General features: G+C 43.8%; 1 protein-coding gene and 1 long non-coding RNA gene across 2 annotated transcripts; both read left to right on the plus strand.

The window, feature by feature from the left end:
* Positions 1–14,358: 14,358 nt before the first annotated feature.
* On the plus strand, positions 14,359–57,848 carry rnf144b (ring finger protein 144B). Its single transcript, XM_084335731.1, has 8 exons — positions 14,359–14,643; positions 24,692–24,967; positions 31,903–32,007; positions 36,221–36,281; positions 45,343–45,556; positions 45,828–45,972; positions 48,273–48,362; positions 56,221–57,848. Exons 2-8 carry the CDS (start codon positions 24,791–24,793, stop codon positions 56,386–56,388), a joined length of 960 nt encoding a protein of 319 aa, XP_084191857.1. The 5' UTR covers positions 14,359–14,643; positions 24,692–24,790; the 3' UTR covers positions 56,389–57,848.
* Positions 57,849–60,961: 3,113 nt separating this feature from the next.
* Positions 60,962–65,732, plus strand: LOC311245980. Its single transcript, XR_014620770.1, has 3 exons — positions 60,962–61,048; positions 61,336–61,412; positions 64,293–65,732. It is a non-coding gene; the product is annotated as an uncharacterized lncRNA (long non-coding RNA).
* Positions 65,733–72,089: the final 6,357 nt, after the last annotated feature.

The raw sequence follows: 72,089 nt of genomic DNA on the forward strand, positions 1-72,089 counted from the left end.
AAAGCTCCAAAAGATAGAAAATAAACTAGCAGAGCCAGAACTGTTCAACTCCCCTGGTGCCACAGCCAGCAGAGAAGCCTGTTTACTTTAGCTTTCAAACCAGCTGCAGCCTGAGAACTGGAGTGTGAGGGGCTGTAACACTAAAGATGGCGGCAACAACAAAGAATTGCTGCAAAATAAACATACATCTGTTGTTTAACATATATATATATTTTTTTTAATACTTATCAATATCGATAATTATGGATATTGCGTGATATGATATTTTTGGCCATATCGCCCACGCCCAGCCCTACAAGTGGTTATAGTGTAACAGAGTATTTTCTGTTTCCCAAATAATAGATTCTTATCAAACTGGTGAACTACCCGCCTGTAGCCCCTAAAGCTGCTAAAATACACATTTTGTTCACTGTTTTGTTTCTAGAAGTAGAGCAGGTTGGAAACCCTAAGTATTACTCTCCCCAAAACCAAGACTTCTCCCCAAGCAGAAACAATTTATGAGTAACGCATACCTACTCCCATTATGGGCGGTAAGTGTGTACACAAAGTTAAAACACAGATATACACATTCTCTCCTCAAGTAGATACTGTTTTATTTGGGTTATCAATGAATAAAAAAAATTACATGTATTAACTCTAGAATTGCCACAGTTATCTACAATAGCAACGATAAAGAAGTGCCAACCACATATTATTATAATAATTCATCCAGTTTTCTTTTAAGTGTTTTGGTTAATCAGAGTGTTTACATTTACATTTACATTTAGTCATTTAGCTGACGCTTTTATCCAAAGCGACTTACAAGTTCTGTACGACAACACAGCAAGAAGGGTACAACTCTATCAGCTGAGTAACAATGTTTATCAAAGTGTTGCGTGTTACAGTGTAGGTTAGTTTATTAGGACAAGTGCATGACAGTAAGGTTAGTTAGGGTTAGATTTTTTTATTTAATTTTTTTAATTTTATTTCAGATAATGGTTGAAGAAGTGCGTCTTTAGTCGACGGCGAAAGATTGGACGGGATTCGGCTGTCCTAACTGGGGTGGGTAGTTCATTCCACCATTGTGGGGCAAGGACTGAGAATAGGCGGCTTCTCTTTGATGACCCTCCGGGAGCTTGGATAGGAGTAGGTCTGAGGCGGCCAGAAGATGCAGAGCGTAGGGAGCGGTTCCCTTTGCCGCACGGTATGCTAGGTCGAGGGCCTTGAAGCAGATATGTGCAGCAATTGGGAGCCAGTGCAGGTTTACCAATCGTATCGTTTTTTTTTTGTTCCAAGTGTTATTTTTGATTACATCACTAACAAAATAATAAAAGAAAAAAAGACTAATTTTATCAGATTAATCACTTTATTCAAATTGAGGATTTATTTTGAGGATATACGAAAAAATAATAATAAAGAATTTATAAAAAGAAATGAAGAATCTTTTTATTTATTTAAATTTTTTCATTTTTTCATTAAAAACGAAGGTTCGGACGTCCATTCGAAGAACCCTGACGAAGTTTGAATCCCAAAAACAGGCTTCGGGGACAGCCTTACCAAACATTATTTATATTATTCAAATGTATCTCAAACATGTCCGTTGTCAGGCACCTGCACACATAGAGGCCAAGGGGTGCTTGAGCACCTGCCTTTTTGAGCCTCATCAAAAAAGTGCCCTTTTTGAAAAACAAATAAAAATAATAAAAAATTGTTTACCGTTACGCATATAGACTGCCCTTCCAACTGAAAAATGTCAGGATAGAATCAAAATATTAGGTAAAGAGAGAGATGCCCCATATTCCATTGCAGTTTGCACGGCCTCCTCAGCGTGCCTCTCCACGGACCTATATATTTTATGCATAGCGTGGGTGGTGGTGATGATGATGATGATAGAAACCGCTGTGGCGCATACAGTTGAATGCTGGTATTACACTCATTGAGGGACACGAAGAAGTCAAGTCCGATGGGATTTGGGAATTTCAAATACAAATCGGGATTGGAATAAAAAATGCATTTATATTAAACAATACAGAATATACAGCACTTCTTGGGGTCTGTAGGGTAAGCACTTATTCACTCCCCCCTGAACATTTATGGAGATGTATGGGCCTTTTAAGTCAGTGATAAAAGTGTCTTTCAAGGATAAGTGAGCTCCTGCACTGATTATTATAGTTCAATATTCAATATTTGATCACCAAAACCCCCCAAAAAGCATAAAAAGGGGGCCCCCCGCCCGAAAAGGGCCCTTAAAAATCGCGCTACGCGCGCTCGGTTAATATATACACACAAGTGCAGTGCCCTTTTCAGCCTTGGAGCACCTGCCCCTCTAAAGTCCTGTGCACGTCCCTGTCCGTTGTGATGTCACAGTATGATGTCATAAACAAACATTCTAGAACATTTGTGATGTCACAGTATGATGTCATAATCAAACATTCTAGAACATTTGTGATGTCACAGTACGATGTCATAATCAAACATTCTAGAACATTTGTGTTCTATATATATTCAACATATACCCCACACACCGGCCCACATTAGTGGCCCACACACCGACTCACACTGGCCCACACCGGCCCGCTGTACAGAGCATGTAGCCTGGGAGATGACTGAAATCACTGCAAGAGCTAGTAGGCTATTCTTAAGCATCTTTCTGTGTCAATTTTCATTTTTACATCTAACTTTTTCAGCCCTACCCTACCAAAGTGGCCGATCGGAGTGGACTAAATGGGCCAGTCGAACCCCCCCCCCCCCCCCCCCCCCATCAAAAAAAGAAAATTACAAAAAAGAAAAATGGTTTAATTTTTTTTATGGACCAGCCCACTTTACTTCCGGCCCATCGGGACGTCGTCTACTCTAAGCCATCCTAGGTTGTCAAAGTGGGCAGGGGTGAGGTGGGTTCTAAGGTCAAGCAGTAGTCTGAACAGTTTGTTTTGAGATTTTGTTTTTAGCGCCTTTGAGGTGCTTTGGTACCATGAGGTGCAAGCATAGTCGTAGTACCCTTGAATGAGTGCTTCTGCCAGAGTCTTCAGGGTATTCTTGTTTACCAGAGAGGAGATCCGGTACAAGAATCGAGTTTGTTGGTTGACTTTTTTTTATTACATTGGATGCCATTTTGTCACAGGAAAGATTTGCCTCTAGGATGGAGCCCAGGTAGGTAATTTCGTCTTTCCTTGTGACAATATTGTCACCCACTGTAACTGAGAAGCCGTCGGTTTTGCTGAGTTTGTTATTTGAGCCGAAGAGAATGGACTCTGTTTTGCCCATGTGTAATGATAGTTTGTTATCAGCGAGCCATATGCAGATTTTGCCTAGTTCCGAGCTGAGGGTTTTTTCAACCTGTAACTTGTTCTTGTCAGAGACCAGCAGGGCGGAGTCGTCCCCAAACAGGAACAAGTTGCAGTCACAAGCTGACGGCATGTCATTTGCATAAATTAGGAACAGTAGCGGTCCTAGTATGCTTCCTTGTGGAACACCACAGCTTTACCGTACCGTTTACCTCCACTGCATTGCATCTGTCTTGCGTTGCTGGTAGGGTTAGCTTGCCTAGTGCAGCTTTCAATACACAGTAGCAGGAGTTGGTTGGGCTTGACGTGCCGAGACAGCTTGTACACAACCCTCAGCCTGTCTGGCCTCACGTGGTATGAGGCTGCAATCCATCACCTGGAAGACAATAGGCGTGGGAAGAGGACTAACAAGCCAACTCCAAAAGCCCTCCAGGGGGTTGGGCGAGGGGCTAACATCCCCACCCTGTAAAACACTATATTGTTACAGAAACGCCAACAAGAGAAAAACAAGACATCAACACCTTGGCCCAGGGAAGAGAAGGGTCTTCGATAAGAAGGTCTATGACACCATGTGGTGAAAGCCAGAAGTCTCTGGAAGCCACACGGCCGATCACCCTTCTTTCGTCCAGGGCTGCCCATATCGGTACGTGGAACGTGAGAACCATGTATGAGATGGGTAAGACATTTCAAGTAGCAGCAGTGATGAGGAACTATAATCTCACGCTGCTCGGAATAAGTGAGACAAGATGGACACAGTCCGGACAGAAACGACTGGCCTCAGGAGAGTTACTGCTGTACTCCGGACACGAAAAGGACAATGCCTCCCACACCCAAGGAGTAGCACTGATGCTATCTAAAACAGCACAGACGGCGCTCATAGGATGGGAAGCCCATGGTCCAAGGATCATCACCGCATCCTTTCGAACCAAGAAGAAGAGGATCAATATGAACATCATACAGTGCTACGCTCCTACCAATGACAGCGAGGAAGCAGACAAAGACCAGTTCTACAACAGACTGCAGTCCATTATAGAAAAGCACCCAGAGAGAGACATCACAATCCTGATGGGAGACCTTAATGCCAAGATCGGAAGTGACAACAGGGGGTACGAAGATATAATGGGAAGACACGGATTGGGGGCCATGAATGAAAATGGGGAGAGGCTGGCGGACCTGTGCGCTATGAACAACTTGGTCATTGGCGGCAGTGTTTTTCCCCATAAGAACATCCACAAGGCCACTTGGGTATCGCCAGACCACATAACCGAGAACCAGATTGACCATGTCTGTATCAGCAAGAAATTCAGGAGGTCCATGCAGGATATAAGAGTAAAGAGAGGAGCAGATGTGGCTTCAGACCACCACCTTGTCGTAGCCAGCCTGAAGCTGAAGCTGAGAAAGAACTGGATGTCGGCACATACAACACGACACAGGTACAATACAGCTTCCTTGAGAGACGCCAGTAAGCTGGAAGAGTTCAGAGTAACACTCAGCAACAAGTTCCAAGTTTTACAGGAGCTGTTGGAAGAGGACGAGTGCACCCTGGAGAACAGTTGGAAGGAGATAAAAGAGGCAGTAACGTCTACCTGCCAGGAAGTTCTTGGCCCCAAGAAGCACCAGCACAAGGAGTGGATCTCAGGGGACAGTCTGCGAAAGATCCAAGAGAGGAGGGAGAAGAAGGCGGCAGTGAACAACAGCCGGACAAGAGCAGAGAAGGCCAAGGCACAAGAAAGGTATGCAGAAGGAAACAAGCTAGTAAAGAAGAGCATCAGAGCAGACAAGCGAAGGTATATGGATGACCTGGCAACAGAGGCAGAGCAAGCAGCAAGAGAGGGGAATATGAGAGAACTGTACAACATCACCAAGAAGCTGGCAGGAAAGTACAGCAAACCAGAACGACCTGTGAAGGACAAAGAGGGAAGACCGATAACAACGGGAGAGGAGCAACAAAAGAACAGATGGATGGAGTATTTTGAAGAACTTCTAAACCGGCCAGCACCACAGAACCCACCAGACATCGCACAGGCTGACACAGACCTACCCATAGCCTGCAACGCACCAACCAGGGAAGAAATTAGGAAGGCTATCAAGCAGCTGAGGAACGGAAAGGCTGCAGGACCAGACAACATCCCTGCGGAGGCACTGAAGTCAGATATAGAAACCACGGTGAAGATGCTCCACCCACTCTTCATGAAGATATGGGAGGAAGAAGACGTGCCAGGAGATTGGAAAGAGGGCTATCTCATCAAGATCCCAAAGAAAGGCGACCTTAGCAATTGCGCAAATTACAGAGGGATCACACTGCTATCAGTGCCAGGGAAAGTTTTTAACAGAGTAATCTTGAACAGGATGAAGGACCTCATCGATGGACAACTCCGCGATGAGCAAGCTGGTTTCCGCAAGGACCGATCCTGCACAGACCAAATTGCAGTGCTGCGCATCATCGTGGAGCAGTCGATAGAGTGGAACTCGCCCCTGTACATAAATTTTGTGGACTATGAGAAAGCCTTTGACAGCCTAGACAGAGAGACCCTTTGGAAGCTTCTCCGACATTACGGGGTGCCGACCAAGATTGTTTCCATCATCAGGAACTCCTATGAGGGACTGACATGCAAGGTGGTCCACGGAGGGCAGCTCACAGAGGCATTCCAAATGAAGACCGGGGTCAGACAAGGTTGTCTGCTCTCGCCCTTCCTCTTCCTGCTGGCCATTGACTGGATAATGAAGACCTCCACAGCACAGAGAAGGTACGGGATTCAGTGGACACCTTGGACGCAACTTGACGACTTGGACTATGCTGACGATTTGGCACTACTGTCGCACACCCAACAACAGATGCAGGAGAAGACCAACAACGTGGCATCCACTTCCGCGCAAGTGGGACTCAACATCCACAAAGGCAAGACTAAGATCCTCAAGACCAATGCAGCAAACAACACCAACACAATCATGCTGGATGGCGAGGCTTTGGAAGAAGTTGAAGCCTTTACCTACCTTGGCAGTGTTATTGACAAGCAGGGCGGCACAGATGCTGACATTAGAGCACGAATAAGGAAAGCACGTACAGCATTCGTGCAATTACGGAACATCTGGAGCTCAAAAGAACTGACTTCCAACACCAAAGTCAGATTCTTTAACACCAACGTCAAGGCAGTCCTATTATATGGAGCAGAGATGTGGAGAACTACAGCTGCAACCATCAGGAAAGTGCAGGTCTTCATTAACAGCTGCCTGCGGAAGATCATCAACATCCGATGGCCAGACACCATCAGCAACTGCGAACTCTGGCAGAGAACAAACCAGCTGCCAGCAGAAGAAGAAATTAAGAAACGCAGATGGCGCTGGATAGGCCACACCCTGCGAAAGCCCGCAAGTACCATCACCAGACAAGCCCTAACATGGAACCCGCAGGGCAAGCGGAAAAGGGGCCGCCCGAGAAACACCTGGCGCAGAGACCTGGAGGCAGACACCAAGACCATGAAGATGACCTGGAACCAACTGGAGAGAACAGCTCAAGACAGAGATGCTTGGAGATCACTTGTTGACGGCCTATGCCCCAGAAGGGGTAGCAGGCGTAAGTAAGTAAATTGCATATGTAACATTTAACCTAATAAACCATTTCTAGGGCATATCTTTAATGGAATGATTTATATATATCCAGAATTAAAACAGTGTATTCATTTTAACTATAGTTCAATACTAAACATTCTATATGAGATAAAACTGTACCTGTATTTAACAGACTGAAACTTACATTTTATATATAAACATTGAAAAGAGAAATAGAAAAGGCATGTTCTATTATCTTTATAAACAGTTGAAATTATAAAGGCATTCAAATATCCCTTTTTACTTAACAAGTCAGATTAATGTGATATAGTTGTGAAAAATAATGTTATGATTCTTGATTCTAATGATCTATATAGATGTTTCTTGGTTTCTTTATAGAGTTTTTAATCCAATCAAAGCCAATCAAATATCATGCTTTTTCATTCCAATTTGAAGCATGTCCTGTTTATTAATGATCCTTACTCCTGTCTTATAATTTCAGAGCCAGTATCTGGTCTCTGCTCTTCAGGCAGCTGTCTCTGCTGTAATCTGGTCACGCTGAGGTATGACTTTTGGTCTTTGTATTGGCTCTGATTACATTACCATCTCCATTGTCTTTGTTACCCTGAGTATACAGTCAAGAAGACATTCCCACGCTAAGAGTGAAACTGCCCTTAAGCGCTAATATTCATCAAACAAAGTTACATTTTATGTAAGAAGTCAATTTACTACAGGAGTTCCACAAATCATGTGCAACCCAGATTCGGCACAAACAAGGGACTAAACACATTTCGCAATAATGCCACAACAATGTGGAACGCCCTACCCACAGCCGTAAAAAGATGTGAATCCCTACCCATATTCAAAAACGCTCTTAAAGAGCACCTACGGGAGGCTGCAATTCGAAACTAAGTCCCCATCATATGTATATATTCTCTGTTAGCATCTATGGGTAACATTACTGTATTTGCATATCGTATATGTCACAAATGTAACAGTACTATATACCTGTATGTCATGTTTGTCCCTATGCCATAAATGTCATGATGTCATGTATGTTGTGTATGTCATAAATGTCACTATGAATTGAAAATGGGGGACCCTGATGTAAACAAGACAAACGTCTTTCTCTCTGCATCCCCTTAACAATTGTGTGTATTGAGCCGTACTGTATTGTACCCTTTCTGCAATCTGTTAAATAAAGTTTTCATTCATTCATTCATTCACTCAACACAGGAAGATTTATTTTTTACCTAATTAATCTAGATGACACATCTCTGTAGCCTGGCCCAGAGCCTTATAATAATATTTTTAGAAGGCTTTGGCCTGGCCCTACTAGTAGACTTCTCAACGCTGCTGTATTGAGCAGTGTGCTGGTGGAAACTACCTAGATGTGTCTGTCGGCTCGTTCACTCCAGTCTACTATCGTCTGACATATTCACATTAGAGTTTTATTAGTTCATTTATATTTACTTTAGGCTTCTTGAGTAGGTATATTTTGATTTCAGGGGAGGGAAATTGGCGACTTGTGCCATCTGCTGGTTGCGTTCATAAAAATGAATGACCATTCATTTTCCCATCGGTGAATTATTGATAGAGTATTTATTTTGAGGATGCCAGGAGTTTTGATAAAGGAATACTGAAATATGAAATACTGATGTAACAACTAACAAGTAACAAGTAAGCGACTTTTAGTTTTAATGCGTTGGTACATTTAACAGGCTGTGTGAGCTGCAACAATTAATTTTTTTTTGACTCAACTCAAAATACAGGACGGTTTCTGATCCAATATTTACAAACACTTCACACATAAACAAAGCTTATAAAGGTTCATTTCAAGCAGTCATATGTTTCAGTATATCTTTTATTAAACTGAGGTTACAGCAGTGCGCATGTCAACACATCACATCCGGTCAAGCACCACTAGGTGTCCCTCTAACACAGGCTATAAACATATGCCTGTAACATCTCCTTTCCTTTAGCTGTTTGCAAATAATGATATGCTTGCATCTTGTTTATCAATCACAACTTCAAATGACATTCTAACATAACATTGCCCAACTGTTTCCTTTTTTTCTCTTTTTTTTTTTTCAAAGTCCAGTCATCATAATAACATTACTTCGATGACATTCTAACATAACATTGCCCAACTTTACTCTCAAAAAAAATTACAAGTCCAGTCGTTGTGGTGGCCGTGACAGGCGGCCACTCCGTGAGTAGACACCATGGCCTGCCGTGTCAGTACCCCTTGTCGTCACGCCCGTCACCGGTGTCCTCGGTGCGTGTGGCGTGCAGGGATGTTCCTCGCCACCTACCTCCCCTTGACTTGGGACAATCTGCGTCCCGGCAGAGGCTGTCACTCCAGTGACATGAGCTTGGTCAGGACTGCTTTGCTCCGGCCGTAGTATGTCCGACTGTTGTGCTTGGGCTGAGCGCTCCGCAACACGCAGATCCACTCGGTTGCGTCTGTAGTGTGTGCCGTCCACATCCACCACAAATGAGCGAGGAGCGACCCTCTGGAGGCATTGGCCCAGGCGCCACCTCCCTGTGCGATCACCGGGCAGAGGCTTCATCCTTATGTGATCTCCAACATTAAGCTCTGGAAGGTCCCTGGCAGCCGTGTCGTAGAATGATTTTGCGATCCGCCTTTTCCACCGCAGCTTCTCTGCTACTCCGTCCACCACCCGTGGTAGAAGCAGGCTGTCTGTGACCGGCAGTGAAGTCTTGAGCCTGCGTGCCATTAAGCGCTGGGCCGGGCTGCTGTCCATCCCCTCGGTGGGTGTGTTACGCCAGTGAAGGATGGCCAACCATGTATCCGTGCCATCCAATTTTGCCCGCTTACAGAGTGATTTGACAATCTTAACGGCCGACTCCGCCTTGCCGTTGGATTGAGGATGTCGGGGTGAAGACGTGACATGGGAAAACCCCCAGGTCGCTGCAAACCTCCTGAACCGCTCGCACGCAAACTGTGGGCCATTATCTGAGATCACCCTGTCTGGCTGTCCATAACGTGCAAACTGAGCTTTGCATCGTGTGATGAGTGTGTCAGCAGACAGATCCGGCAGATGATCGATTTCCCAGAAGTCTGAGTATTGATCTACAATGATAAGATAGTCCTTTCCCGCATATGAGAAAACGTCCATGCTTACTGCTTGCCACGGGCGTGCTGGTATGTCATGCGACATCATAGATTCCTTCTGCTGGACTTGTGCATACTCGTTGCATGCGGAGCAGTTTGCCACAAAGTCCTTTATTTCCGCTCTCATGTTTGGCCAGAAAAGGGTATCCCTGGCACGCCTGTAACATGCCTCCCCACCAATGTGGCTAGTGTGTATGCGTTTGAGCAGTTCAGACCTCATGGCTTTTGGTATAATGACACACTGTCCCCTGTATAACACTCCATCTTGAACACTCAGCTCGTCTCTGAAGGGCCAGTATTCCCGCACTGCCAGTGGGGTGTCCTCTTTAAAGTCTGGCCAGCCACTGAGAATCACAGACGCCAGCTCCTGGAGCACATCATCTGTCTCTGTGTGCTGCACAATCTGGCCAAATCTAAAAGCCGTAACATTCAGGTGCTGCGCCTGGTCCAGTTGTGAATACTCTGCCTGGGTGCTGTCCACAGCGCACACAGCATGCTGCACGTACGGGGTGTCAGACCCATGGCACGGCAGGGTGGCCCTGCTCAGGGTGTCGCTGACATACATCTCGGGGCCAGGCTTGTAGACCACATCAAGATTATAGTTCTGCAGCTGCAGCAACATACCCTGGAGACGTTTCGGTGCACTCAGGAGGGGCTTCTTGAATATTGTGATCAGCGGCTTATGGTCAGTCTCTGCGGTGATAGTGTTCCTGCCATATAGGTACTGGTGGAATCTCTGGCAGGCGAAGACTATGCTCAGACACTCTTTCTCGATCTGAGCGTAGTTTTGCTCTGTCTGCGTCAGTGCCCTCGAGGCGAAAGCCACGGGCTGTCCCCCTTGCAACAAACAGCCCCCCAGCCCGGTCATGCTGGCGTCGCTCTGGATCGTAACAGGCTTTGTGATGTCATAATATTTGAGTACAGGTGTGCTGGTGACCATTCGCTTCACTTCACGCACCGCATCTTCGTGTTTTGGCAACCAATGCCACATGACGTCTTTATCCAAGAGCCTGCGGAGCGGCTCACAGACCTCAGAGAGTTTTGGCAGAAACCTTGCTAGATACGTCACAAATCCAATAAAGCGCTGTACCGCTTTCACGTCTGTGGGCATCGGCATTTCCAGCACGGCACGTGTTTTCTCTGGGTCAATTTTCAGTCCCTCTGCAGACAGTATGTGGCCGTGGAAGTGTACGGCCTTGAGTTTGAATTGCAGCTTGCGCTCACTCAGCCTGAGTCCCACTGCTCTGCATCGTTCCATGAGAGCACTCAAGTTTTTGTCGTGGTCCAGTTCGGCTTCGGCATCCGTATCGCCACATCCGACCACCAGGATGTCATCAGCGATCGGTTCGATACCGGCCAAGCCCGTTAGCAGCTCATGTTGTTTGCGCTGATATATCTCAGGCGCAACAGAGACTCCGAAAGGGAGCTTGAGCCATCTCATCCGACCCCACGGCGTCCAAAAGGTCGTCAGACGGCTGCTCTCGTCGTCAAGTTTGCACTGTAAAAAGGCATCGCGAGCATCCGCCAGTGTGAAGAGGCGGGCCTTTGGTAACTTGTACAACACATCTTCCAGTGTAGGCATATGGTAGTGAGACCTCCGCAGCGCTTGGTTGAGAGGCTTCGGGTCGATACAAATCCTTATTTTATCTGGCTTTGCCACCGTCACCATGTTACTTATCCATGGTGTGGGCTCAGTCACAGGCGTGATGTTGCCGACCCTGACATGTCTGTCAAGTTCCTCCTTGACTCTCTCCTTCAGAGCCACTGGGACATTCCTTGGTGCGCACTGCACCGGCACCACTTCAGGATCCAGCTCAAAGTGTATCACTCCCGGGACCGACTCGATTGGGTCATTAAAAACATCATGATAGTCTCTCAGCAGCTGCACTTTTGTGAGGGGCATAGGTGGACTTATATCAACTTTATTAAGTTCATCCGGAACCGTGAAGCTCACGAGGCCCAGACGTTCGCACGTGCTCCCCCCGAGAAGAGGCTTCTGCTCGGTGTCGACTACCTCAAATGTGAGATTGTGCTTTTCTCCACGGATGACACATTCAGTGTGAAATTTTCCCAGTGATGGCATGATTTCCCCAGAGTATAGTTTCAACCTGGCCGTGCTCTGGTGTAGCGCCGCTCTGGGTGACAGCTTCTCTTTAATCCTGCGGCCCATGACATTGCAGGTAGAGCCTGTGTCCAGCTGGCACTGCTGCTTTTTTTTTATTTAGGCTTAGATTCACAAACCACTTGCGCCCCTGCTGGGCCTTTGCAGTATTTACACATTCAGTGACTTGAAACAGTCTATCATCTGTATCTGAGTATTCCCCCTTCTTGTCATCATCTTCAAGCACATTTATCTTTTTTACTCTGTCAGACCTGCTACCAGCCTGGCATACCTTGGCAAAGTGATTTGCTATGCCACATATCCGGCAGGTTTTACTATAGGCTGGGCACTGCTCTCTGCCCCGTTTGTGGCTCCCCCCACAATATTTACAGCTCCACTGGGGCTCCCTCTCCGCTGGCGCCGCCCTCCTTTGAAATGCGCGCCTCTCGCTCTGTCTGTCAGCGGCATTCACACTGTCTGTCTGCGCTGGCGGGGCCATCACCCTTATATGTCTCTCGGTCAGTTCAGCGAGCCGACAGATTTCAGTCGCCGCTAGTAACGTTAACTCACGTTCCCGCAGTAAGCGCCTCCTGGTGCCTTCATTTGCGACACCCAACACGAGCCTGTCCCGAATCAGCTCGTCCTTCAGTGCGCGGTATTCACATGCTGACGCTCTCTCCTTTAGCCTCGTCAGGAAACAGTCTATTGGCTCATCAGTCTCCTGTTTGCAACATCCAAACATGTATCTTTCATAGATCACATTCTTCGCAGGCTTGAAATGATCCCTCAATGCGCGCAAAATATCAGCTGGGTCCTTGCGTTGATCATCCGTCAACGCGAGGCTGTGTGTATAAACATGACGGCACTCACTTCCCATTAGCCGTCTCAGCGTGGCTGCTTGAACTGGCTTCGGCTTTTCATTCAGACCGGTAGCTAGCAAAAAATCATCAAACTCTGCCCTGAAAACATCCCAGTTCTTAGCCAAATCCCCAGACATGCGCATGCCCTCGGGCGCTGGGATGCTGTTGCTCGCCATGGCGTGGTTTTATTCCTTATACGTTTATTTCTTTCGGAGACCCCGCTTCTGACACCATGTTTCAGTATATCTTTTATTAAACTGAGGTTACAGCAGTGCGCATGTCAACACATCACATCCGGTCAAGCACCACTAGGTGTCCCTCTAACACAGGCTATAAACATATGCCTGTAACATCATATTCAGCCCTTGTATCAGGAGCTCAAACACATTTTAGAATAATAGACAACAACTAAATAAATCCAACGGTCATATGTTCGGTGGTGGTGGGGTTACCCAGAGCCTTCTAAAAGATTATATTATTATTATATTATATTATTACCCTTTTGTTTACATTTGGATGGCGGACTGCGTGTACCTGTTCCGCAACAGTAAGTGACTTTCGGGGTAGGCCTGATTGGCCCCGACAGGCACGTGACGCGGCAAACTCAGGACGCGCAACGAGGCTGCTGAGAGCTGTCGCGCGGAAATAGGCTGTCTATTGCCATTCTCTAACACAAACTCTAACCTTAACCAGCTCCTTAACAGCGCCTAAACTTAACCGTTCTAACCTTAACCAACTCCGAAACAATGCCTAACCTTAACCTTAACCTTAACCATGATAGAAAGAATATTGCCATTCTCTAAGACAAACTAACCTTAACCAGCTCCTTAACAGCGCCTAAACTTAACCGTTCTAACCTTAACCAACTCCGAAACAATGCCTAACCTTAACCTTAACCTTAACCATGCCTAACCTTAACCGGCGAAAGAATACACGTTAAAAAAAAAATCACGTTAAAAAAAAAAGTTTTGATGGGATTCGAACTCACCAACAACGGACCGCAGGATCGCAGGACCGCTGCTCTGCCAGGTGAGCTATAGCACCGAATGAGAGTCATGGCGTATTTGGACGGTTACGTAATTCCGTAAGCTCTGCCGCTCGGCTCCGCGGAGCGTGCCGCGCGGCAGAGAAAGTTGCGCGTCACGTGCCTTGTCGGGGCCAATCAGGCCTACCCCGGAAGTCACTTACTGTTGCGGAACAGTTACACGCTGGCGGACTGGGTGGATTCGGGTGCTGACGGTGGGTGTCGCGACGCCCCGCCCACGCACGCACAGTAAAACCGACTACAAGCCCCGAAGACCCGCCTCAAACCAAGTACAGGCCCCGAAGCCCCGCCCAGACGTTGGGCTTGCGGCTCTGCAGATACCGCTACAACCACCAGGGGCAGCAGAGGACAGTCCAGTGGAAAGCATCACTTCCTGAGTGGGACAGTCGAGAGGAGAGAGAGACTGGATCACAACCATACGCCTCCTCCCTCGTCGTCTGTCTGCGTGAAGTCCTACAGTAATATCGGAATAGTATCTGTTATTAATAACGCCACCGGGGGGATACAGGGACAGCAGGCAGGGCTGTAGGCAGCGGTTAAAGGGAGAGCAGACAGGGCTGCGGACAGCAGGGTTTATTAGTATTATTACTACAGTAGAACATCAACAGATGTGTCTCTCAGTAGAAGCACTGCGGCTGTGGATCCGGACTGAAGCAGCGACACTGGACTCTGGTTCGACCGGCAAGGTGGGTTCACTCTCCTCCCGTTGTCATTTATCATCAACGATTGTCCACACATAATGGTTTCGATTTACGAGTGTCTTTTCCGGTTATGTGATAGTTTTTGTGTGTTCGCACTGTTCTAACCTACAGTGTGTCAGTGTTGTTGTTACTAGGCAACCTTGAGGATGCAGATGTGTCAGATTTCATCTGCTGTGTGGATGATGAGCTACACTGTCTATCTCTAGTCCTCTGAATTCACCTTGACATTACGCTACACTATAGCTTATTTGTCTACGCAGTGAGTTATTAAACTGGTAGTCGTTTTGCCAATACAATGTGCTATTCTATCAGTTTCTTATTCATATTAACTGGGAGACTTCACTTGGATGTCTGGGATAATAATATGAATTGGTTCCCCATCCCATTACACCGTGCCTCAACATTTCAGTCAGGTTATGTCATTATTAAGTTCTAAGTATGTGTGTGATTTATCTAGACATATCACGCACACGCACACACACACACGCACACACGCACACAAGTAGAGAGAGATAGTAGCTTACATTATACTCTCCCCACCAGCTCACACAGACACAGCTGTCCTGTGCCAACACAGTGGACCGTCTGTAGGCCATACAGCAGCAGCTATTCACAGGCCCCTGGTCTGGGTTTCCCTTTCTGCTTGTGTTGCTGGACAATGATGCTTTGATCCCTGAATCCCTGGGTCTGGAGTCTGGACCAGCACCTAGACCTTGATCCCTGAATCCCTGGGTCTGGAGTCTGGACCAGCACCTAGACCCTGATCCCTGAATCCCTGGGTCTGGAGTCTGGTCCGCCACCTAGACCCTGATCCACCAGGAATGTCAGTATCAGAACGAGCAGGTTTAGCAGCGTGTTGGCACACAGTGGTTTGTTAATGAGTAGCTCCGTCTACAGGGATGACGCCAGTGGTAATTTGTTGCAGATAAAACAACTGTAGTCTACTCTCCCTGACTCTCATCCTGCTGTCAGCGGCCTGGATCTCTGCTGGTACTGGCTGTCCCTCCCTCAGTGTTTAGGAGAGAGACGGATGATAACCCATTATTAAACAGCATGTACTTGTTGGATTTTGGACAGAAGGGCTTTTGTGCCTCAGAGTAAAACATGCTTCACTTATTATTTATATATTTATTTTCCTGTTTGGTTCAGAACAGAGATGAATAACTAATTAAACTATATTAATAACCATTACACTTAATAATAACTATTAAAAACTATTACTAACTAAGAACTATATGGGAGGATGAGTATAATCACTGTTCATCTCTCTCACACTCTCTGTCTCAATCTCTCTCACACTCTGTCTCTCAATCTCTCACACACACTGTCTCTCACTCTCTCTGTCTCTCTCTCACTCTCCCACTCTTCCATCTCTGTCTCTTCTCTCTTTCGCTCTGTTTCTTCTCTCTCTCTCACTGTATTCTTCTCTCTCTCTCACTGTATTCTCTCTCTCATGCTGTATGCTGTATTCTGTCTCTTCCATCTCCGTCTCTTCTCTCTTTCAAACTGTTTCATCTCTCTCACACGGTCTATTCTCTTTACACTTCACATTTTATCTCTGTCTCTCTCTCTCTGTCTCTCTATCTCTCTCTGTCTCTCTCACTCTCTCTTCTCTCCATCCCTCTCTCTCACTCTGTATTCTCTCTCACTCTGTCTCTTCTCTCTCTCACTCTCTATTCTCTCTCTCTTTCTCTCACTCTCTTCCATCTCTGTCTCTCACTCTCTGTCTCCCTGTCTCTCCCTGTCTCTCCCTGTCTCTGTCTCTCCCTGTCTCTCTCTCTGTCTGTCTCTCTCTCTCTCTCTCTCTCTCTCTCTCTCTCTCTCTCTCTCTCTCTCTCTCTCTCTCTCTCTCTCTCTCCACCATGACGGTGCAGTAATAGAATGTTCAGAGCCACAGACTTTCAGGTTCAAGCCTCAAATGTGTTTTTCATGCGTCCCTCAGCCGCCAATCAACATAGTGTAGAATAGAAGAGACATGTAGGACAGTGATGCTGCTGTATCGACTGAGCTGCCATGAAGCTGCTGCCAGCTGCTGGTGGGCCATATATCCATATATCTATATATCCAGTATGTCCTGTACTGTAAGAATATATCTATATATCTAGTATGTCCTGTACTGTAAGAATATATCTATATATCCGGTATGTCCTGACCTGTACTGTAAGAATATATCTATATAACCAGTATGTCCTGTACTGTAAGAATATATCTATATTTCCAGTATGTCCTGTACTGTAAGAATATATCCATATATCCAGTATCATGTCCTGTACTGTAAGAATATATCCAGTATGTCCTGTACTGTAAGAATATATCCATATATCCAGTATGTCCTGTACTGTAAGAATATATCTATATATCCAGTATGTCCTCTACTGTAAGAATATATCCATAAATCCAGTATGTCCTCTACTGTAAGAATATATCCATATATACAGTATGTCCTCTACTGTAAGATTATACCAATATACAGTATCTCCTCTACTGTAAGAATATATCCATATATCCAGTATGTCTTCTTTTTTTAAACTTAAATTTCTATTTTCATTTTTTCAACAACATACATAGACAACATTCATAGACAATACACAGTACATAAATTAAAACAAATAGACAAAAAATGAGTAAAGAAAAAGTGTGACATGGGTCCTTTGGTCCATTCTACATTTGCATTATTTATTTACATTTTTATTCATTTCCTTGTATCCTTTTCAAACCTCTGTGATGTCGTTACTTCCCCTCCTGTAATTCTTCCCATTTTCCCCATTTCCATTAAAACTTTTCTTCTTGCAGCCTCAGCAGATGTGTGATTCTCTCCATTTCCTGTATCCCCTCTACCAACTCTATCCATTGATCCTTTGTCGGCACTTCTACCTTGTACCACAGTTTAGCTAAAGCTTTCTTGGCTGCCACTATCAATATCTTAATCAAATATTTGTCTTCCCCTTGGATTCCTTCCTGTGACAGATTCCCCAAATACAACACTTGGCCTCCCTTGGGTATTTCGTATCCTATTATTTCATTTATTATCCCTCCTATCTCTTCCCAGTAGTGTCTTATCTTCTGACATCCCCAGAATATGTGTGTATGGTTCGCCCCTTCCTGTCCACACTCCCTCCAACATGTTTTCTTTGCTGGTGTGTAATTGCCCTGTATTTCTGGTGTTATAAAGTATCTAATTATATTTTTCCACCCAAACTCCCTCCATATCCTTGATCCTGTGGTTGTTTGTTGTGTCATACCATTCTTCCTCTGTTATCTCTATTTCCAACTCTCTTTCCCACTTTTCTTTTACATACAATGTTGTATTTCCCTTACTGTCCATTATTGCCTGATATAGTGCTGATATCACCCTCCCCTTCCGTCCTTCGTATGACTTTACCATTATCTTAATTACCCCATTCTGTTCTTTGTCTCTATCTTGCTTTATTTCCTTGTTATAGTAGTCCCTAATCTGTAAATATCTAAAGTGGTCCCTATTCTCTAGTCCGTATCTTTCTTTCAATTTTTTTAGAGTCTGCATCTCCCCTCCTTCTGTCATCGTGCACATTGCTGTTATACCCCCCCGTTCCCACCTCTTGAACCCATGGTCTTCTATCCCTGGTCTGAATTTGTTGTCGTGTGCTATCCATCTCAGTATCTTAGATTATTTTTCTAGCTTGTATTTCTTTACTATTGTGTTCCATATGTTTATAGTGAATCTGGTAATTGGATCTAGTAGTTGTTCCTGTCTTCTGAACAGCTCCCTATCTCCTATCAGTGCCTGCACTTTGAATCCCTCTCTTTTGGTTTCTATATCTTTCCATTTGGCCTCATAGTTCACATTGCTCCAGTATGTCTTCTACTGTAATAACGTCCATAAATCCAATATGTCCTCTACTGTAAGAATATATCTATAAATCCAGTATGTCCTCTACTGTTAGAACGTCCATAAATCCAGTATGTCCTCTACTGTTAGAACGTCCATATATCCAGTATGTCCTCTACTGTAAGAAGGTCCATATATATACTATGTCCTCTACTGTAAGAATATATCCATATCCAGTATGTCCTCTACTGTAAGAATATATCCATATATCCAGTATGTTCTCTACTGTAACAACATCCATTTACAGTATGTCCTCTACTGTAAGAACGTCAGAATGACAGCTTCAGTTTATTGTATCCTACCTATCATCACCATACAGTCCAATAGCCTGAACATTGATTGGATTATGACATCTTGAAGTTAACATCATTTTTTTTTCTTGTAAAAAAGGGCTTAGTGGTGTGATAGGGAAATGTCACCAAAATCCGAGGTACTGTTTACGGTATTGAATAGATATTATCTTGCTCTATTCAATACCGTAAACAGTTCATCTGATTTTGGCGACACCACCCTATCGCCCAAGCCTTACTGCCACACGATGGGAGGGGTATCTGGGAGGATAATTATGGGAGGATGTGCAGCTACTCATCCTGCAGAACAGTGTTTTAACGTCACCGTTTCCTCTGTGTGCCCCCCCCCCCCCCCCCCCCGCACCATCACCACCACACACGCCATTTTAATGTACATTATTAATTCAATTCTAATCCCAGATTATGGTGTTATTATTTCTCATGTCTTTTGGGATTGGAAACGACCAAAGAGGGGTTGATGTTGGCTCTGGTTGCTCCTGTTTCAAGACCCTCACGATGGATACTTAGTATCGAGCCATACCAAAGGTTTAGCTCTCACGATGGATACTTAGTATCGAGCCATACCAAAGGTTTAGCTCTCACGATGGATACCTAGTATCGAGCCATAACAAAGGTTTAGCTCTCACGATGGATACCTAATTACCTAGTATCGAGCCATAACAAAGGTTTAGCTCTCACGATGGATACTTGTATCGAGCCATACCAAAGGTTTAGCTCTCACGATGGATACCTAGTATCGAGCCATACCAAAGGTTTAGCTCTCACGATGGATACTTGTATCGAGCCATACCAAAGGTTTAGCTCTCAGGATGGATACTTAGTATCGAGCGAGCCATACCAAAGGTTTAGCTCTCACGATGGATACCTAGTATAGAGAGCCATACCAAAGGTTTAGCTCTCAGGATGGGTATCGACAGTGAAATAGTGGTATCGGTGCATCCCTCATTTTAAATTAGGTTTGGTCGGCTAATCTGACCCTCTCAATCAACGTGAAAAAGAAGTTATAGAAATGTACAGAAGGCCTACGTGAAATGATAACATTCAAACAACAGAGAAATCTAGTTTCAATTTAGTACTGTTAGTACTACTGGGCTAAATTGCCACACTACATTCCATTGACCTTCATTTTCCCATTGAACGGGAAAAGTTAACTGAAATTGCAACTTCTATAACAACTATATTTTCTTATGATTGAAGGGTTATTATGTATATTTTCTTATGATTGAAGGGTTATTATTTATATTTTCTCATGATTGACTGGTTATTATTTATATTTTCTTTGCAACCTCAGGGACTGACCTCAAATGCTGTTCGTCAGTGAGTTCTGATGGAGCCCTGCTTGATTTGCATTGCAAACTAATTTAGATTTATCTGTGTTTTGAATTTAGCAACTAACACATTCTATAATTTCCTTTTCACTTTGATATTTATAAGAAAGCAAGGCTAGGTGACCCAGTAACCCAGTTTGTTAAGCTGGAACCGACCAGCCAGCCAGCCAGCCAGTCAGTCAGTCAGTCAGTCAGTCAGTCAGCCAGTCAGTCAGGGATATTCGCTATTGTTGGCCGGCCTTCCGGAGTCCGGCAGAAATGGCCTGGTGCCAGTATGTAACATGGTAATAACTGGAACTGGTTAGACTAGTGACGTGATTCGTTGATGGCATGGATACCAGACTAGTGCTCCAGTGTAAGGTGCACTGGTCTGTGATCAGTTTTTCCTTTCGGAAGAGAAAGATGGTTAATGTGATGGTCACAGATCAATACTCTCACTCTAAAAGACTTGATTTCTGGCTTTAAAAACGTTACGAGAACTTAAATAAATAAGGTTGTGTCTAGATCTCATAGCCAGGAAGGAACATTTCTACATGTAGTTCAGGCGGTGGGTTAAGAAGGTCAGAGTTCAGATGAGGAAAAGGTTCATAAACTATAGGTGAACATTTACGAAGAGTCATGGCTTTGTAGCTACAGGGCTACATGTGACAATTCCCATGGAAACGTCCTTCCAGGCTATGGGATCTAGAAACAGTACCGATAAATAAATAACTAGGCCATAGCTGGAATAATAATAACACATAATTATTACATTTACTTCACACACCACACAACCCTGGGTGAACAGTGAGTCACACGGCAAGTCATGTGTCATGATCACATGACACACTGATAGTAACACACTGATAGTAACACACTGATAGTAACAGACTGAGAGACAGACAGACTGAGAGGAAGACAGACTGAGAGACAGACTGAGAGACAGACAGACTGAGAGACAGACAGACTGAGAGGAAGACAGACTGAGAGACAGACAGACTGAGAGACAGACAGACTGAGAGACAGACAGACTGAGAGACAGACAGACTGAGAGGAAGACAGACTGAGAGACAGACAGACTGAGAGGAAGACAGACTGAGAGGAAGACAGACTGAGAGACAGACAGACTGAGAGACAGATAGACTGAGAGGAAGACAGACTGAGAGACAGACAGACTGAGAGGAAGACAGACTGAGAGGAAGACAGACTGAGAGACAGACAGACTGAGAGGAAGACAGACTGAGAGACAGACAGACTGAGAGACAGACAGACTGAGAGACAGACAGACTGAGAGACAGATAGACTGAGAGGAAGACAGACTGAGAGACAGACAGACTGAGAGGAAGACAGACTGAGAGGAAGACAGACTGAGAGGAAGACAGACTGAGAGACAGACAGACTGAGAGGAAGACGGACTGAGAGACAGACAGACTGAGAGGAAGACAGACTGAGAGGAAGACAGACTGAGAGGAAGACAGACTGAGAGACAGACAGACTGAGAGGAAGACAGACTGAGAGACAGACAGACTGAGAGGAAGACAGACTGAGAGACTGAGAGACAGACAGACTGAGAGACAGACAGACTGAGAGACAGATAGACTGAGAGGAAGACAGACTGAGAGACAGACAGACTGAGAGGAAGACAGACTGAGAGGAAGACAGACTGAGAGGAAGACAGACTGAGAGACAGACAGACTGAGAGGAAGACAGACTGAGAGACAGACAGACTGAGAGACAGACAGACTGAGAGGAAGACAGACTGAGAGACAGACAGACTGAGAGACAGACAGACTGAGAGACAGACAGACTGAGAGACAGACAGACTGAGAGGAAGACAGACTGAGAGACCGACAGACTGAGAGACTGAGAGACAGACTGAGAGACAGACAGACTGAGAGACAGACAGACTGAGAGGAAGACAGACTGAGAGACAGACAGACTGAGAGACAGACAGACTGAGAGACAGACAGAAGAGGTACCCGGCTAACTGGAAGGATCAGTTGTATAAGCTGAGTGCAGCAGTCAATAACACTCTTGACTGTAGAGGAAATAGAAAGGTGCTATATTATATATTATATTATATGATAGAACTAGTCGTAGTAGAAAAATCCCAAACGTTGACTGTTTCCTCTCAAGTCTACGGTCGGGGCGACTTCTCAACATCATTGTATCATATCGTGATCTTATCGTGATGAAAGTGTTATTGTGATGTCATTGTGCACAATCCTGCCATCTAAATAACCACACATTCACTTAAATGTATCTTAAAATTAGATAATTGTTCATTATTTGAGGGGATGTTATATCAATATATATATATATATATTACATTATCATGCAGTTCAATCTGATGATCTGTGATCAGATTATTTATCTTGTGATTAATGAACAGTGAACAGATATCGTGATATACAGTAGTACATTGATATCGTGATATACAGTAGTACATTGATATCGTGATATACAGTAGTACATTGATATAGTAGTACATTGATATTGTGATATACAGTAGTACATTGATATTGTGATATACAGTAGTACATTGATATAGTAGTACATTGATATTGTGATATACAGTAGTACATTGATATTGTGATATACAGTAGTACATTGATATAGTAGTACATTGATATTGTGATATACAGTAGTACATTGATATTGTGATATACAGTAGTACATTGATATAGTAGTACATTGATATTGTGATATACAGTAGTACATTGATATAGTAGTACATTGATATTGTGATATACAGTAGTACATTGATATAGTAGTACATTGATATTGTGATATACAGTAGTACATTGATATAGTAGTACATTGATATTGTGATATACAGTAGTACATTGATATTGTGATATACAGTAGTACATTGATATTGTGATATACAGTAGTACATTGATATAGTAGTACATTGATATTGTGATATACAGTAGTACATTGATATTGTGATATACAGTAGTACATTGATATCGTGATATACAGTAGTACATTGATATCGTGATATACAGTAGTACATTGCTATTGTGATATACGGTAGTACATTGATATTGTGATATACAGTAGTACATTGATATTGTGATATACAGTAGTACATTGATATCGTGATATACAGTAGTACATTGATATTGTGATATACAGTAGTACATTGATATTGTGATATACAGTAGGGATGCACCGATATGAAAATTTGCCACCGATACCGATTGTTCAACTAACACAATCGGCCGATACCGATATTTGTGGCAAAAACTTTTTTTTAAATATTTTTTATTATTATTTTTCTTTTGTAATTCTTTTTTTGTAATTTTTTTTTTGTAATTTTTTTTTTGTTTTTTTATGAAACTACTGTATATTTGTGTTACAAATTGTGCTCACCGATATGAACATAGGCCTCTTTACTTACTTAAAAAAAGGAAACATCAAGAAATAGCACTATCTCTCTCCCAGTATGTTCTGCAGGGCTGCAGCTAGATACTAGTTCTCCCAGTATGGTCTACCGGCTGGGCTGCAGCTGGATACTATTGTCTCAACCACAGCTCTCAACCAATGACATTTTTATTGACAGTCGATTCTGCCAATTACGTCACACACCGCTTGCACCCGCCTCTGCTGTTACCACCAATCGGCAAGCGCGTATACATTTTTTACTTCCGCTTTTGTCCGCCATTGATTTTGACGAGACTGGTATTCTACAACAACAACAACGGCGGCGCGGCCGACGTTTAGCTTTTACCTCCGCAGGATGACTTAAACGAGGCATAATGATTTTACTGCAATGCATGTTATAATAAAACAAAGCCTTTCTATACATGTGTCTGATTGAAAACTTTATTAACAGATTGCTGGTGTTATGGTGGTGTTATGGTGGGCTCCTGGTGTTATGGTGGGCTCCTGGTGTTATGGTGGTGTTATGGTGGGCTCCTGGTGTTATGGTGGGCTCCTGGTGTTATGGTGGGCTCCTGGTGTTATGGTGGGCTCCTGGTGTTATGGTGGGCTCCTGGTGTTATGGTGGGCTCCTGGTGTTATGGTGGGCTCCTGGTGTTATGGTGGGCTCCTGGTGTTATGGTGGGCTCCTGGTGTTATGGTGGTGTTATGGTGGGCTCCTGGTGTTATGGTGGGCTCCTGGTGTTATGGTGGGCTCCTGGTGTTATGGTGGTGTTATGGTGGGCTCCTGGTGTTATGGTGGGCTCCTGGTGTTATGGTGGGCTCCTGGTGTTATGGTGGTGTTATGGTGGGCTCCTGGTGTTATGGTGGTGTTATGGTGGGCTCCTGGTGTTATGGTGGTGTTATGGTGGGCTCCTGGTGTTATGGTGGGCTCCTGGTGTTATGGTGGGCTCCTGGTGTTATGGTGGGCTCCTGGTGTTATGGTGGGCTCCTGGTGTTATGGTGGGCTCCTGGTGTCCTGTTTGTTGACACAACTCACAATCCTCTGCCAACAGGGCTGCAAATATTATTGGGACCCAGATGACACAAATGTATCAAATTGGATATTAATTTAGAATAATTTCTGTTATAGACTGACCGAGTCTGTTTCAAACCTCCAGGAACATGGAGGCCTCGTCTCCCGTCTCTCCCCTGCAGAGGAGCTAGGAGGAGCAGCCGCTGCCGCTGCCGGGCTGCACTGACGCCCGCCGCCCTCCAACATGGCCGCCAGCAGTCCCACGCAGACCCACTCGGCCAGGGCCTCGGCCCCAGGGAGCCCCGAAGCCGCCGCTGACCCGCTGTGCGGCCCCGAGGTCTACTGCAAACTGTGCCTCAGCGAGCACCCTGCAGCTGCCACCAGTGCACTGAGCACCTGCAGCTGTGTGTTCTGCTGCCCAGTAGGTACACTGCACCACACGCTACATACTGTAAGACCCCCAGTAGGTACACTGCACCACACACTACATAAGACCCCCAGTAGGTACACTGCACCACACACTACATACTGTAAGACCCCCAGTAGGTACACTGCACCACACACTACATACTGTAAGACCCCCAGTAGGTACACTGCACCACACGCTACATACTGTAAGACCCCCAGTAGGTACACTGCACCACACACTACATACTGTAAGACCCCCAGTAGGTACACTGCACCACACACACTACATACTGTAAGACCCCCAGTAGGTACACTGCACCACACACTACATACTGTAAGACCCCCAGTAGGTACACTGCACCACACACTACATACTGTAAGACCCCCAGTAGGTACACTGCACCTCACGCTACATACTGTAAGACCCCCAGTAGGTACACTGCACCACACACTACATACTGTAAGACCCCCAGTAGGTACACTGCACCACACGCTACATACTGTAAGACCCCCAGTAGGTACACTGCACCACACTCTACATACTGTAAGACCCCCAGTAGGTACACTGCACCACACACTACATACTGTAAGACCCCCAGTAGGTACACTGCACCACACTCTACATACTGTAAGACCCCCAGTAGGTACACTGCACCACACACTACATACTGTAAGACCCCCAGTAGGTACACTGACTGCACCACACACTACATACTGTAAGACCCCCAGTAGGTACACTGCACCACACGCTACATACTGTAAGACCCCCAGTAGGTACACTGCACCACACACTACATACTGTAAGACCCCCAGAAGGTACACTGCACCACACGCTACATACTGTAAGACCCCCAGTAGGTACACTGCACCACACACTACATACTGTAAGACCCCCAGTAGGTACACTGCACCACACACTACATACTGTAAGACCCCCAGTAGGTACACTGCACCACACGCTACATACTGTAAGACCCCCAGTAGGTACACTGCACCACACACTACATACTGTAAGACCCCCAGTAGGTACACTGCACCACACGCTACATACTGTAAGACCCCCAGTAGGTACACTGCACCACACACTACATACTGTAAGACCCCCAGTAGGTACACTGCACTACATACTGTAAGACCCCCAGTAGGTACACTGCACCACACGCTACATACTGTAAGACCCCCAGTAGGTACACTGCACCACACGCTACATACTGTAAGACCCCCAGTAGGTACACTGCACTACATACTGTAAGACCCCCAGTAGGTACACTGCACCACACACTACATACTGTAAGACCCCCAGTAGGTACACTGCACCACACACTACATACTGTAAGACCCCCAGTAGGTACACTGCACCACACACTACATACTGTAAGACCCCCAGTAGGTACACTGCACCACACGCTACATACTGTAAGACCCCCAGTAGGTACACTGCACCACACGCTACATACTGTAAGACCCCCAGTAGGTACACTGCACCACACACTACATACTGTAAGACCCCCAGTAGGTACACTGCACTACATACTGTAAGACCCCCAGTAGGTACACTGCACCACACGCTACATACTGTAAGACCCCCAGTAGGTACACTGCACCACACGCTACATACTGTAAGACCCCCAGTAGGTACACTGCACCACACGCTACATACTGTAAGACCCCCAGTAGGTACACTGCACCACACGCTACATACTGTAAGACCCCCCAGTAGGTACACTGCACCACACGCTACATACTGTAAGACCCCCAGTAGGTACACTGCACCACACGCTACATACTGTAAGACCCCCAGTAGGTACACTGCACCACACGCTACATACTGTAAGACCCCCAGTAGGTACACTGCACCACACACTACATACTGTAAGACCCCCAGTAGGTACACTGCACCACACACTACATACTGTAAGACCCCCAGTAGGTACACTGCACCACGCGCTACATACTGTAAGACCCCCAGTAGGTACACTGCACCACACGCTACATACTGTAAGACCCCCAGAAGGTACACTGCACCACACACTACATACTGTAAGACCCCCAGTAGGTACACTGCACCACACACTACATACTGTAAGACCCCCAGTAGGTACACTGCACCACACGCTACATACTGTAAGACCCCCAGTAGGTACACTGCACCACACACTACATACTGTAAGACCCCCAGTAGGTACACTGCACCACACGCTACATACTGTAAGACCCCCAGTAGGTACACTGCACCACACACTACATACTGTAAGACCCCCAGTAGGTACACTGCACCACACGCTACATACTGTAAGACCCCCAGTAGGTACACTGCACCACACGCTACATACTGTAAGACCCCCAGTAGGTACACTGACTGCACCACACGCTACATACTGTAAGACCCCCAGTAGGTACACTGCACCACACACTACATACTGTAAGACCCCCAGTAGGTACACTGCACCACACTCTACATACTGTAAGACCCCCAGTAGGTACACTGCACCACAGGCTAGTAGTGTCGTAGAATTGGACCGGAGGTTAGTCGAATGACTTGGCTGTTACAAGTTTATTACCTCAAAAAAGCACCGAATACAATTTGGTTCAGAGTTATGCGAGAGAACTCTCCGGGTCACTGCTCTTTCAACCCTTTCACTGCGACAATACACAGAAGGTTAACCCTTTCACTGCCACACACGACAGCCGGTTAACCCTTTCACTGCCACACTACAGAAGGTTAACCCTTTACTATCACTATAGTGTGATAGTAAAGGGTTAACCTTCTGTAGTGTGGCAGTGAAAGGGTTAAGTTGTAACCCTGCTAGAGTCTCCAGATAAACAAAGTTGAATATATTTAATACACATGTTTTAGGTTCCTTCGCTGAAGGTGTGAGACTCCTTTCTCCGGCAGGGGGGAGGGGGGAGTTGGGGTTGGTTGATATGGAAAGTGAGGTGTTCTGGCTCTGTGTGGGGAGAGGGGAGGGGGTGTAAGTTGGGATCGGTTGATATGGAAAGATGGGTAGGGTGAGGTGTTAAGAGAGGAAGGAACACAATAGGGTCATATGAACTCAGGATGTGTGATTTGCATCAAAGGGAGGGAAAGGGACCTTTTGGTCCCTCGGGGGGCTTTCTCACTAACCATTCGGGGTCGAATCACAGCCCGATCGCACCCAAAAAGGGTGTGTCCGTCCTACTGAGAACGCCCCCCCCCCCCCACTGACGCTGATTCGCTCCAAACCTGGACCGCTGGAATAGGTGGTTCCGGGTGCGCGCCAGTGGGAGCGGGGGGCGTGGTGTGCGAGCTTGTACCAAAACACGGGAGAGGCTTGCTGTATCAACTTGCTGACACCCACAACGTCATTACTGTAATGCTTTCATGCTTGCTTGAATTTTGGGCAGATAAAAACATACAGCAACAACTGGACAATACCCATGGCAATTTGACGGGTTCAGACCTCAACCAAACAAGCATGTTGAGCCTCACGGCTGAAAACATGAAGCCACGTTACAAGCACAAGACTTCCCTGGCTCGCATTAGGCCTGGCATTCTTTTTGCCATTGCTATGTCTACTATACATTGGTTTCTTGTTCGAATGCATTTATTTCTATTAGACCAGTGGTGCCCAACCAGTCGGCCGTGATCGACCGGTAGATCAATGACATTCAATATAATTGCCGCGAGCGATGGGCTAATGTTAGCTGCTAACTAGTAATAAATAGGCTAAGCTAGCTAACTAGCGTTAGCTTAGCATTAACCCTGGAAAACGCTCAAAGCAGACTCCACGACACCAGTTCCATTCGTGAGAAAAGGGGGGTGTGTTATATTGACAAGGCTTGACAACAGAGGTTCAAATATAACTTCATATTTATTGGTTATTTGTTTCTTTATATCAGCATCCAGTTTCCACCACCGTATGTTAAACTCTTCCTGTGTTGACGTTCGAGCGTGACATCATCGCCTACGGCAAGCTTACACGCTCAAAACGCAAACCGTAAACAAAACCCAGAGCGCACCAAGACTGCAGTGTGTACGCAAACTAGAGGGGGGCGAGGGAGGGGGGGGGAGTTCGCACCCAAGGACGGAACGAGGACGGAGCGGAGCTGATTCGACCCCAAATGGCAGTGAGAAAGCCCCCTCATACAGTCTGTCTCTCACAGTAGGTACACTGCACCACACGCTACATAAGACCCCGGCTTGGTCCTGGATTCTCCCAAAATAGGAAAAAAACATCATCCACTTTTACAGTAGCTGTAGACTTCCCCTCCCTAAGAGGCTGTCGCTTGAGAGGTTAAAGGGGTGGTGCCAGTGTCTCGTCTGGTAATCAGAAGGTTAGGGTTAGACAGTGGCTCAGGAGGTAGAGTGGTCGTCTGGTAATCAGAAGGTTAGGGTTAGACAGTGGCTCAGGAGGTAGAGCGGTCGTCTGGTAATCAGAAGGTTAGGATTAGACAGTGGCTCAGGAGGTAGAGCGGTCGTCTGGTAATCAGAAGGTTAGGATTAGACAGTGGCTCAGGAGGTAGAGCGGTCGTCTGGTAATCAGAAGGTTAGGGTTAGACAGTGTATCAGGAGGTAGAGCGGTCGTCTGGTAATCAGAAGGTTAGGGTTAGACAGTGTATCAGGAGGTAGAGCGGTCGTCTGGTAATCAGAAGGTTAGGGTTAGACAGTGTATCAGGAGGTAGAGCGGTCGTCTGGTAATCAGAAGGTTAGGGTTAGACAGTGTATCAGGAGGTAGAGCGGTCGTCTGGTAATCAGAAGGTTAGGGTTAGACAGTGTATCAGGAGGTAGAGCGGTCGTCTGGTAATCAGTTCCTGGCTTGATTCCAGCTACTCCCGGCAGCATGTTGAAGTGTCCTTGAGCAAGCAAAACTCCTAAGTGCTCCCGATGAGCAGGTCGGCACCTTGCATGGCCACCTCCGCCGTCGGTGTGTGAATGTGAGGCATACGTTGTAAAAAAGTGCTTTTACTTTAAACAACAACAGTGAAGCAGGATCTATTTCTTCTGACTTCAAAATATAGTACAGTATGTTCTCTGAACACAGTTTCACTTTGAGTTTCACATTTTCTCTCCCAGAAAAGCGCCTAGTGCACCTTTAAGGTAAGGAGGTGTTGAGGAAGACCACAGCTCTCGCTCACACTGCCTCTGTTGTACGACTACTAAGGAAACGTGTGCCATTTGGAACCAGTCTTATTTCCTTCCCTATTATTAGATTATAGAAGACCCAGCAGTATGAGAAGTTATGCAAGAAATTGGTGTAAATTCTTCCACAGCTTACTTGGGGAGGGGGGGGGGGGTTATGTCACTGGAATGCAGCCTTTAGTGTTTTATTCTAAAGTAGACAGAGTTCCACCACTATGTCCCTTTAGCTGCCCTGACTGGAGGCGTGCTACGTAGCTGTTTCGATCTGAAACACACAGAGAGATCTCTGGATAAAGGCAGGTGTTAATCTCTGTCCAAACTGGACAAGTTGTCTGTTGCTGCTAGCACAAGGTTGCACACACACGCACACACACACACACACACACACACACACACACACACACACACACACTCAGGGGGAGGTAGAGTGATTGTGTATCGTTATCAGTTGGACTCTATTGAATATAAACCTGAAACATCTTCTACATCCAGCAGCACAGCAGACAACCTCACAGCCTGCTGCCTTATGCTGTACTGACAAACAGCTCTGGGTCTTAAGCATGACCTCAACGATATTACTGTGGAAGAATTAACCATGACTTGGACCATAGTTGTTGTCATAAGTTTATTAGCTTACAACCCAGGAACATTGGCTTAGAGGGGACAGGGCACCCAAATGGGGGGGGAGTCCCGTCATGAGTCCCACGAGAGTGACGAGACATGGAATACCTTGACATTTTATACAATAACAGAGAAAGGGGCGGGACAGTGTGTAGACAAGAGATTGGTGATTGATTTACACAAAGGGGTTGATCAATGGAGGAGGGTAGACAGACAGAACAATAGGCTGTCTATGGTAGGTGTGTGGCGGGATAACAAGAATGGGAGGGGGGGGGGGGGGGGGGGGCATACAATACAATTCCACTACATTACCAAGCCATGTTTAAGATAAGATAACATGTACTGCTATTGATCCCGTTAGGGAAAGTCAGGTGTCCTTATAGCAGCATGTGATGTACACAGTAGGTGTGAGTAATCGAGTATTCTTTTATTTACTTATTTGGTTACCACCAAGTATACGTCCACCGAAAGTGTTTTGACTGACAACACGTATTAAGCATTGGGTACATTTCTGTCGCCATGTTGTTTTCCCAAGGGGATTAATCTTATCTTATCATTTTATTTAATCTTATCTTATCTTAAGGTGAGTTCTAAAAATGGATTTCCCTAAACAAGCGCTACTTGAGTAATTCCTGTAAGTACTTGAACTGGGAACACATTCCTGGTGCCCATCCCTACTAGCAGCACAGGGGATGGGGGAGGAGGGAGGGGGAGGAGGGAGGGGGAGGTGCAGGTACAAGCAGGGTAATAGAAACGACAATAAAATATAGATGATAAAAATATCAGAGTAGAGGTAAAGAACAAGATAACATATGAATAAAATATTTAATAAATAAGGATGGTCAGTCAGGTGAGACATACAGTGTGTTTACTCTATCAATAGTAAACATAAATAGAGTTTAATTGAGTGTTTAGTTCCTCAAAACGATCTGTCTTATTGCAACGTCTGCAAGTTCCTCCTAATGTTTCATTGCCACATTTCACATATCCAGAAGAATGGTTTTAACATGTCTGCGTTTGGAGGTTGCAAAAGATATGTGCCAGCCTACACAGATTGTGGTATCCTGTATGAAAATGAAACTATATTTTGCCAATGCAGTGTGACTAATACAACTAGAAGCCTGCATTAACTAGACTATATTTATAGTGCTGTAATGTGTTCCTGTGTAATTTAACCATTATCTGTGTATGTCTCCCCCTCCCCCCAGTGTCTGCAGCAGTATGTCCAGCTGGCCATCAGAGAGGGTGGAGGTGCACCGGTCACCTGTCCTGACCTGGCATGCCAACAGCCTGGAGCCTTACTGGACTCTGAGGTAGGACCTGTTTAAAGACTACCCTTTTAATGAGTTAAATAGAGTTTACACTTACTTACTTACTTACTTACTTACTTACTTACTTACTTACTTACTTACTTACTTACTTACTTACTTACTTACTTACTTACTTACTTACTTACTTACTTACTTACTTACTTACTTACTTACTTACTTACTTACTTACTTACTTACTTACTTACTTACTTACTTACTTACTTACTTACTTACGCCTGCTACCCCTTCTGGGGCATAGGCCGTCAACAAGTGATCTCCAGGCATCTCTGTCCTGAGCTGTTCTCTCCAGTTGGTTCCAGGTCATCTTCATGGTCTTGGTGTCTGCCTCCAGGTCTCTGCGCCAGGTGTTTTTTGGGCGACCCCTTTTCCGCTTGCCCTGCGGGTTCCATGTTAGGGCGTGTCTGGTGATGGTACTTGCGGGCTTTCGCAGGGTGTGGCCTATCCAGCGCCATCTGCGTTTCTTAATTTCTTCTTCTGCGGGCAGCTGGTTTGTTCTCTGCCAGAGTTCGCTGTTGCTGAGGGTGTCTGGCCATCGGATGTGGATGATCTTCCGCAGGCAGCTGTTAATGAAGACCTGCACTTTCCTGATGGTTGCAGCTGTAGTTCTCCACGTCTCTGCTCCGTATAGTAGGACTGCCTTGACGTTGGTGTTGAAGAATCTGACTTTGGTGTTGGAAGTCAGTTCTTTTGAGCTCCAGATGTTCCGTAATTGCACGAATGCTGTACGCGCTTTCCTTATTCGTGCTCTAACGTCAGCATCTGAAATACCTGACCTGTCACCTATCTCTCTGAAAGGTAGGGATGCACCGATCCGACTTTTTCAGTCCCAATACCGATACCGATACCTGGGTTTGGGTATCGGCCAATACCGATACCGATCCGATACCCATTGTCCAATTTCTTTTTACAAAAAAGTAAAAAAAAAAAAAAAGAATTTAATCCACATTTCTTTTCTTTTTTTATATTAAAATAGATTTTGTTTTTAAGAATTGTAAAGGATCACAAGTGTGTTTTTGATTTGTTGTAAACAAAGACAGAAAATAAACTTAATTCATTCAATTAATAAACTGTATGCCTCACTGTCACTGTGTGGAAGAGACTGGGATCATTCTTTTGTGCAAGGCAACATCAGGCTTGACTTAAAACATTACTTTCCTAACTTAGTGAAACTAAATGTAACAAATTAACACATAGATATAAATGTACTGAATGGTTATTTATTATTTTATTTATTATAAAAATAAAAAATAAATCCGATATATATAAATCCGATATATATTTTTTTACCGATACCCGATCCAGCTATTTTACTGATATCGGCGTCCGATACCGATACCAATATTGGATCGGTGCATCCCTACTGAAAGGTCCCTGTGGCTAAAACCCTGAGTGCGCTCAGAACTTGTAGGTGTGGAGGCACAGGATTTGACCGGCGTGTGTTGTGTCTGAGTTGAGGCTCCAGAGTATTGCATACATCTGAAAGGACCGCTCTTGGCAATCTGAAACGGCTAAGCAGCCACTCATCTGGCTCTGCAAATAGATCTAGATGATCTCTAAATATGCGTTCTATGCGTACGGCCTGGGCGGCCAGAGCATCTAACTGTTCTAACAGCAATATATAATCCATTTCAGAAGCAGAATACAGAATACATGCAATAAGTTCTGGGTTTTTTTAAGTCGTATTTGGGGGCAATTGACCAATGGTAGGCTTTTTTTCTTTTTCTCAACTGGGTAAGAGTTTCTTATCTGGGTAAGAGTGCTCTCGACCACTCTTAACATTTGGACTTGCCAGGGCGGCTGGGTGGTGCAGCGGACTAAGCGCTCGTCACCAACGCAAGAGACACTGGTATCAAATCCGGCTGTTAGTGTTGCCTCCGGCTTGGCCGGCCATCATACTGGCTCGATTGGCAGTCAGCGGGAGGGAAGCCGGTGGGTGGGTCCGGGTCGTTGTAAACAGTGACTCCTACAGTTCGGTCGGGGCGCCTGCACAGCGAGGGAAGGATCTGGAGGGAGGTAGTGTGACCTTCCACACGTTACACTCTCCCAGTGAGAGTCCGCGCTGCCAGGTGAAAAGAAGTGGTGGGCTGGGTACCCATGTGTCGGAGGAAGCATGTGATAGTGTCCGCCCTCCCAGACCGCCCTCCCAGACTCCGGAAGCCTGCCTGCTGGTCTCGAAGCAGGGGATCAACTGCTGTTTTCATTCTCCAGTTCTTTCTTAGGCTGAGGTTACACCTTTCGTATCATTTCGTATTGTTTTCTTATACGTATCGCCGCGACGTCATGCGCCTCGAGTCACACTTTCGTTTTTTTCCGTTTTTGTCAGCCGAGCACACTGATGTAGTACACTGCCAAAGCAGTAGGTGGCAGTAGGTGGCAAACATGAAGGCAATTTCAACCAATCAGAACGAATGTGCCAATACACTTCCTGGTGGAAGCTCCAGCAAAGAAAATGTCAATAAGGCAGGCGCCTATGCCGCGCCACCATCTTGCTTTTTTTACTCAATGCAGCAATTCTTTTTTCAACAAAGCCTAATAAAAGTGCAATAAACAAAACGGATACATTCACTGTGTGTTCTGCCTGTCATTTGTTGATGAAACAAAACTAACATCAACACAAGTGACCACCAAGAGCAGATAGTTTAGTCTAAAAAACGATCGGTAGCATTGTTAGCTGCATGCTAACGTCAATGGAGTATGCCATTATAACAATATAGCATTGTGGCTAGAAGCTAACGTTAGCTCACGCTACTTAGCCAGCACTAAAACTGATGATATCGCGAGCTATCAGTAGTTAGATAACATTAGAGACAACGCTGTGTGTATTAAACAAAGGTGAATAGATGACTGGGCCATTTTGTTTAATGCTTGTTAAGTTGACAGAGGAACTCTGAGCTAACAGGGTCTGAATCCTGATAGCTCACGTTAGCCAGCTGCTCATGCAATCGGTAATGCTAGCAGAATGAATGGATGTAAACTTTATTTAACATATTGCATATGGGTACAATACAATACGGCTCAATACAAACAATTGTTAAGGGAATGCAGACTGTTGTAGCTTGGACTGGGGTCCTTATAACAATAACTTGACAACACATGGTAGCTGAAGCTATTTGGGACACGGAGCTCTGTCCCAAACACACACACTGTTGTCACCGGAAGGGCACGCAGATGGTATCTACTGCGCATGGGCGTTTTCGCAACAACTGCTCCGTGCTGACTACACGCTGTTGTTGACTAGTTTTTTTTGCGTATCTCCAAACGCAAACACAATTTTGCGTTTCAGCCGTATCCACAAAAAAACGCCAAAAAACGCATTTCTGTGTAGCTGGGACATGAAACGTCGTCAAAAACGTATAAAAAAACGCCAGGAATACACTAGTCTAACCATAGCCTTATACTGCTTTACAATAACTAATCAATAACTACTAAATAACTAATAATAACTCATATTATTACATGGCGTTTTAACATTCGCCGAAATGCTTGATTGTGATTGGTCAATAGCGCTCGTCAGAGGTCCGTTATTACTCGATAACGGACCTCTGCTGAGCAATAATGACCGCTGTTCGCAGCTGTAGCAATCAAGCCCACTGACACACACTGCATCAGTGCAATCAGTCCACACACCTGCCGGCTGCCGGCGATAATAATAACTTTATTTGGGCTGACAGCGGACAGAGCCACAGAACAACTGCGTCTGCATTTGATCTCGTCTTGTCGATGGTGTAAAATGAATTAGGTATATTGTTAGTAAGTTAGCCATGTAATAAGCGGGATAATGTATAGCTATACTCGGTCATTGTCGCAAAATAATTGACCTTCACTACGTTTAAAACACCTCTGCGAGGCGCCTCGGTGTTCTAAACTCCGTGTCGGTCAATTATTTTGCGACAATGACCTCGTACATACATTATCCCTTACTTAACTACTAAATAACTAATAACTACTAAATAACTACTAAATAACTAATAATAAGTTATAACTAATCAATAACCAATCATAACTAATCAATAACTACTAAACTCTTTCTCTGTGCTTTACACTGAATCAATAACCACTAAATGCCCTAATAAACTATTTAACTAGTATCTTATGATGTTGTGTGATAGCCCATACATGTATGTGCATATAAGTGAATGAAAGGAAATCAATGAATAAAATCAAACTGTTCTTTGTCTCTCGTCTATCGTTGCAGATCGCCAGTCTAGCCCCGGCAGATCAGGTGGAGCTGTACCAGCGTCTGAGGTTTGAGAGAGGTGGGTGTGTTAGTGGTGTGTTAGTGGTGTATTAGTTGTGTGTTAGTGGTGTATTAGCGGTGTATTAGTGGTGTGTTAGTGGTGAGTTAATGGTGAGTTAATGGTGTATTAGGTGTCCTGCTGATGGGCCAGTGGGCTCTTTCAGGTCCCTCACTGTCTGTTACTGGAAGCCGTCCAGTCCTGCTCCTAACGTGGCTTAGAGGTTATTGAAACTCCTATAGACTCGTTTAGAGTTTGGACCGGTGGTTCTCAACCTGGCGTTGGGGACCCCCTCAGGGGTCATGAAAAAATATACAAATACATACAAATTTAAATCATCATGTTTAAAATAAATTTGATATATAAGCTTTTTTTTCTTCCTGAAATAATTTGAAGTCTAAAGCCCTCCTGCAATCATTAATTTACATAAACCTTTTTTTACATTTAGTAATTTAGCTGACGCTTTTATCCAAAGCAACTTACAAGTTCTGTACAACAAGTCAGCAGGAAGGGTACATCTCTGGCAGCTAAGGGTCAGTGGCATTGTTCAGCTAGCAGTGTCAAACTTGAGTGCTACACTCTGAGTGCATAGTAGTATAGACATATTAGCATAGTAGGCCTAGGTACTAGTATAGACATAATAGTATTACTTTTATTTATTTTAATCTATTAGGCTATAAATCCGATTAAATAGCCTGAAATGAGAAATAAGAATCATTATTGTGTGTCACCATTCTGTCCGTGCTTGCCTGTGTTGTGACCTTGTGTTTTCAGGGTTTTGAGTTTCTCCTCCGATAACTGAGGATTCTGGTAACTGCTGTGTGACTCAGGGAGTTCCCAGCAGATAAACCATAAAGCACAGACACAGGTTACCAGCAGTGGACAAGTACACAGTTAATAAAAGTAGAAATACTCAGATAAAATAGAACTCTGGTAAAAGTAAAAGTCCTTCAGATCCACTGCTCTCTAAAGGTTGTGTTGATAATGAATGGAGTTGAATATAGTTCCTACATGAAACTGCTCACAACAAGGTCTGTGTATTATCCTGATCATGATTTCTCGAAAGATGTCGATTTCCAAATGTATTTTGTTGCTTTAAGCACCACAAACCAAGTGCCATTCAGCTCCGTAGTGTTGTGGCGTAACGACAGATCTCTACGGCTGATAGGTCTCCAAAACATGACCAATCACACCAAAATCATCTGGATGGATAGATGGCACTCTGGACAAGCACTTGTCCTTAATTTTGGATGAACTGCCCCTTTATCACATTGTAACCTGAGCTGTGTTTACCGTAGGACCATGCTGGTCTGTTTCCACGGGTGGGGAACAATATACTGGGTCGGGTCAATATCGGCTATTGTTTACACCAGACAAATCATTAGACGTATGATACTGGAATAAGACACGAGTACAAAGTCCAGACTGTTTGTGCATCAGTGCCCCCCCCCCCTTTTATGATTCATAATGAAACTATGACCTGTCGATCTGGAAGCAAGCAGAAAACGCGAGCTCTGATCTTTGTTTGTTTTGATTGCGAAAGAGAATAAATGTATTTACCTTGAAACCCCTAAGAAGAAAATCTCAGCTTATCTCTCTCCCGTCAAGCCTTGGCCAAACATTTGGATTCTTACCCTTTCTCTTTTGTAAGCTGTTGTTGAAGGAGGCTAGTTTCTGTTTTTGAATTACAGAGATGGAATGGTTTCTACTGTTATTATGATGAAGGAGAACGAGTTTCATACTTCCGGAGTTCCGGGTGTTGGAATTTCTCTCGTTTTTATTTTCTTTTTACAACTTGACTTCCTCCAAGGACTCAGATGTGTAGAATGCAATAGACTGAACACTCGAGAACACAGTTGTTGTGGCTACATGTAGTTCTGTCAAAAGAAGCCACGAGGGGCTGAACAGTGGAGTATTAATAAACACTGTGCCAAAATATGCGTTTAAACAATTTATTCTTTCCACTTCACAAACCACTAGTAAAAACATAAACTGGTACCAGTTACCAGTATAGATTGCGTGCGTGTCTTGTTGCAGTCAATAGCAAACATACGCTCCGCTCCCTCTCTCACCCTCTCTCTGTCTACGCCCGTGTCAACACAGGTGAATGAAATCACATGTGACTCCTACCATTACCGCCCGTGAACACGCCCACCACTCTGTACAGTACAACAAACAACACAACACTATAAACCATAGAGAATACTGAGAGTTACATCTATGGCTCCTACACTGATCTTCTTCATACTCAATAGTTGAAGTCACTATCATTATGACGTCATTACAGTATATAGTATACACTGCAGTATCATAACACCAATTCTAACACCAACGTTATATTGGAGGCTTGACTCTTATTTTAGTCTCCCACACCAGCTTCTCATGCTGATTTTAAATTGCCTCACTGAGAGGGTCCAGCAGGTCTTTGTCAATGGGCAGATGTCCAACATGTCGATTTCCAACACTGGCTCCCCCCAAGGTTGCGTTTTGTCTCCCCTTTTATTTATTATGTACACGCAGGGGTGTAAAGTACTTGAGTAATTGTACTTCGTTACAATACTTAAGTACTGTTTTGGGGGATTTGTACTTTACTCGAGTATTATTAGGTTTGTATACTTTGTATTACATTTCAGAGAAAAAAAACATACTTTTTACTCCTTACATTTAAAATGCAGACCTACAAAGTACAAAGTACAAATCTTGCAGGTCCAACCATTTTAATGAGTATTTTTGAATTGTTTATCTGGTCAAACTAACGTTATTAATCCTGCGACCGCAGGTAAACAGCCAATCAAATCCCCATCAATGGAAAATGAACCCGCCCATACCCATGCTGATTGGTCCTTGTGCAAGACTAGAAAGCGGGGATCTTTGATTAAACACCTGCTATCAGAAGAATAGAGTCAGTGACAAGACAGGGTGTGTGTCTTGGGTGGGGATGTGGTGGGGATTGATGTGTGGGGTGGGGTGTTTGGAAAACTGACTGTTAAATTCCTCAGTCTAAAGAGATGACCTTGCCCCTGGCAAGCCTTCTAGTGATCCATTGTTAAAGCGCCTCCGAGTGAATCTTTTCCAGTAATGAAGAACACTCTTATCTCAGTTTTTGGATGAATCCCACTCATGAGAAACAACTAATATGTGATTCTTCTTGCAGGGAGTGCAGAAACATCTGCACTCCTATCACAGATAGCTGATAAATGACATTATTAAATTAAATGTCCTCTGTTCTTTCATTTCAGCATTGTCTATCGCAGAACACATTCCATTGTGGGCAGAGTGTATGCTTGGTTTCATTCCAGCCTTGCCTAAACACCAGCTGATGATTTCACTAATTGGCTCACCTCTTCAACTAACTCACCTGGTGCAATGTATAGTTAAAATGAAAACTTGGCCGATGATGGAATCCTTTAAAAAAAAAATTACTTTGACTTTTTAGTACTTAAGTACATTTAAAAGTAGGACTTTTTTACTTTTACTCAAGTGTGTTTTTAGCCAGATACTCTGACTTTTACTTGAGTCAGATTTTGAGACAGTACCCATACTTTCACTTAAGTATAATTTCTGGGTACTTTTTACACCCCTGTTTACACGGACAGCTGCAGATCGCTTCATGACCAAAGGCATCTGGTTAAGTTTTCAGACGACACTGTCCTGGTATCCCTACTGCTGCGCTCCGAAACTGATCATGAACCTGTACTTCACGACTTTGTGAATTGGTGTGATGAGAATTACTTGGACCTCAATGTCTCTAAGACTAAGGACATGATAATTGACTTCAGACACAACCCCGATCATCAAGCCAGTGTAGCTAGTGTAATTCACGATGAGGACGTCCAGATTGTTGAATCGTACAAATACCTGGGAACTGTGTTTGACTGTAAACTGAAGTTCAACCTAAATACAGAGTATTGTTAAAAAAGGTCAGCAGAGGATCTACCTGCTGAGAAAGCTGAACTCTTTTAATGTTAGTGCGAAGATCCTGAGCACTTTTTATAGTTCTTTTATTGAAAGCCTCCTAACTTTTTCTTTTATCTGCTGGTTCAGTGGCCTGTCCATTAAAGATAGGAACAGCCTACAGTATATTGTGAAAGTGTGCTCCAAAATAATTGGAGTAAAACAGAGAGACCTATGTTCTCTCTGGACGGACCAGGTGGTCAAGAAGGGGACGAGCATCACAAATCAACCCCTCCATGCTCTGTCTCAGCGGTTTTCACTGTTGCCTTCTGGCCGCCGTTAGACGTCCCACCAAGTAGGACCAACCGCTACGCCAAATCTTTTGTCCCCTCGGCTATCAGACTTTTAAACACAGACAGTAGTCATTTTAAGTAGCCTTTTGCACTTGGTTGTCTGTTTTTACTTTTAATTTTATTGCTGGATTGTATCACATGGAGTGTTTCTCTTTTTATTTGCCGTGCTGTCGTTGAGATGTTTTGTTGTTTGTTTGTCTTTGTTGCTTGTTGGTGAAGCTGCAAATATGAATTGCCCCACGCGGGATCAATAAAGTTGTCTGAATCTGAATCTGAATATTCCATTTAATACATAATGTTGTTTGTTGGGCAGTAGGGCAGCCTGGTCGTTAGAGAGACCGGTTTGAAACCAGTCCCTGTCAAAGTGTCCATGACACTCAACCTGTTTTAAGGGTTCCTGAACATGGCTAACCCTGCACTTTGACCCCCACTAAAATGTGCACTTGTGCATACAGGAGAAGACTATTTCCTTTATGTTGTCACACACACGCCTACAAACCAAACAAATACGTAATTCCCCCATTCTTACTGTTACTTGCTGCCTCAATAATGTGCTTCAGCCTCAGCTCTGTAGTTATCTGGTGCCTGTAGTTATCTGGTGCTTCAGCCTCTGTAGTTATCTGGTGCTTCAGCCTCTGTAGTTATCTGGTGCCTGTAGTTATCTGGTGCTTCAGCCTCTGTAGTTATCTGGTGTTTCAGCCTCTGTAGTTATCTGGTGCTTCAGCCTCTGTAGTTATCTGGTGCTTCAGCTCTGTAGTTATCTGGTGCTTCAGCTCTGTAGTTATCTGGTCCTTCAGCCTCTGTAGTTATCTGGTGCTTCAGCCTCTGTAGTTATCTGGTGCTTCAGCCTCTGTAGTTATCTGGTGCTTCAGCTCTGTAGTTATCTGGTGCTTCAGCTCTGTAGTTATCTGGTGCTTCAGCTCTGTAGTTATCTGGTGTTTCAGCCTCTGTAGTTATCTGGTGCTTCAGCCTCTGTAGTTATCTGGTGCTTCAGCTCTAGTTATCTGGTGCCTCAGCTCTGTAGTTATCTGGTGCTTCAGCTCTGTAGTTATCTGGTGCTTCAGCCTCTGTAGTTATCTGGTGCTTCAGCTCTGTAGTTATCTGGTGCTTCAGCTCTGTAGTTATCTGGTGCCTCAGCATCTGTAGTTATCTGGTGCTTCAGCCTCTGTAGTTATCTGGTGCTTCAGCCTCTGTAGTTATCTGGTGCTTCAGCCTCTGTAGTTATCTGGTGCTTCAGCCTCTGTAGTTATCTGGTGCTTCAGCCTCTGTAGTTATCTGGTGCTTCAGCTCTGTAGTTATCTGGTGCTTCAGCCTCTGTAGTTATCTGGTGCTTCAGCCTCTGTAGTTATCTGGTGCTTCAGCTCTGTAGTTATCTGGTGTTTCAGCCTCTGTAGTTATCTGGTGCTTCAGCTCTAGTTATCTGGTGCCTCAGCATCTGTAGTTATCTGGTGCTTCAGCCTCTGTAGTTATCTGGTGCTTCAGCCTCTGTAGTTATCTGGTGCTTCAGCCTCTGTAGTTATCTGGTGCTTCAGCTCTGTAGTTATCTGGTGCTTCAGCTCTGTAGTTATCTGGTCCTTCAGCCTCTGTAGCCACCGTCTGTCTGCAGTTATCTGGTGGCAACATTGCCGACCAAGGACAGCTGGACATGTGTCTCATGTCAACCAGACAGTCGTGTCAAAGTTGTACATTTTGACCTTTGATTATAGCGCCACCATCAGGGCTGATTGGTGATGGTATTTGTTTTGCCATGCATTGGCACATCAATATCTTGTCATTGTGGCAAGTTTTCACGTCTTATCAGGTGATCTCAGTGAATAGCGAATGACACAAAATGTGCACACCTCTTCCCCATCACGGGGGAAACACAAGTTACATGTCACTTCCTGTTCATGTAAGGTTTTTTCCCCAAAGTTGGATCGGGGCGTGGCGGTCATGCGGTGTGGCTACTTTCAGAATTACACAATGAAAGCTGTTTCTTCCTACAGTAGATGCCTCACATCAGAGTTCTTGAGAATCACAATGACTTAGGAGTAACGGGGGGAAATATATTTTCAAAAACATCTAAAGGGTGGACCATGGTGGACGTGGGGTGGTCCTGCGGGTGAACAAGGACAGCTGTATGTGTGTTCAAAGTCTTGTGTCCATCAGATTTACGGTGTACAAGTTCAAGTTCAAGTTTCTTTAATAGTTGTCATACAGAAGTACAGAATACTTTTATACAAAACGCTTCTTACTGTTACGCTCCAGAGACTCTGCTAGACAAGATAAGTATGAAATAAAATAGTATAGCATGTAATAGAAGTAAAAAAAGAAGTCAGTGTTCAGTATATACATATGTACAATGTTCGATGCAGAATAGAAGTAACTGAGTTACCATACAATATACAATATACTATGCAATGTACTAATGTACAATACTATATAGTGCAAAGCAGAAATGGGATGAGGTACAATTTAGGTACAATTTACAGTAAGGTATACGAGTTGTAGTGCAAATCCTTTACCAATAAATATAAAGTGTTAAACAAGTTATGGCTTTTCAAAGTTTGACATTTTGACCTTTTGATTGTAGCGCCACCATCTGGCTGCTTGGTGTGATGTTTGTTGTGATGCGTTGGCACATATATACTATGTCATGTCTCTATCATGTACTATGTCTATCATGTACTATGTCTCTATCATGTACTATGTCTCTATCATGTACTATGTCTATCATGTACTATGTCTATCATGTACTATGTCTATCATGTACTATGTCTCTATCATGTACTATGTCTATCATGTACTATGTCTCTATCATGTACTATGTCTATCATGTACTATGTCTATCATGTACTATGTCTGTATCATGTACTATGTCTATCATGTACTATGTCTATCATGTACTATGTCTATCATGTACTAACGAACAATAAACACTATGCAACAACCATCAAATGCACACAGCACACACACCCACACGCACACACTCACTTAAACAAACAACACACTGCAGCACCCACTCTCCACACTTTAGATCACACAAACACACTTTATATTTATTGATAAAGGATTTGCACTACAACTCGTACACCTACTGTAAATTGTACCTAAATTGCACCTCATCCTATTTCTGCCTTGCACTATATAGTATTGTATATTAGTACACTACACAGTATTGTATATTATATGGTAACTCAGTTACGTCTACTCTGCATCGAACATTGTACATATGTCTATACTGTGACCTCATTTTTTTACTTCTAATTTACATGCTATACTATGTTATTTTATTTCATACTTATCTTGTCTTGCACAGTCTCTGGAGCGTAACAGTGAGAAGCATTTTGTATAAAAGTATTCTGTACTTCTGTATGACAACTATTAAAGAAACTTGAAACTTACTATGTCTCTATCATGTACTATGTCTGTATCATGTACTATGTCTATCATGTAATATGTCTCTATCATGTACTATGTCTGTATCATGTACTATGTCTATCATGTACTATGTCTATCATGTACTATGTCTCTATCATGTACTATGTCTGTATCATGTACTATGTCTATCATGTACTATGTCTATCATGTACTATGTCTCTATCATGTACTATGTCTGTATCATGTACTATGTCTATCATGTACTATGTCTATCATGTACTATGTCTCTATCATGTGCTATGTCTGTATCATGTACTATGTCTATCATGTACTATGTCTATCATGTACTATGTCTCTATCATGTACTATGTCTGTATCATGTACTATGTCTATCATGTACTATGTCTATCATGTACTATGTCTGTATCATGTACTATATCATGTCTCTATCATGTACTATGTCTGTATCATGTACTATATCATGTCTCTATCATCATAGGCGGCGGGTGAGCTGGACATTAGGGTAGGCTGTAGACGGGCTAGGATTAGCACGGAGCGCGCAAAATGTTTCCCTTTTCTTTTTTGCTTGCACGCAAACGGTGCTGTCCAGGTTCTGATTTCATACAATACACACACCCACTACTAGGCTACTACAGCGAGCCCCACTAATTTCATATAGTGCAAATTAATTGTTCAAATGAAGGCATCCAATATGATTAACCATTGTCTTACCTTAATGCAACAAAATAAACATGCAACGTTTCGCGCATCAATGATCTTTTCTGCTTTAAGTTTGTCTGTGAGATCACTTTCAATGTGAAGCGGACTCAGAGTTTACTGTCTCTCCTGGCGCATATTGTTGTTCTTCTTAGCCAGTTTCGGATGCGCCTCATTGGCAAAGACCGTTCACAAGTTGCGGTGCCGACGGCAATGAAGGAAGCGTTTTCCGTAATTTGGATCTCATCATGCTTTGAAAACAATGTACATAGTAGCTCTAAAAAGTTTCCACGGTTTGATTAACTCTGACTCAGTCTCATCATGCCCTCGTAGAGCAAGCCCTTGGCCTCAGGTGATCCGTGTTATGCCCAGGCGGCATGTAACTTGGAATGGAGTTCCAGGTCTTGGCAGCTCTCACGGAGAGGGCTGATTTGCTAAATGTACTTGTCCTTAATGGAACAGCCAAGTCACCCGGTACAACAGTTCTGGTGAACCTGGAGGTGAAAAAAATCGGAAAGTGGGGGTGGGGCTAGACCATGGATGATTTTGAAGACCAGACTGGCATCGGTTAGTTTGATGATGCGGCGCGATTGGTTACTGCCTGCAGTCTGGAATGTTAAACGGCCACCACACCTACTGCCATTGACACCTTGGTTGGCCGACCCTTGCGTATTGTCACCACAATCAATGTCATGCGACTTGTCCTTTCAAACAGTTAGCCTGACCTGACCTGACTGAAGTCTCGTGTCCCCCTGCAGGGGTGCAGTTGGACCCTAGCAAGGCCTGGTGTCCGGCGTTGGACTGCCAGGCGGTCTGCAGCGTCAGCCCCGGGACCGAGGGGAGGCCCACGTCCGTGTCCTGCTCCGCCTGCCACGCCGTCTTCTGCTCCGGCTGCAGGGGGCCCTGGCAGGAGGGACACGCCTGCCCCGAGCACCAGCCCATGATGACGTCATCACCCTCGTCTGAAGGCAGGTGAGTCGGCCCAGCGAGGGCCCAGCGAGGCAGGTGGCCTTACCGGGTCCAGAACTCAGCAGAGGTGCTGTGGAGACGTGTGTGTGTGTGTGTGCGTGTGTGACAGAAGGAGAGAGAGAAGTGTGTTGGTAAATTCTCATTATCTCTCTCTCTCTCTCTCTCTCTGTCTCTCTGTCTCTCTCTCTCTCTCTCTCTCTCTCTCTCTCCTCTCTCTCTCTCTCTCTCTCTCTCTCTCTCTCTCTCTCTCTCTCTCTCTCTCTCTCTCACACAGGGCCAGGTCCACTAGTGACTGTGACCCGCCCATCAAACAGTGTCCTATGTGTGGTGTCTACATAGAGAGGAACCAGGGTTGTGCCCAGATGCTGTGCAAGAGCTGCAAACACACCTTCTGCTGGTACTGTCTGCAGAACCTGGACGTAAGTGTCCCTGCCTGTCCTTCTAGTGTCCTTGTCCTTCTAGTGTCCCCCTCCCTGTCCTTCTAGTGTCCCTGCCTGTCCTTCTAGTGTCCCTGTCCTTCTAGTGTCCCCCTCCCTGTCCTTCTAGTGTCCTCTGTGTCCTTGTCCCTGTCCTTCTAGTGTCCCCCTCCCTGTCCTTCTAGTGTCCTCAGTGTCCTCGTCCCTGTCCTTCTAGTGTCCCCCTCCCTGTCCTTCTAGTGTCCTCAGTGTCCTCGTCCCTGTCCTTCTAGTGTCCCCCTCCCTGTCCTTCTAGTGTCCTCAGTGTCCTCGTCCCTGTCCTTCTAGTGTCCCCCTCCCTGTCCTTCTAGTGTCCTCAGTGTCCTCGTCCCTGTCCTTCTAGTGTCCCCCTCCCTGTCCTTCTAGTGTCCTCAGTGTCCTCGTCCCTGTCCTTCTAGTGTCCCCCTCCATGCCCTTCTAGTCTCTACCACCTAGTCTCTACCAGCTAGTCTAACAGCTAGTCTCTACCAGCTAGTCTAACAGCTAGTCTCTACCAGCTAGTCTCTACCAGCTAGTTTCTAATAACTAGTCTCTACCAGCTAGTCTCTACCAGCTAGTCTAACAGCTAGTCTCTACCAGCTAGTCTAGTTTCAAGTTCAAGTTTCTTTAATAGTTGTCATACAGAAGTACAGAATACTTTTATACAAAATGCTTCTTACTGTTACGCTCCAGAGACTGTGCTAGACAAGATAAGTATCAATAACATAGTATAGCATGTAAATTAGAAGTAGAAAATGAGGTCACATTTAGTCTAACAGCTAGTCTCTACCAGCTAGTCTCTAATAACTAGTCTCTACCAGCTAGTCTCTACCAGCTAGTCTAACAGCTAGTCTCTACCAGCTAGTCTAACAGCTAGTCTCTACCAGCTAGTCTAACAGCTAGTCTCTAACAGCTAGTCTAACAGCTAGTCTCTACCAGCTAGTCTCTACCAGCTAGTCTAACAGCTAGTCTCTACCAGCTAGTCTAACAGCTAGTCTCTACCAGCTAGTCTAACAGCTAGTCTCTAACAGCTAGTCTAACAGCTAGTCTCTACCAGCTAGTCTCTACCAGCTAGTCTCTAACAGCTAGTCTAACAGCTAGTCTCTACCAGCTAGTCTCTAACAGCTAGTCTCTACCAGCTAGTCTCTAACAGCTAGTCTCTAACAGCTAGTCTCTAACAGCTAGTCTCTAACAGCTAGTCTCTAACAGCTAGTCTAACAGCTAGTCTCTACCAGCTAGTCTCTACCAGCTAGTCTAACAGCTAGTCTCTAACAGCTAGTCTAACAGCTAGTCTCTACCAGCTAGTCTCTACCAGCTAGTCTCTACCAGCTAGTCTAACAGCTAGTCTCTAACAGTTAGTCTAACAGCTAGTCTCTAACAGCTAGTCTAACAGCTAGTCTCTACCAGCTAGTCTACCAGCTAGTCTAACAGCTAGTCTCTAACAGCTAGTCTAACAGCTAGTCTCTAACAGCTAGTCTAACAGCTAGTCTCTACCAGCTAGTCTCTAACAGCTAGTCTCTAACAGCTAGTCTAACAGCTAGTCTCTAACAGCTAGTCTAACAGCTAGTCTCTACCAGCTAGTCTCTACCAGCTAGTCTCTACCAGCTAGTCTCTAACAGCTAGTCTCTACCAGCTAGTCTCTAACAGCTAGTCTCTAACAGCTAGTCTCTAACAGCTAGTCTAACAGCTAGTCTCTACCAGCTAGTCTAACAGCTAGTCTAACAGCTAGTCTCTACCAGCTAGTCTCTACCAGCTAGTCTCTACCAGCTAGTCTCTACCAGCTAGTCTCTACCAGCTAGTCTCTACCAGCTAGTCTCTACCAGCTAGTCTAACAGCTAGTCTAACAGCTAGTCTCTACCAGCTAGTCTCTAACAGCTAGTCTCTACCAGCTAGTCTCTAATAACTAGTCTCTACCAGCTAGTCTCTACCAGCTAGTCTCTAACAGCTAGTCTCTACCAGCTAGTCTCTAACAGCTAGTCTCTACCAGCTAGTCTCTAACAGCTAGTCTAATAACTAGTCTCTACCAGCTAGTCTCTACCAGCTAGTCTCTAACAGCTAGTCTCTAACAGCTAGTCTCTACCAGCTAGTCTCTACCAGCTAGTCTCTAACAGCTAGTCTCTACCAGCTAGTCTCTACCAGCTAGTCTCTAACAGCTAGTCTCTAACAGCTAGTCTCTAACAGCTAGTCTCTAACAGCTAGTCTCTACCAGCTAGTCTAACAGTGGTTATCGGATGTTCGCTGCAGGGTTGACACTACTATTAATCATGTTTGTATTGTCATCGCAGGGCGATATATTCCTGAGGCACTATGATAAAGGGCCGTGCAGAAACAAGCTGGGCCACTCCAGGGCCTCCGTCATGTGGAACAGAACCCAGGTGAGGAGACCCGCAACGAGGACCGTCGGCTTCAGACTGTCTGTGGTTCAGACGTGTCTGTGGTCCGTTTCGACACTAAGCCGCTGTGTTCCGTATGTGTTGGTTGGTGACTGCATGGGTTTAAGTGTCTGTGCTGCTGTTACACCTTTTTTAGGTCTATCTTTGCTGTTCTGGTTTACGATCAGGCCAAAACATGTGTTTGACACGGTCCAATGAAACGTCTTCATCTATGACCTGCAGGTTTTCTGTGTGTAAATTCTAAAACACTGAAGCAGGGGAGGACTGCTCTTTCTACTTTACAAAAGAGAGTGGGCAACATATTGTATATAATATATATATATATATATCTATATCTGCATATATATATTCTTGTTTACATACCTGTATATATACAGACACTGCCCACTGTACACACTGTATATCTATATCTGTGTATATCCCATGCCTACTCTTATTAGTTATACCACTGGCCAGTATGGCCTATAGTGTATTTATACTTGTATCACTGTACATAATAACACTGTACATACATCATATTGTTAATGCACTTTACCGTTACATTTGCACTCTGGTTAGATGCCAACTTCTTTTTTTTTGCTGTACTTGTGCTGTACGATGACAATACATTTGAATCTAGTCGTATCTAAAGAAGAAACATGGCATCAGACGCGTTTCTAAACAGGAGATACACAGCGGTGTGGGCTGCTCTCCCTGTAGAGGCCTCTGCTGCTCTCTGGCAGCTGGTGGTGTTGTTCTATCACTGTGTCTACATTGTCTGCTCCCAGACGTTTATCTGGACTAATCCCAGGGCCTAATCTGAAAGTCCTGCTCTGGAATGACGTCAGCTACTCAACACAGTGATTTTAATTGGCCTACGGTAGTAATCTCCACCCCGTCTCTCTCTCCCTTCCTTCTGCACTGTTGTCTTTATCGTCTCATTATCTGACTGAAACTGAAACCCGCTAATCGCATCACTGTTGTGGCTGTTTCCAAGCAATGTTTTTGCAAAACAGTTGATGGCAGACTAGACTACATCCTTGCCAAACAGGTCCTATCATGTTGCTACAATCTGTGTTTGTTAGACCAACCTAGCCTTCCTATAATAAGGTGATCATCCATACTCAACCCAACCTACCCTTTACCCAACCTGGCAACCTGCCCTCTCACCCTCTACCCAACCTGGCAACCTGCCCTCTCACCCTCTACCCAACCTGGCAACCTGCCCTCTCACCCTCTACCCAACCTGGCAACCTACCCTCTCACCCTCTACCCAACCTGGCAACCTACCCTCTCACCCTCTACCCAACCTACCTACCCTCTCACCCTCTACCCAACCTACCTACCCTCTCACCCTCTACCCAACCTACCCTCTAACCCTCTACCCAACCTACCCTCTAACCCTCTACCCAACCTACCCTCTAACCCTCTACCCAACCTACCCTCTCACCCTCTACCCAACCTACCCTCTAACCCTCTACCCAACCTACCCTCTAACCCTCTACCCAACCTACCCTCTAACCCTCTACCCAACCTACCCTCTAACCCTCTACCCAACCTACCCTCTAACCCTCTACCCAACCTACCCTCTCACCCTCTACCCAACCTACCCTCTAACCCTCTACCCAACCTACCCTCTAACCCTCTACCCAACCTACCCTCTCACCCTCTACCCAACCTACCCTCTAACCCTCTACCCAACCTACCCTCTAACCCTCTACCCAACCTACCCTCTAACCCTCTACCCAACCTACCCTCTCACCCTCTACCCAACCTACCCTCTAACCCTCTACCCAACTTACCCTCTAACCCTCTACCCAAGCTACCCCCTAAGTTATAACCCTCTACCCAACCTACCTACCCTCTCACCCTCTACCCAACCTACCTACCCTCTAACCCTCTACCCAACCTACCTACCCTCTAACCCTACCCAACCTACCCTCTCACCCTCTACCCTACCTACCCTCTTACCCTCTACCCTACCTACCCTCTTACCCTCTACCCTACCTACCCTCTTACCCATAGCCTGGAACAGAGGTTTATTCTCAAGGACCCCAAATTGAGCTATGGACCCATTCGATAATACATTGTCTCAGGGACACCTATTTGTGAATATGTTGGTTGTTAAGATATGATTGGCTCACTAAACGGCTCCCGTTGTAGGATGTTAAGATATGATTGGCTCACTAAACAGCTCCCGTTGAAGGATGTTCTTTATTATGCAGTGAGTAGTAACTTCTGAAGCGTTACTCTCGTTACTATTCCTCATCGGCACCAAAACCACCCTCAGCAGATCCGGACCCATCACACTCACCATAGTTCGCAACCTCTGCGTCATCCTGGACCCCACCCTCTCAATCGACCCCCATGTCCGCTCCATTGTCTAAACCTCCTACTTTCACCTCTGCAACATCGCCAAAATTAGACACTGCCTCTCACCCCCTGCCGCTGAATCCCTCATCCACGCCTTCATCTCCTCCCGCTTCGACTACTGCAACTCCCTCCTCACTGGCGTCACCTCCCGCTCCCTCCATAAACTGCAGATGGTCCAAAATTCAGCCGCCCGCCTCCTCACAAACGCCCGGCCCCGTGACCACATCACTCCTGTCCTCCACTCTCTCCACTGGCTCCCGATCAAGGAAGGCATTAACTTCAAAATACTACTCCTCACCTTCAAAGCCCTCCATAGCCTGGCCCCCCCCTACCTGACTGACTTCCTTCTCCCTTATCGCCCCACCCGTTCCCTCCGGTCCTCTTCCACTGATTCCCTCACTGTCCCGTCAGCCAAACTCAAACGTTTTGGTGATCAGGTCTTCTCACGTGCTGCACCCCGACCTGGAACACCCTCCCTCAGTCCATCAGAGACTCTCCCTCACTCTCCACCTTCAAATCCCATCTCAAAACCCACCTGTTCTCCCTAGCATTTAACCTTCTCTACCCATAACCTCCCTCCTCCAACCTGTTGTTGTTTGTTACTGTGGCTCCATGTTCCTGTGTATTTCATATTGTTCCCTGTTTCCCCTGTGGTTCTATGTTTCTTTTGTTTCTTTGTTTGTTTTTTCTCTTTGCCTACTGTCAGCGACTTCGGGTTACTGAGAAGTGCTCTATAAATTAAATTTATTATTATTATTATTACTCGCTTCATAACAAAACATCCTTTAACCCATTCTCTGCCGGAGCTTATATCCATCCTTGTAGCCTCTCTGCCAGCACTATTTGTCTATGGAGATGTTCACCTTCTTTGCAGGGCTATAACTTTTTTAATTGTATTGCTAAATTGACATTACTATGGCCCATTCAACATCAATTATCTATCGTTCAGGATGTAGGAACGTTTTACTTTTTCATTCACACATTCATACTAAAATACCGTCCAGAGTATAAATATGTTTTTATCGTTTTCTGCTGTATTTCATAGAACGTGAGATATAGCCATAAATGCATATATTAGATGATCAAATGCAGTTTGATACCGATCAACGTTATATTAAAAATTTCAACTGTACATGATCCTAAACGTCATGACTGGTCATCTGCTGGTGACCGGAGGGGGGAGGGGGGGGTCGTTTATAATTCAATGACCGACGTTAAATGATTCATGTAGTATGGGTGATATATAGATCAGAGCAGTTTGTATGGATAATAATAATGAAAAACGCTGAAACTCACGGCAGCTTCCTCTTACCGTTGGGCGATCACACTGGCGCAAACAGATCCCAGTTATGTGATGTTGATCTAGGTGATCCAGTTCTGGTTTGTATAATACTAATATACGTCCAATCATGTTGTTTATTGAGTTATGGCAACGGATCGATATCCACGGTGTCTGGATAGAGTCCCGCGAGCGATAACGAGTGGCCGGACGGAATAGGGGACGGACTAAGCACTTCCGGCCACTTCCGGTTTTAGCAACTCGCCGATCGGCCACCAGGTGGCGGTATTGAAGCGTTGCAGAGTTGAGCGGAGTCCTACAACACCAGCCAAGACTCCGTGGGTGAAATGTGAATATCATGACGAAAATATGAAATATTTATCTCAAAGATGCCTTTAGGCAGATTACGCATGGTGGAGAATGACGTGTCATCGGCGGAGAATGGGTTAACGGGAGCTGTTTGGTTCAGCGGACCTACTTGTTCATATCTTAAGATACAATTTAAATCCAGGTGTCCATAGCTGTTAAGGATCAGAAAGGTCTGACCTCCTGACCTCCAGTGAAGTAAACAGGGAAATTAAACTGTTCCCTCAGGAACACCCTCAGGAACACCCTCAACGACCCCTGGCGGTCACCAGACCCCACACTGAGAACCACTGCCCTAGAATAATAGTAAGAGGACGGGTCAGTGACATCATTGAAAGGTTTGACAATGGCTTCCCTGTTACCACTGGGAGAGCGCTGTCTCCTCACAAGGCATCACTGTAGCTGTTGTCACAACACTTCAGGAATGTGGTCTTGGTACAAGTGATGATGCTGGTTTCATATTTAAAAGAACACTGCAACATTTTGGGAAATTAGCTTACTGTCTTCTCCAGAGAGAGACAAGATGGATACCAGTTTCCTCTCTGTGCGTTCAGTAGAAAGCTATCTGGCTGCACGTTAGCCTAGCTTAGCACAATGAATGGAAGCGGACATGACCGGCCTAGCCTAGGCATTGTCCAACTAACACCTCTCCCGAAGGCTAACCGGTCATGTCCGCTTCCATTCATTGTGCTAAGCTAGGCTAACATGCAGCCAGATAGCTTTCTACTGAACGCACAGAGAGGAAACGCGTATCTATCTTTTTGTCTCTCTCTGGAGAAGACGATAAGCTAATTTGCCAAAATGTTGGCGTGTTCCTTTTAAGGACATGTTTGTTTCACATTCTGAATGAGGGCGGCAGACAGTGACAGTCTTCAGTTTTAGAGAAGTTGGCTTGTGACTCGAAGGGAAGTGAAAGATGATCGCTTTCCCCTCCATCAGCAACTACCACCAGTGCCCTTGAGCAAAGCACTGAACCCCCAACTGCTCCATTGGCCAACATTGGAAGGCTGGTTGTATTTTCACAGCTCCCAGGTGTTTATGCAAACTAATTGAAAGCAAATTATTTCCCATTAGGGCTACAATATCTCCTAGATGTTCCCTATAAGTTGAGACACCGTTGATAGTGTTCCTTATTGTCAACATTTGTTTTTCTTCTCCTTCTTCAATCATTATCAACACAAACAAACCTTTTACAGACACAAAACACAGCAAATACATTTTTATTATGTATCTGTCTAGTGCAGTGGCTCTCCAACTGTTTCATGTCTAGGAATTCCATAATTGTCTATACTGTAGGTATACTGTACTGTAGATGATGATGAGGAATGATGTCCACTAGATGTTGAAATGATGTCCACTAGATGTTGAAATGATGTCCACTAGATGTTGAAATGATGTCCACTAGATGTTTTAATGATGTCCACTAGATGTTGAAATGATGTCCACTAGATGTTGAAATGATGTCCACTAAGATGTTTTAATGATGTCCACTAGATGTTATAATGATGTCCACTAGATGTTGAAATGATGTCCACTAAGATGTTTTAATGATGTCCACTAGATGTTATAATGATGTCCACTAGATGTTCTAATGATGTCCACTAGATGTTGAAATGATGTCCACTAAGATGTTTTAATGATGTCCACTAGATGTTATAATGATGTCCACTAGATGTTTTAATTATGTCCACTAGATGTTGAAATGATGTCCACTAGATGTTTTAATGATGTCCACTAGATGTTTTAATGATGCCCACTAGATGTTTTAATGATGTCCACTAGATGTTGTAATGATGTCCACTAGATGTTGTAATGATGTCCACTAGATGTTGTAATGATGTCCACTAGATGTTGTAATGATGTCCACTAGATGTTGTAATGATGTCCACTAGATGTTATGTAATGATGTCCACTAGATCAGTGTTTCTCAACTGGTGGGTCGCGACCCAAAAGTGGGTCGCGGGGCCATTTTGAGTGGGTCGCGGATGTGTGTGTAAAAAAAAAAAAGTAAAAAAAGATTTTTTTTCTTTTTTTTTTTTTTTACTTTTTTTTTTCACTACCTATCTTTGTGAAAGTGGCTTCTCAGCTCTGGTCCAGCTGAAGACAAAGCGGAGGAACAGATTGGACATTGAGCATGACCTCAGAGTTGCTTTGTCTACAATCACCCCAGACTTTGAGACTCTTGTCAGGAGCAAACATCATCCCCAGTTATCCCATTAGTCCCCTGCATGTTAAGCTAAGAATTATGCTAAGAAGGATATATTATTTATTATTATTATTATTTTATTTCATTGTGTTTTTAGCCCTTAGTTGCACTTTTGTTGCAACCCCAGTTATCCCATTAGTTCCCCCAACCGTAGGTCTGTTTTGTTAAGCTAAGAAATCTGCTAAGAAGCATATTATTTATTATTATTTTATTTCATTGGGTTTTTAGCCCTAGTTGCACTTTTATTGCAATCCCAGTTATCCCATTAGTTCCCCCAAACTTAGGTCTGTTATGTTAAGCTAAGAAGTCTGCTAAGAAGCATAATTATTTATTATTATTATTTAATTTCATTGGGTTTTTAGCCCTAGTTGCACTTTTGTTGCAACCCCAGTTATCCCATTAGTTCCCCCAAACTTAGGTCTGTTATGTTAAGCTAAGAAATCTGCTAAGAAGCATATTATTTATTATTATTTTATTTCATTGGGTTTTAGCCCTAGTTGCACTTTTGTTGCAAACTCAGTTATCCCATTAGTTCCCCCAAATTTAGGTCTGTTATGTTAAGCTAAGAAATCTGCTAAGAAGCATATATTATTTATTATTCTTTTATTTCATTGGGTTTTTAGCAATAGTTGCACTTTTGTTGCACTTTTTTGTGTTTATTTCATGTTTTGAAAGATTGCGTATTACTGCAAATATATTTTTTTTACATAAATCATAGTGGTTCAAAATTTTGGGTCGCGACTTAATGACTAAGGAAAATGTTGGGTCCCGAGGCTAGACCAGTTGAGAACCACTGCACTAGATGTTGTAATGATGTCCACTAGATGTTGTAATGATGTCCACTAGATGTTGTAATGATGTCCACTAGATGTTATGAAATGATGTCCATTAGATGTTATGAAATGATGTCCACTAGATGTTATAATGATGTCCACTAGATGTTCTAATGATGTCCACTAGATGTTATGAAATGATGTCCACTAGATGTTATAATGATGTCCACTAGATGTTGTAATGATGTCCACTAGATGTTATGTAATGATGTCCACTAGATGTTATGTAATGATGTCCATTAGATGTTATGTAATGATGTCCATTAGATGTTATGAAATGATGTCCACTAGATGTTATGTAATGATGTCCACTAGATGTTATGAAATGATGTCCACTAGATGTTGTAATGATGTCCACTAGATGTTATGAAATGATGTCCATTAGATGTTATGAAATGATGTCCACTAGATGTTATAATGATGTCCACTAGATGTTGTAATGATGTCCACTAGATGTTATGTAATGATGTCCACTAGATGTTATGTAATGATGTCCATTAGATGTTATGTAATGATGTCCATTAGATGTTATGAAATGATGTCCACTAGATGTTATGTAATGATGTCCACTAGATGTTATGAAATGATGTCCACTAGATGTTGTAATGATGTCCACTAGATGTTATGAAATGATGTCCACTAGATGTTATGTAATGATGTCCACTAGATGTTATGAAATGATGTCCACTAGATGTTATGAAATGATGTCCACTATGTTATGAAATGATGTCCACTAGGGTTAGATGTGGAGACGCGGCTCGTCTTGATGATCTATGAGCTGAACAGCTGCCTGTTGTCCTGCAGGTGGTGGGCATCTTGCTGGGCGTCAGTCTCGTGGTGCTGGTGACGTCTCCGCTCCTCCTGCTGGCATCTCCCTGCATCCTGTGCTGCTTCTGCAAGCCCTGCCGAGGCAAGAAGAAGAGGAGGAAGAGGAAGAAGGACCTCAGCCAGTCAGACTCCACAGCGTCATAATAGAACCGTTCTCCTCTCTATATATTTTTTTTTAATTGTCCCGGCCCGGAGAGCACTCTCTCAGAAAGCAGGTCCAGGCGGTGTGACGGGAGTCTGATTTAAAGTGGAGGGAAAAGGATGAATTCACAGAACATTCTCAACAGCAGGCTCTACTGGAGCTGACGCTGACCTGTTTCAACAGATGGTTTAATTGATGGACGTTTCCTGTTTCATAACCACATTCATGAACGCTCATTTGGCCTGTGCACCATGACATAGCTGCCATGGAACATGGTGTTAATGTGGTTATAGAGGCTTTCCACAGAACAGAACGCCCTTTTTTCAACATTCTGGAGGAGACAATGTGAGAAAATATACCAACAAATACATACTAAATTGGTGTTTTATTACTGGATCTTGTAAATAAGTCACAGTGGAACAGAAATATCGTGCTCTTCAAATGTTTTACCTGCTTGACCACCGCACGGAATTTAGGCATGTTCTTTCAAAATGGGTTACCAATTGTTATAAGCAGCCATGTTGGAAGAAATAGAATTCTGTGCAAAGCCTCTATTGAAGTCCGTGCTGGTTTAGTGGATGAGTCTCAGACAGCTGACGTGTCACCATGCTAGCAGACAGCAGGTATCAGACATGAGACTTGAAACCAAACAAAGCTTGAATGATTCTGACAAAATGAAATGGCAGCCATCTTATAGTCAGTGCATGAAAGGAGATGACCTCAGTATGTTCTATTAATTTCACAGCTGACGGTGAAGTGAGAGCTCTCTTGGGTCATGCTGTTAGTGGTACAGTATTGCTGTAACATTGGCACAACGGCACAGTTTTTCTCTGCGCATACCGGAGGCCATGTTGGGGCTGCCGCCATGACGCATATCGGAGGCCATGCTGGGGCCATGATGACTGCGCGAAGAGGCGCTTCGCAAACATAATTACAAATAATTTTGCCCAAGACATGAACAGCCCAAAATATTATTCTTGAAATATAAGAAATTCCTTTCAGTACAGACTCAGGTGTCTGGGTGTGTGGGTTTGATCCCTGTTAGATCACCACTAACGTCTAGTTGTTTCAGATGCACACGATGTGTTTAACCGCCAAATATAAAAATGCATACATGTACAAAGATATGAGTGGACACCAACAGCTCTCTCCCTAATCCAAGAAAACTAGTGCTAAGACACCAGGCGAATGTGTGAGTCTATGGTAACATTTGAGTCTTGACTATTTCAGATTTCTGGCTCTAGTTCATAAATATTGACTGAACTGTCTTAGGCTCTCACACACACACACACACACACACAGTTCAGTGTAACACCACCTCTCACACAGTACCAGTGTAACACCACCTCACACAGTTCAGTGTAACACCACCTCTCACACAGTTCAGTGTAACACCACCTCTCACACAGTTCAGTGTAACACCACCTCTCACACAGTTCAGTGTAACACCACCTCTCACACAGTTCAGTGTAACACCACCTCTCATACAGTACCAGTGTAACACCACCTCATACAGTTCAGTGTAACACCACCTCTCATACAGTTCAGTGTAACACCACCTCATACAGTTCAGTGTAACACCACCTCTCACACAGTTCAGTGTAACACCACCTCATACAGTACCAGTGTAACACCACCTCATACAGTTCAGTGTAACACCACCTCTCACACAGTTCAGTGTAACACCACCTCTCACACAGTACCAGTGTAACACCACCTCTCATACAGTTCAGTGTAACACCACCTCATACAGTACCAGTGTAACACCACCTCTCACACAGTTCAGTGTAACACCACCTCATACAGTACCAGTGTAACACCACCTCTCATACAGTTCAGTGTAACACCACCTCATACAGTACCAGTGTAACACCACCTCTCATACAGTTCAGTGTAACACCACCTCATACAGTACCAGTGTAACACCACCTCTCACACAGTTCAGTGTAACACCACCTCATACAGTTCAGTGTAACACCACCTCATACAGTACCAGTGTAACACCACCTCTCACACAGTACCAGTGTAACACCACCTCTCATACAGTACCAGTGTAACACCACCTCTCATACAGTTCAGTGTAACACCACCTCTCATACAGTTCAGTGTAACACCACCTCTCATACAGTTCAGTGTAACACCACCTCTCATACAGTTCAGTGTAACACCACCTCATACAGTTCAGTGTAACACCACCTCTCATACAGTACCAGTGTAACACCACCTCACACAGTTCAGTGTAACACCACCTCATACAGTTCAGTGTAACACCACCTCACACAGTTCAGTGTAACACCACCTCTCATACAGTTCAGTGTAACACCACCTCTCATACAGTTCAGTGTAACACCACCTCTCACACAGTTCAGTGTAACACCACCTCTCACACAGTTCAGTGTAACACCACCTCTCATACAGTTCAGTGTAACACCACCTCTCACACAGTTCAGTGTAACACCACCTCTCACACAGTTCAGTGTAACACCACCTCTCACACAGTTCAGTGTAACACCACCTCTCATACAGTTCAGTGTAACACCACCTCACACAGTTCAGTGTAACACCACCTCTCACACAGTTCAGTGTAACACCACCTCTCACACAGTTCAGTGTAACACCACCTCTCACACAGTTCAGTACCAGTGTAACACCACCTCTCACACAGTTCAGTGTAACACCACCTCTCACACAGTTCAGTACCAGTGTAACACCACCTCTCACACAGTTCAGTGTAACACCACCTCTCACACAGTTCAGTACCAGTGTAACACCACCTCTCATACAGTTCAGTGTAACACCACCTCTCACACAGTACCAGTGTAACACCACCTCTCATACAGTACCAGTGTAACACCACCTCCCATGTGCCAACTTGTTATGGTGCCAAACACCCGTGTTGTTCTGTCCTCAAAGTGCCTCACCCTGCCTGCAGTACCTCACCCTGCAGTGCCTCACCCCGCCTGCAGTGCCTGGTATTTGGTGGTATTTGCTTTGCCTTCCATTCTATCTGATCTTATGCAACGTTTTAGCCGTGTTGTTTATTAGAGTGAACAGCCATTAACATTTATTATAGGGAGGGACATCCTTCACTGGGAAAGGGAGCCGCTCTGTGCTCCGAGAGGAACCTCTTGGTGACGTGAGAGAAGCCGCTCTGTGCTCAGAGAGGAACCTCTTGGTGACGTGAGAGAAGCCGCTCTGTGCTCAGAGAGGAACCTCTTGGTGACGTGAGAGAAGCCGCTCTGTGCTCCGAGAGGAACCTCTTGGTGACGTGAGAGAAGCCGCTCTGTGCTCCGAGAGGAACCTCTTGGTGACGTGAGAGAAGCCGCTCTGTGCTCAGAGAGGAACCTCTTGGTGACGTGAGAGAAGCCGCTCTGTGCTCAGAGAGGAACCTCTTGGTGACGTGAGAGAAGCCGCTCTGTGCTCAGAGAGGAACCTCTTGGTGACGTGAGAGAAGCCGCTCTGTGCTCCGAGAGGAACCTCTTGGTGACGTGAGAGAAGCCGCTCTGTGCTCGGAGGATCTGCTACAGGGCTTCAATGGTACAGATGCAGATGTTTGATGTTTCCACCTGGTTTTCTCTTCCAGACCAAAGGATGGAATATGTGTACTAAGTGTAACATGTGTAAATATGTATTTATGGGCTGTGTGTGTACGGCGTCCTGTTATCGTTTCTACTCTTCTGTTGATGCTTCTGCATCAAGACGTTTTATAAAAGCTCCCATTGTAAATGAAATAAAACCTATTGAACACGCGTTACACTGGTGATGTGGTCGTTATACTTATGCAGTAGGGTGTTTTGTACATTTAAATCGTATGGTTTATTAGATTAGATTCAAATGTATTGTCATTATACAGCACAAGTACAGTACAATGAAAAGAAGTTTGGCATCCAACCAGAGTACAAATATAACAGTAAGGTGCAATAGTAATATAGTAAATATATGAATTAGTAGAATAGTGCTAATCAGATGTGTACATAGTTTTAGTATTAATATGTACAGTGATACCGCCGGTATAAAGACATGGTAGTAAGTCATACTGGCCAGTGGCATAACTAGTAAGTAGGTAAGGGATATACACAGCAGATGTAGTGTCTACAGACTACAGATGTGTAAAAAGGATTATATGCGGGTATACTATGTACAGATATGGATTGATACGGTAAGAATAAATATATATATATGGTATATACAGCATTATTGTACATGCTATCATACAGACTTATAATATATTATTATGGGTAATATGCAGGTGTATAAGTAGGTAGCCTATATAGAAGGATTATATGCAGGTATATTCAGACAGATATGTATATACGCTTTAAATATAAATGTATATATATACGGCACTATTGTACATGCTATCATACATTTATATTATATTTCGCCCTGCAGTTGATGATGAGGGAAGTGGATTTCTGCTACTGTGTGAAAAAGGAGAGGCATCTTATTTGTCACCAGTTTTTTTCTTTCCCTTTTTAAACGGGTGCTTAGTGCCACCTTGTGTCCAAAAAGAAAAGTACATCTTTGTTTTGCAACCCCCCCCCCCCCCCCCCCCCACACCCAAAAGGAGGTGGTCAAACTCATAAACAAACCAACGACACTCTGAAGCACGACAGGTTCTGAAAAGCCTTGAAATGACAACGGAGAAAGAGTTCTTCGCGGGTAATCATGTTATTCTAACGATCAAACGCGCTGTGCGTAAATTGTATGCAATTTATATGTCTGAAGTGTGTTGCACACAGCGCCACGTATGCACGACACGTATAACATCGCGCTTACTTTTTGTTTTATTATGCATTCCATTCTTGCAATCAGCTTTATGATTCTCATTCCATTGTATGTTGTCAGTCACTCTTAAACTGTGTAAACTGTAATTTCCTCCGCGCAACTCCTAAGTGTGTATTGGTTCATTGAATATCGTAATCTACTGCAAAAACTTATTCCTGCAGGTATATCAAAGATACCATATGTGCCCAACGCTGGAACACGAGATGTCATGTGCTTCAAACATTACAGTGCAGGGGAGGTAGGTGTGACTGGACACACGCGCACATTTGAATGATATATTTATGTCCACATAAATACAAGTATGTCAAGGACATGAACACACTAATAATGCAATCAGATATTGAGAGATACAAACATGAAAATAACAGGAGCAGGTGAAACTATCTCTCTGAATGAATGAATGAAAACTTTATTTAACAGATTGCAGAATGGGTACAATACAGTACGGCTCAATACACACAATTGTTAAGGGGATGCAGACCAGAGAAAGACGTTTGTCTTGTTTACATCAGGGTCCCCCCCCCTCTCTCTTACTGTCTTACACACACACACACACACACACACACACACACACACACACACACACACACACACACACACACACACAAACACAAAGATACGCACTTTAAGTGTGATTCTGTTACAGTAGAACCGGTGGTTCTCGATCTGTTTCATCAAGGACCTCGAGTCCTTGAGTCCTCGACATTGATATGAGTCCCGTTATTGAAAATAGGCCGTTATTGAAAATAAGAACTTGTTCTTACAAGATACACTACGCGACCAAGGTACCCATGTACATGTCAAAATACTTCCCAAAGGTCAGTGAATACCACGATCACAACACCAGAGGGAGCTCCACAAATCATGTTAAACCCAGATTTGGCTCAAACAAGGGACTAAACACGTTTCGCAATTATGCCACATCAATGTGGAACGCCCTACCCAAAGCTGTAAAGGAATGTGAATCACTACCCACTTTCAAAAACACTCTCAAAGAACACCTACGGGAGACTGCAATTCGAAACTGGCCCCTACAAATGTCCTAACCCAGTTGTACAGTAAATGACCAAGTATGGCTTTGTCAGTATTCCAATGTACAGTGTACAGTGTGTCCCCCCCTACCCAACCCCCCCCCCCACCTCCAATGTACAGCCCCCACCCCCCCATCCAACCCCACCCCACCCACCCAACCTCCCCCAATGTACAGTTTCTACGTCAAATGTATATACACTCTTTTTCTGGACACTTTTTGTATCACAAACAGTACTGTATTTGCAAATCTGATATGTCATAAATGTATAGATGTAGCAGTACTGTCATATGTTATGATGAATTGAAAATGGGGGACGATCAAAAGTCCCATTATCCAGATTCAATTAACCCGATAGAACCAGCAGCAGCACGAGCTCTCTCTCTCCCTCTCTAGAGAGAAAACGAGAAAGAACGAGAGGGGGAGAAAGAGACTGCAGAGCGAGAAAGAAAGGCAGGGAGAATAAAGAGAGAGCTGTACTGTATTGTACCCATTCTGCAATCTGTTAATAAAATTTCAAATCAATCAATCGCGTGGCGCACGCCTCCTCGAATCCAAGCCAGTTTTTCAAACGTGCGGGTTATGTTTGTTTTCAGTTGTTTTTAGTTATTTTCAGGTTTATTTCGCAACACAAGTTTATTTGTTTAAGTTACAGTTTAAACACCCAGTTTATGTTATGCTTTCCATCCTGCAAGCTTTAAATGCACTCAATGATACGACCTGATTTACTGTCAACAGCACCACGTGTTGGAAAGAGCTTCATACCATATCCCTCACTGGCATCTTTTTATTGTTCGGTTGCCCTTATATATAGTGTGTATATACATATATAAAAAGAACAACACTTTCACAAGTTCATAGTTTATTAGTATTTAGATTTAACTATCCAACAGGACTTGACATAAACATTTGTACAGTAATGATGAGAGACAATGCAACACCCGCAGGTTCCGCACTCTATTCCAGTTCACTTATCCAAAACGCTTTACAACTTGTTCCTCACATTTGACCCGTTCACTCACACGTTCACACACCGACGGCGACCATGCAAGGTGCCAACCTGCTCATCAGGGCAATTAAGTGTCTTGCTCAAGGACACTTCAACACGCTGCCCAGGAGGAGCGGGAATCGAACCGTGAACCTCCCGGATTACCAGACGACTGCTCTACTCTGTCGCGTGTCTGCTGAGCAAGGGTAGAATTACCTATGGAGTCAATGGAAAGAATACAGACGCATAATGGGGTAAACAATTGTCAGAACTATGGTCATTTGGACAGTCTTTCGATGCCATTATGAATGACTAGCAATCTGTCGGAGTCGATGAGAGCTTTCATTTATGTCATTTATTCAAAATGCCATTCCAGAATCCGTTCCTATGAGACAGTTTTAGTTCAATTCTGCACCAATGCCAACTGTTTAACATGAGTATGCAATAAGCTCATACTGGCTGCATATCTTTTCTACTGTATCTAGAAGCTCATACTGGCTGCATATCTTTTCTACTGTATCTAGAAGCTCATACTGGCTGCATATCTTTTCTACTGTATCTAGAAGCTCATACTGGCTGCATATCTTTTCTACTGTATCTAGAAGCTCATACTGGCTGCATATCTTTTCTACTGTATCTAGAAGCTCATACTGGCTGCATATCTTTTCTACTGTCTATCTAGAAGCTCATACTGGCTGCATATCTTTTCTACTGTATCTAGAAGCTCATACTGGCTGCATATCTTTTCTACTGTATCTAGAAGCTCATACTGGCTGCATATCTTTTCTACTGTCTATCTAGAAGCTCATACTGGCTGCATATCTTTTCTACTGTCCCTCTAGAAGCTCATACTGGCTGCATATCTTTTCTACTGTCTATCTATTGGTTTGTAAATTTACTAGATCTTCTAGAGATTTAGTTTTTAATTGTATGTTTTGTAATCTGTATCCGTCGTTACCAGTTAGTCGTGTTACTTTGCTCGTATTCACTATTCTGTTGGTTCTAGTTGTACGCCTGGATCTGGTGTTCTTTGACCGTGTCTAACTCTGTCCTCTCGTCCTCTCTCCTCAGCCTGTCTAACTCTGTCCTCTCGTCCTCAGACTGCTCGGCGAAGACCTGGAGACACTGGCTGACTCACCAGGAGCTGATCTGACACCTGCCCGGCTGACTATCCCTGTCGCTGCTCTGACCCCGTCTGTCTGACTCTTCACACCCTGGACTATATGAGTATCACCCCGTGGATCCACCCCTGCCTGGACATTGACCATTCTATTAAATATACCCATATTGGGTTTTCACAAGATCCGTCCGTCTGCATAATGGGTTCAGTACTACACCGTGACAATATTGGCCTGGTGAATGGTGTGTTAGGGTATTAATTGTGATACTGCACACGATAACCATTAAATATAAGGATCTTGAATACAAGGTGTAGTGGTTTAAGCCCTATAGTCAATACAATGACGATTGTAACACTTGGCAACTCTCACTGATTTACAGTATAAACTGGTGGCAGATTATCATGGACACATGATGGCACTATTCACCGTACAATCATTCGACTCTAGATCGCCTTCATTTGCAGGCACCTCTCCAATGTTTTCCCAGTACACCTGGTGCTGTGCTGGTAAAGACACAATGACATGATGCGACTAATTCCCCTCCTCAGTTTTCAATAGACAAGTTTGCCGAATTGGTAAATGCCACTGTCAAGTGCTCTATTGGTATTCAATATCATGAGTTCAGTATTCATAAGTACTCGTGAAAGTATTGACACCTGTCCCTGTTAAGCGAAACAAGAAATTGTGCATCAGACAAAATAACGTGTTGGACGTTGGAGATTTTAAACGTTTTATTTTGATCATGAGAAACATAATCAAGGACAAGGAAAAAAATATCGAGAAACACAGATTGAAACATGACAGAGCTTCTGAAAGCTCCGAGTAAAGCCGTTACAGCAAAACAGAACATCCTGGGAGCAGTAGAAAACAAAATCACAGCGAATAAAGGAACAATCGAACAAGACAAAACAAGTGCTTCGTTACGTGAATACATTCCTCTGGGCCAAAATATAACCATACAACTACACACACATGAGCAATAAGCAATATACCCCCCTCAAAAAAAATAAAAACTCCTCAATAAAACTGGGGTTCTAAACGATAAGAGACAGCTGTATTGTCACGGCTGTTGCAATTCTTTGCGGTTTACAAAGAGTCAGCAATGAGGTATTTCATTAGACGATCCTTTCCATGTCCTGGGTGGCGATGTCGCAAAAGTATCTCAGAATTGATTGATTAATAGATAACTTAATTAACAGATTGCAGAATGGGTACAATACAGTACAGCTCAATACACACAACTGTTAAGAGAATGCAGACCAGAGAAAGACTTTTGTCTTGTTTACATCAGGGTCCCCCATTTTCAATTCATAGTGACATTTATGACATAGGGACATACGTGACACAGGTATATAGTACTGTTACATTTGTGACATATGATATGCAAATATACAGTACTGTTACCCATAGATCCTGACAGAGTATATACATATGATGGGGAGGAGACTGTACATTAGGAGGGGGTGGGTGGGTGGGAGAGAAATATACATACGATGGGGAGAGAAATATATACATACGGTGGGGAGAGAATATATACATACGGTGGAGAGGAGACTGTCTATTAGGAGGGGGTTTGGACATTTACGGTGGCCAGTTTCGAATTGCAGCCTCCCGTAGGTGCTCTTTTAGAGCGGTTTTGAATGTGGGTAGGGATTCACATTCCTTTACAGCTTTGGGTAGGGCGTTCCACAATGATGTGGCATAATTGCGAAACGTGTTTAGTCCCTTGTTTGAGCCGAATCTGGGTTGAACATGGATTTGTTGAGCTTCCTCTGGTGTTGTGGTCGTGGTATTCACTGACCTTTGGGAAGTATTTTGACATGTTGACGTTTCTTACCTAAAAGCTCTCTACCTATCTGCGAGTGTGTGTGTGTTTCTCTGTCACACAAATTCGTGAAGCGTTCATTATTAATATTATTATGATTATTATTATCATAAAACGGCTGTGAAATATTATTCTCCATGTTATTTTGCCATATCGCTGCTGTCGGGACAAAACCTCATAACTCCAAAAACCCAACTTTTCAGCAGATGAAAAAAACGAACACAGATTTGAGGGTGAATAGAGTTAGGAGGTTTAGACAGATCGGTTTAATGCTTTCCCATTGTTTAAACTTTGTAAAACCCACACACACATATGGAGGATGATCTACGGAGTTGAAAATATAATAATAAAAAATTAAAAAAATTGAGTTATGAGGTTGTCCCGACAGCAGCGATATGCTACTTACTACCCTCTTGTAGCGAGCTGTGGTAACTCCATGTTATTTGGCCATATGCTACTTACTACCCTCTAGTGGTGAGCTGTGGTAACTGCAGAGCCTCTCCTCAGTGTTGGATATCCGAGTCTGGAATGAATGAAAGACAAAAATATATCTGTTCATTTGACAACAAAAAGAGAAACCGATAAACAAATCAGTTTACCCCGTTCGAAAAAGTAGTAGGAAGAAGTATACTTTTTCTCCATTCCTACCCCTTTTTAACTCAAATTATATATTTTTATTCTATTGTTAATTACGTATAAATGCTGCATCTCTATACAATCCAATACATTTATACTTACTAAATAAATACCATATGATAGGGGTGGACGGTATGGTCTAAAATTTATATCACGGTATAATTTGAAGCATAGACGGTAACGGTATATATCACGGTATCATCGTTTTTGATAAATCTTTTTTTTTTATTTTATATATATATATTTTTTTTTATAAAATATATATATTATATAATTAGACTTGTACTTGTATTATCTGCGAGACATCGCCACCATGCAACAAGCTCCACTGTCTGTGTGTACTCTAGTAGCCTCCAGCTACGGCCAGGATTCTCCGGCGCTGCACCTGGACCTATACTCGAGTAGCCTCGAGCAGAGCTACGGCCAGGATTTACCGGCGCTGCACCTGGACCCTATTTGTATAACGTTACTTAACTGTGCTCAGCAAGCCCTCAGCTCGAATACGCATCGAATCAGTGTTATAAGACATTGATATCAGGAGCTATCTGTAGCTACTGCTAGCCGGATATATAATGTTAATACAACGCCTCAGTGAATTATTTAGTTCAATGGGACATTTCGTTTTGAACGGTGAACTAACTTGCGCTAACGTGAGCTAACAGGTAGCATACACGTCTCTACTAGACTTTGTGGAGCGTTTGTTGATGTCAGGAGCTATCGGTAGCTGGCCGACTAGATACCGTTCGGTTAGACAATGCCTCATCATGTATTAAACTAAAAGTGAATAGTTGACTGGGTCATTTTGTAACGGTAGCTAAGCTAACGTTAGCTCAGGGAGACGCCGCCGTCCTCCCATGTCCCGTCCCACTAGACCCGTGTTTACATGCGTGCGGTAGGGGCTGGCACGCCCACTGCGCGAAGCCTCCTAAATAACTTTTTCCAGTTCGCACATATCTATTATCTATGACTAATTCTATCTATTTTTAGGGGCAAATGCGAGTGAAATAGTCGCGCTGTGGTTACATGACGTCATTGCTATTTTAGAGCTGCGCTACCGGTTACACGGTATAGTCAAAATCCATACCGTAGAGCAAATTCATACCGTTTATACCGTATATACCATCCACCCCTACCATATGATATACATAATTTCTTCTATTTTTTATTTACATTTTACACATACTCAACATCAACACACTTCCTCTTCCAGATACCCATTTAATTAAGAAATATTTTTGTACATCTTTTTAAACTGATTTATGTTTGTACTCTTTTATCTCCAACTCCAGACTGTTCCACAAGTCCACCCCACAGATTGACATGCACGTACTTTTCATTTTGGTTCTGACAGTTTTATTTTTATTTTTTAAGTTTAGCTCTCCTCAGATTATAGCCACCTTTTCTTTCCCTGAAAATCTTTTGTATATTTTTTGGCAACATGTTATTTCTGGCTTTGTACGTGATTTGTGATGTTTTCAATTTGACCAGATCCATACATCTCAAGGTGTTTGATTTAAGAAACAGTGAGTTTGTGTATTCTATATATATATAAACTAAAAGGAGAAAACCTTCAAAGGAAAGAAGGGACCGCACACTCCACAGGACTCGTTTTTGCTTATTTATTGTTTGCACAACGCGTTTCGCTGTCGCTTCCTCAGGTGCTATGCCTTATATATATATATATATATATATATACACTGCTTGTTTTTACTACCTGTACCTCCCCTCCCCCTCCCCCATGCTGCTATGTCTGCATTTCCCCAAGGGGATCAATAAAGGAATCTTATATCCTACCTTGTTTATTGTCCTTATTGCTCTTTTCTGTAATCTTTTATAGTTACACTGAGGTACAATTGGACTGACAGAGTAAAGTGTGGGTGTGTTTGATTTAGGGACTAGAGCAGGCAGATCCTCACTAAAGGTGTTTTAATGAGAGGATATGGAACAATTGTTGAGATGGAATCATAAAAATGCTAGATTTCTAGTGAATGTAATTAACGACCTAAATTACATGACCCTGTGGCTCAATGCTGCTGCTCTGGAGATTAAATGCGGCCCCTGAAGACACACAGGCCAATAGTGTTAGTGTACGAGTGAGACATGCCATTATACCTACAATTCCTGTCTTAAAAACCAGAAGAAATACAAACTCAGTCTTATAGATAATATTACTTTATATGGGAATGGCCTGGAAAAAGACAAATTGCTGACTTAACGTTGTTACACAAAAAGGTTATTATCATTTCCAAAGATACAAACAAAATGTGTTCACTACATTATATAGGCTTACATTACATTACATTTGGTTATGACAAGGTTCTATATCTTACTTTATGGCCTGCATAGTGCTTGTGAAGTTCTGGATGGCATTGTAGCATCCTGCTAGCCACTACCAGGGCGTCGAAAATCCCCGGTTATACGTTGTACCTTGTAGATACTTGCTTTATTGGTCTGGGTGGTCCTAATTCCTTAGTTGCCTATTTATCCTGATTACTACGACGACTGAACGGTACTTATTTTAATGCTACGGTCATGTTGCTCCTCTCACAGGTGTTAACGGTAACGTTAGCCGTTTTGAACTAGAGTCGACTGCGAGTGTGAGAGTGTCCTGTTGGAAGCTCAAACAGAGCATCACCTGGGACTTGGATAAGTTATTGGCCTCCTTGTGTTGACATTTCTTACCTAAATGCTCTCTACCCACATATTCCACAACTTGATCAGTGATTTGTTTCACGTCGGAGGTGGGATTCGAACAGGCGACTCTGCGTGTGGCGTCTCTACAATTCGTAGCCGCATTTCTGCAGACCCCTCTCTGATTGGTTGAACTCCATTTTTGCAGACCCCTCCCATTTCTGCAGACCCCTCTCTGATTGGTTGAGCGAAGCCCCTCTCTGATTGGCCCCCTGCATGAGCCGAGACAGGCTCCTCTAGCCAGGAGTCGAAACTCCGTTAACTCCAGAGAGAGAGGCTGAACGCAATTTATACGCATGGAAGTATTGATTACGCCATAACGAATCATTAAAAAATATATACCGTTAACTGGAATATGTTGTGTGTGCCTTTACACATGTTGGATAGGATTATGTAATTGGTTTGTATAGCGTCGCGTATAACGTTATTTCGCGTGACTTCACGGTTTATTCACATTTCACAACACAGCCAGCGTTCAACTTGTTTACACTCCCCACTTACTGTACAATGTAACATTTAGATTAACCCAGTTGTCTATCTGTATGTCATATGTTACGATGAATTGAAAATGGGGGACCCTGATGTAAACAAGACGAAAGTCTTTCTCTGGGGTCTGCATTCCCTTAACAATTGTATGTATTGAGCTGTACTGTGTACTGTACCCATTCTGCAATCTGTTAATAAAGTTTTCAATCAATTCAATCAATCAATAACTAGACAGTTACAATATAACATTTAGATTAATTAACCCAGTTAATGCCTTAAGAGAGAGATGCTGGTGGTCAAGTCAAGAGTTATTTGTCACAAGTTGTTTATTAGCCTAGACATTTTCAATTCATCATCTTGTTTACATCAGGGTCCCCCATGTTCAATTCATGATAACATATATGACATACAGGTAGACAGATGGACAGTACTGCTACATTTAGACATTTATGACATACCAGATTTTGAACTTGTGGTAGGCCTAGACATTTTCAATTCATCGTCTTGTTTACATCAGGGTCCCCCATGTTCAATTCATGATAACATATATGACATACAGGTAGACAGATGGACAGTACTGCTACATCTAGACATTTATGACATACCAGATTTTGAACTTGTGGTAGGCCTAGACATTTTCAATGCATCGTCTTGTTTACATCAGGGTCCCCCATGTTCAATTCATGATAACATATATGACATACAGGTAGACAGATGGACAGTACTGCTACATCTAGACATTTATGACATACCAGATTTTGAACTTGTGGTAGGCCTAGACATTTTCAATTCATCGTCTTGTTTACATCAGGGTCCCCCATGTTCAATTCATGATAACATATATGACATATATGTATGGGCCACTCTCCAGGTGACCTGCATCGACCTTGCCCACACCAGGATCTCCTCCTCAGACTGGTGAGTCATTCGCACAGTGGCCTCAAAAGAGGTATGGTCAACGCAGGTCGCAGGATGGGTTCACCGCACGTCTGTACGTGCAGACATGATATGTGTAACCCTTCGGTAAAAGTCCTTCAACACACAAGCAACAAGATGTTATTTTTTTGAAAGCCAGTAAATACTGACAAAAAAAAGCATAGACACTTAGAAGAAGCAATGTACAGTCCCCCCCACCCACCCAACCTCCTCCAATGTACAGTTTCTACGTCAAATGTATAGCCTTTCTTTTCTGGACTCTTTTTGTATCACAAACAGTACTGTATTTGTAAATCTGGTATGTCATAAATGTCTAGATGTAGCAGTACTGTCTATCTGTCTACCTGTATGTCATATATGTTATCATGAATTGAACATGGGGGACCCTGATGTAAACAAGACGATGAATTGAAAATGTCTAGGCCTACCACAAGTTCAAAATCTGGTATGTCATAAATGTCTAGATGTAGCAGTACTGTCCATCTGTCTACCTGTATGTCATATATGTTATCATGAATTGAACATGGGGGACCCTGATGTAAACAAGACGATGAATTGAAAATGTCTAGGCCTACCACAAGTTCAAAATCTGGTATGTCATAAATGTCTAAATGTAGCAGTACTGTCCATCTGTCTACCTGTATGTCATATATGTTATCATGAATTGAACATGGGGGACCCTGATGTAAACAAGATGATGAATTGAAAATGTCTAGGCTAATAAACAACTTGTGACAAATAACTCTTGACTTGACTTGACCACCAGCCTCTCTCTCTTAAGGCATTAACTGGGTTAATTAATCTAAATGTTATATTGTAACTGTCTAGTTATTGATTGATTGAAAACTTTATTAACAGATTGCAGACTGGGTACAGTACACAGTACAGCTCAATACATACAATTGTTAAGGGAATGCAGACCCCAGAGAAAGACTTTCGTCTTGTTTACATCAGGGTCCCCCATTTTCAATTCATCGTAACATATGACATACAGATAGACAACTGGGTTAATCTAAATGTTACATTGTACAGTAAGTGGGGAGTGTAAACAAGTTGAACGCTGGCTATGTTGTGAAATGTGAATAAACCGTGAAGTCACGCGAAATAACGTTATACGCGACGCTATACAAACCAATTACATAATCCTATCCAACATGTGTAAAGGCACACACAACATATTCCAGTTAACGGTATATTTTTTT

This window comes from Notolepis coatsorum (assembly GCF_963971535.1).
Source record: "Notolepis coatsorum genome assembly, chromosome: 19".
NCBI lineage: Eukaryota > Metazoa > Chordata > Actinopteri > Aulopiformes > Paralepididae > Notolepis > Notolepis coatsorum.

Coding starts and splice junctions, on each gene's coding strand:
- rnf144b (XM_084335731.1), top strand. CDS start 24,791: ATGGCCGCCAGCAGTCCCACGCAGACCCACTCGGCCAGGGCCTCGGCC. Junction 24,968..31,902: donor GCTGTGTGTTCTGCTGCCCA/GTAGGTACACTG, acceptor CCCTCCCCCCAG/TGTCTGCAGCAGTATGTCCA. Junction 45,973..48,272: donor ACTGTCTGCAGAACCTGGAC/GTAAGTGTCCCT, acceptor TTGTCATCGCAG/GGCGATATATTCCTGAGGCA.